At 44.3% G+C, this 72,089-nt stretch overlaps 1 protein-coding gene across 2 annotated transcripts; it reads left to right on the plus strand.

Moving 5' to 3' along the window:
* The first annotated feature begins 16,429 nt into the window (after positions 1 to 16,429).
* On the plus strand, positions 16,430 to 45,306 carry TESPA1 (thymocyte expressed, positive selection associated 1). Of its 2 annotated transcripts, none has more exons than XM_058673500.1 (10): positions 16,430 to 16,556; positions 24,215 to 24,428; positions 25,277 to 25,319; positions 33,248 to 33,297; positions 33,865 to 33,906; positions 34,956 to 34,989; positions 35,409 to 35,507; positions 37,455 to 37,663; positions 38,144 to 38,937; positions 43,811 to 45,306. In XM_058673500.1, exons 2-10 carry the CDS (start codon positions 24,266 to 24,268, stop codon positions 43,928 to 43,930), a joined length of 1,554 nt encoding a protein of 517 aa, XP_058529483.1. In that variant the 5' UTR covers positions 16,430 to 16,556; positions 24,215 to 24,265; the 3' UTR covers positions 43,931 to 45,306. The 2 variants fall into 2 exon arrangements, with proteins under 2 accessions (XP_058529483.1, XP_058529484.1); XM_058673501.1 differs by lacking the exon at positions 43,811 to 45,306 and adding an exon at positions 41,049 to 41,338.
* The last annotated feature ends 26,783 nt before the right edge of the window (positions 45,307 to 72,089 follow it).

Consider the following 72,089-nt stretch of genomic DNA (forward strand, 5'->3'; position numbering starts at 1 on the left):
TTTTTTTTTATCAAAGGAAGAAAGATTTAATGTAATTAGCAGGCATTAATTGACCTGCAGCACGTGGGAATTCTTGAGTGTGTTCAATACACCGGAACTTATAGTCATCCTAGACAGGACGAGAATGATACAGAACCCTGAAGTTATGTGCTGTGTGGGTGGGTGGGATGTGAGGACTGTTGATCCTGCCACAGTGAATCTTCATGTCAGCTGCCTAGCACCATCACTTCCCTTGGAAGACAGAGTTACACAGAGAGAAAAGGAGAGACAGAAAGATCTTCCATTTGATGGCTCATTCTCCAAATGACCACAATGGCCAGGGTTAGGCCAAGGCTGAAGCCAGGAGCTTCTTCTAGGTCTCCCACATGGGTACAGGAGTCCAACCACTTGGACTATCTTCTGTGGCTTTCCCAATCACATTAACAGGGAGCTGGATGAGAAGTGGAGCAGCCAGGACTTCAACCAGTGCCCATATGGAATGTCAGTGCTATAGGTGGCAGCTTAACTCACAGTGCCACAGAGCCAGCCTCAGCATCACCTCCCTTTATTCTAGCCTATGTTACTGTTGAAGGAGTAGGAGTCTGGATAAGGGTATTGATTTAATCCATTTTCATTCAGATCTATCCCCTCACTGTTCAGGAGTGAAAAGGAAAAGATAATGATGAAACCAAATGAAAGAGAGTAGAACACTCATGTCCTGCCTGCACAGTTGTGGGCAAGTCATCCATCTTTGCATCTTTTCTGTTTTTCTCGCTTATACTTCCCCTGTGTCTACTGTCTATCAAAAACCCTCAACTATCTATCATTCTCGTCAGCTGTTAAAACAAAAGTTATAACAATAGCATGCATCCCATTGTTGCAACAATTAAGAGGGCCCGGCATGGTGGCATAGTGGCTAAAGACCTCGCTTTGCATGCACCAGGATCCTACATGGGCACCGGTTCTAATCCCAACAGCCCTGCTTCCCATCCAACTCCCTGCTTGTGGCCTGGGAAAGCAGTGGAGGATGGCCCAAAGCCTTGGGGCCTGCACCCATGTGGAAGACCCAGAAGAGGCTCCTGGTTTCAGATCACTGCAGCTCCGGCCATTGCGGTTCACTTGGGGAGTGAATCATCGGACTGAATATCTTCCTCTCTGTCTCTCCTCCTTTCCATATATATCTGACTTTGCAATAGAAATAAATGAAATCTTTTTTTAAAAAAAGAGAGGCAATAGAAGGAAAGCTCTGAATTCAACATAAACACTCAGAGAGAAGATGTTGTCGCACAGTGGGTGAGGCTTCCACTTAAAACACCCACTTCCTGCACTGAAGAGCCTGGGATCCAGTCCTGCCTATACTTTGGTCCTCCTTCCTGCTAATCCGTCCTGCAGATCGTGGCTCAAGTAGTTGGGTCCTTGCCACTCACATAGGAGACCCAGATGGAGCTCTGGGTTCCTGGCTAGGATTTGGTCCAATCCTAGCTATTGTGGAACAGCTAGGAGTGAATAACCAGATGAAATGTCTCTCATTTTCTGTTGCTCTGTCTTATAAATAAGTAAACTAATGAACTAAATAAAATGTCAAAACTTCAGAAAATGTTGGCTATCAGTGTTTTTAAAGGGCATGATCTATGCAGACCCCTGATGCAATGATTATAGGATACACAATTTCACACATGCCCATTTCTGAATCCTTGCCCTCTGTTGAAGTCTGGCATCTTCACCTTGGAACCTGAAGGGCCCATTGCAGGCTCATGCTGTCCGAGTGGCCTGCCTTGCCTCTTGTCCTGCTCCTGTTGGCAGTAAGGTGATAGAAACCAATGGAGTTCCAGCTGAGCAAATAGGAGAGCAGGAAGAAACACAAAGCATCTGAGAGCTTCAACTAGATCTTTGTGGATAAAAAAAAAATCACTTATACAGAAGAAACATGTTGAAGGCTGAGAACCGGCATATACAAATATTCCTCAGTCCTATTTGCCATTTTTGTTACCTTAGAAGTAGTAAGATAATGAGGAAATCACACTTGATTTCTTGAAATATGAGCCTCAAGACTGATCAAAAGCATGTAAGCTGGCTTCTACAGATCAGTCCACGTTTGTTTCAACACCCAGCCCAACAACAAAGATTTTGTATTCTCGTTTCATAAAGAGGTTATCTCTGCACTCTAAATTCATAGACTATTGTCTTAGGGCAGAAGATTTGGGGATAGGGTAAAACTTAGAGAAGACCAGATGAGTAGGAGAGGACCTTCCTCCTCAACCATCCTCTGCTGCCCTCCCTATTATCAGGGAACTGGATGGGAAGTGGAGCAGCTGGGACTCGAACCTTCATCCATATGGGTTGCCAGTGTGGCAGGAGAGGGTAATAAATGAATGTGCTCGACTAGATTGTCTCCAGTGGTTCTTGCTAAGGAACCACTTCTTTGCCTCATCCCCTCCGGGGCTGTGGGGCCCTGCTGGTTAGGACCTCCAAGATCTCTCTGCCTCTCATACACATAGAGACATGAACTGTTTTTGCTCAAATCAGTCCACAAGTTCTTACCTTACTTGCTCCAAGCGTACCACCTACCATTCTTATCTTTCTTTTCTCACAACTTGTGTTCCAGGTACTGCCCTTCTGGCCTTGTTACAAGCCAGGCAAGACACTGCTTAGGAAGCCAGCATTCCAGATCAGAGCATCTACCTTCAAGTTCTTCCTCTGCTTCTGATTCCAGCTTCCTGCTCCTGCACACCTGGGCAGGCAGCAGGTGATGGTTCAGATCTTATATTCCTGCTACCCACAGGGAGACCTGAGCTGAATTCTTCACTCCTAACTTCAGTCTCCCAGCTGTTGCAGACATTGGGAGAGTGACCCAGCATACAAAGAGACTCTCTCTGTCATGAGTAAATAAGTGAAAAGACAATAGGAAGACAGGCGTACAAGAAGAGGTAAAGTGAGTCCTTCCTTTTCCACCTACCCCAGAGCTCCCCCTTCCTGCACCTGCCTTTCCTGGACATCTTTCTTTCCTACAGATCTCTCCACTTCTCTCTATGCCTTGCTCTTGGAAAGCTCATCTTTGGCTGGGATGAACACATGTCAGGGGTAGGGAAAGTACTGCAGAGCCATTGCTGCTGGAGCAGGTCTAGGAAACAACTCGGATATTAAGTGCTTTCAGGGTTAGGAAAGAAGTAAACAGGTGCCCCTCTCCCACATTCTGAAGGCGGCACCGCTTTCATGAATGAACAGTAACTTGAATTGCTTTGTCATTGTTTTTCTATGTTGTTGCCAGTGGCTGTAATGAGCGCCACATTTTCTTTTTTTTTTTAAAGATTTATTTATTTTTATTACAAAGTCAGATATACACAGAGGAGGAGATATAGAAAGGAAGATCCTCTGTCCGATGACTCACTCCCCAAGTGACCACAACAGCCGGTGCTGAGCTGATCCGATGCCGGGAACCAGGAACCTCTTCCGGGTCTCCCACACGGGTGCAGGGTCCCAAAGCTTTGGACTGTCCTCAACTGCCTTCCCAGGCTACAAGCAGGGAGTTGGATGGGAAGTGGAGCTGCCGGGATTAGAACCGGCACCCATATGGGTCCTGGGGTGTTCAAGGCGAGGACTTTAGCCGCTAGGCCACGCCGCCGGGCCCAAACGCTGTATTTTCTTGCAGAATTATATTCTTTTGCTTTTGCGTTCATCGGTAACCCAACAGTATGTGTGTCTCCTCCTAGGGAAATGGTTACAAAGGACTATGACAAACGTCCTCTGCTCTTGAAGGAAGAGAAAGAAATGTCACACTGTTTCCTAGTTTACCACTGGCTATAAGTTGTGGAGAACCAGTATCATGTTGCTGACACATAAGGATGCCGAGAAGCTCAGAGGAGTATGAACGATCCAAGTGCCTAACTATTAAATACCATGTCACAACTCTAAGCCTTGTTCACCTGACTTGATGCAGAGTGGCCAGGCAAGTGGTCAAGTGGGAGCAGGGATGCTTAGCAATCAGCAGGTAAGAAAGAAAGAAACCTATGCAGGGCACGTGCTAAGAAGGTAGTGAGTCCTCAAGGACCTTGGTACTCCAACTCTAGCTCACTTGGTTCCTATGCAGTCAGGGGTTTATTCTGTAGAAGGAGGGATCTCAGGAACAAGAGGCTATTCTCTTTTCCATTCCACTCTCCCTCCCCAAGAGTGGCGGTTCATTCTCTCAAAAGTTGTAACTGAGGCCTTCTGTAAAAACTGAAACTTAACTTTGGAGCAGATGGAGCCATGGGGTCAGGCAGACCGTGTGTTAGTCATTTGCAGAGCACACATCCTTTTGAAGGGCCCCCATGATCTCGGTCGGAACTTGATGTTAAATGTTGGCAAGCAGACCTTATCGGATCCCATCCTGGTAAAAGCACATGAAAGGTGAGGCAGGACAGTGGGAGACATTTCCTTAGTTAAACACAAATCTTAAAAAGAAGCAATCCACTGTGGCTCAGCCGAGCAGCCATGAATTTAGGGCCCAGGTGTTAAATTGGGCAGAGGAGATGTGACTCCGTCGCCCTGCAGAAGTCAAGTGGACACTTCCAACCAGGAATGTTTGGAATGGCAAATCACCCTAATTTTGTCTTTGTGCAGAAGAGCTGCACCCGCCATGATAAGTACTGCACTACATGTAACAGGCATGCGCAAACCAAGAAGCTGCTGCCTTCTCCCATCCCCCACACCTAAGATGTGTAAAGGCCCAGTATTGTATACCCTGGGTGGCCATTTCCTTTACGCCATCACCCCACCACGTGGAAGCAGTCCTGGACCATCTCCTGCCAGGGAGCACTCCATCAGACCATCTCCCCTGACTAATGAAACTCTATCTGAACTGAAAGTTTCTCTCTCACTCAAAATCATCTCTTAACACCAGGGAAACTCCAGAAAGAAACTTGCTTCTGCTTCTCCAGACTCAACTCTGGCTTCCTTCACTTTGTCCGCCTCAAGAGTTCACTCAATAATTTCTCTCCCCAAACCTCTTGTGCCTCCCTGATACCCCACAGAGATCTCCCCATTTCTACAGTAGGACACACCCCGAGACCCAGCATGGAGCCTGAGTCCCCTGGGAAGGAGCTCCTCTACGTTCTTGATCTTTAACACCCATCTCACTGAGTGGCTCACGGGGTGCATGCAACATCTGCGTAAGAGAAAGTGAGGAAAACCTTGTCTCTGGGTAAGTTGAAACTTGCCTTCTACTCTAGCCTCCAATAAGGGAAAGTGAAAATTCCACAAGGGCAGTAGCATCTTCTAGAGCCAGAGGTCAGAGAATTCAGCAGCAGTTGTTGCAGGGTATATGGGGTGGCAGTGAAGATGAGAAGGGAAGTCTTTGGGGCTGGGAAGCAAGGAAGGACCTAGCAATGTGGCAGTGGAATCTCATTTCTGAGAAAGCCCCCAAGCCTCTCCTCCGTGGTGGGAGGATGGTGGCCAGACCCCGCTGAGCTGACCAGCAGGAGAATTCATGTCCTTTGAGGAAATCTCTCTTCTCTTGTTCTAATCTAATCTAATTCAAGGGAGCCTCCCTTGAATTGGTCGAGGAGGACAAAACCACCCAGGCACGGAGAGTCACATATTCTGGGCAAATATTGGCCGTCCTCATTTGCTTTTTATTGGCCCACTACCCTAAAGGTGGGAGAAGACAATTCCAACCCAGGGAAATATAATTAGTCAGCCTGCTGGTTGGAGCTCTAATTTAATCTGGGCAGCTGTGCCAGGAGCTTGTATTAGCATGACACTGGGAGGCGGAGAGTATAATTATGGAGCAATAGAGAAGGGAGGGGAATTAGGATGGTGACCGGTGTGCGCCTACACTGGGAGACGGGCTGGGGAGGATGGGGGGTGTCAGTGAAGGGTGAGGAGTCCCTTCTCCCAAAGGAAGGCGGCTTCTGGCAATGGATGGAGAGTGACTTTAATTTGGCTTTTGTGAAATTATGTGGTGGTGGTGGTGTGTGTGTGTGTGTGTGTGTGTGTGTGTGTGTGTGCTGGGAGCAGGGGGGGAAGGGGCTTCATAGCCAGGGGCTAGTCCACTCTGCATGACAAAGGTGAGGTTGAGAGTTGATGGATGGGCCTTATGCGGGTACCCCAGAGAGGAGGGAGGAGGGATGTTGTGGCAGATCATGGCTAAATTTGGGAAAAATATTGTTAAGATGCTTTTTTTCCCCCAAAGGGTCAAACAGAGAAAAATAACAATTAGAAATTTACACCCATTATCACCCTCTTTGCTTCAGGCCATGGACATGTGGCTGCAGGAAGACTCCTTAGGTGGCTGTAGCCCTGGTTGAAAAGTTCCCAGCACCTCCAGACACTTACCCTATGATGGGCTGTGGCTTGAGCACCTTACACTTTTTTAAGTAGACCTAAGGCAGCTCAACAAAATATTTCACTCTAAAATATCCATTTAACAGCTGAAGAGGCAGAGATATTAAATGAAGGGCTCACAGTCACAGAGATGCTAATATGATGGAAATATGGGCCTCTACGTACTATGCCCTAATCCTCAAAGCACAACAGTGCATTATTGCTGGGTTGAGCAGAGCAGGATGCTGGCACGAGGCAGAGTGAGAATGAGTCTTTGATGGATCACCCAGGCCTTAGCTCCTCAGGAATATCTGGAATGCACTTACAGGAAGCACCCAGATCCTGGCTCAGCCCAGCACCCTGCACTAAAGGTCACTCCTTCCTGTGCAAACCAATGAGTTGCCTTCTCCCATCCCCTGCATCTAAGATGTATAAAATCCCAGGGCTGCATACCCTGGGTGGCCATTTCCCTCATGCAGTCACCCCGCCGTGTAGAACTGGTCCCAGGCTATTGCCTGCCAGACTTTTTCCCTTAATGCAACCCTCTGCCTGAACGAAAAGTCTTTCTCTCTCAAGCACCTCTGACCCTGACAGTGACATCTAAGTTTATGGGTAGACAAACTGAGACTCCGAGTGGCAGTCATTTGCCTTGGTTCCAAGTGTGAGGTCTTATCAGAGCTGGAACTAGAACCTAGATCTCACACCATGTTACCCTCTATACTATGAGTTACGTGGGCTAAAGGATCTTGGTCTTTATGCCAAGTCCTTGCCTTTCACGTGAAACAGAGGAGTGAAGACAGGACACCGCTTGAGAGCAGGGCTGACTTGGGAGAGAGGGCAGATACGCATTCCCATGTGGTGAAGGGCCCCTCCCACAGAGGGATGCCCGTCATGAAGGGGCCAGAGCACTGGGTGTGATGAAACAGAGTGTGGAAGGAGGCCAGAGAAAGAGTGGTCAGCATGATTCACGAGTCCAGGGGAAAAATAGGGTTGCTCACAGGTAATGAGATAAGCATGGAACCCTAACTGAGTACACCAAGGGGCTGGGATTTGGGTTGCTAGGAGTCTCACATGGAGCTTAACTTCCAAGTGGTCATCAACATGTCTCCTCTTTCCTGGTTTCTGGATGAGGTACAGGTGCGTTATGGAAAAATGGGCATACCAAATTGACGGGCAAGATAGTGGAGTTCTAGCTCAAAGAGACTATGAAAAACAAAAAAAGTGCTTTCATCTTTATTTATTTATACCTAACTCCACACCATAATGCAGGAGTTTTGGTTTATCAGAAAGAAACCAATAGAAACCAGATTTCCTTAGAGTCAATCCAATGCTCTTTGTGCCCCGAGTGAGTGTGAATGCACCTATGTTCTTCACACACTTGCTGTGACCACAGTAAGCTCTTCCTACCCCCTGCTGCCACATGCATTCACTTTGAGAGGGATCCTAATCCCACCTTACACCAGGAGAGGAAGGCTCCCAAGGCTGTGTGGTGCGCACACATTCAGCAGCTGGCTGATGCCAGGAGAAGAATTCATGGCCAGCCTGTGGGCTCCTGTGAAACGCACAGTTCCTCCAGGCATCCTCACCTCCCTCCAACTGCACCTGCGAGCTCTCCAAGCCCACAAGGTGACAGAAAACCTCGAGGCTCTGCGAGAAACCGTCTTCACGCCCAGGTGGACCGGCCCCATCAAACATGTGCCTAGTCTTTGGGGAGAAGGAAGCCAAGGGGAGATATTTTGAGGCTCTCCCCTTGCCCTTGGGAGGCAATTACCCCAGGGCTATAGTCCTTTCCTCTCACTGTACTGTGCCCTCCTGCCCACTTTCCCCCTGACCACTGGAAGCAGCAAAGGGGAAGCCCGCTTTCTCCCTATCCTTCCTCCCGGGATATCTGCCTATCCCTTCTGCTCTCTCCATTCCACGCAAAGCACTCCCTCCAGGGCTTTCCTCCTACGAAGAGGGGGGAAGCTGCGCTCCCAGGGTTTCTGCACACCCGAGCTGCAAGAGGCCTCCCCCCTTGCGCCTGCTCAGCTGCTGGGCTTCTGCCCTGCACCCAGGAGGGGGCCTCCTCTAGGGTCCCTACCCACCTCCTGAGCTCTGGCAAGAGCAACCAGAAAGGCCGCAGCTGTTCTCTGTGCCCTAAAGCCTGTGGGCCCTGTGGGGCAGCTGGGCGGCGCAGGTCCAAGGAGGTCAGAGAGACACCCGGGTTCCACAGGCTCCCCAGCTGACTGGCCCTTCCATAGCAGTGTTCATTCCTCCTTCACCCTCCACTCCAAGTCCTCAGCCCCCTCCTCGCAACAGAACCTGCCGTAATTACAGCGCACTCTTGCCTGCAAGTCCGAGGCTTTGCTTCCCTGCGAGGCACATGAGCAAACAGCAACGTTTGCTTCCGGTGCTGTGACAAGGTGGGGAACTGGCGATGAACAAGCCATGGGTCACTTAGAAGGCCGCGACGAGCTTGCTCTTGGGTTGTATTGCAAGCAAGAATGACACAACACCTCAAAATAAACATGGGTAGGGGCCGGGCAACGGTAGTGGCTAAAGTCCTTGCCTTGCATGTGCGGGGATCCCAAGTGGGTACAGGTTCGTGTCCCGGTTGCTCCACTTCCCTTCCGGCTCCCTGTTTGTGGCCTACGAGGGCAGTGGAAGATGGCCCAAAGCCTTGGGACCCTACACCCACATGAGAGACCCAGAAGAAGCTCCTGGCTCCTGGCTTCAGATCAGCTCAGCCTCAGCCATTGCTGCCATGGGAGAGTGAACCAGTGGATGGAAGATCTTTCCTCTAATCTCTCCTTCTCTCTGTAAATCTCCAACCAAAACAAAACAAGAAAAAAGGCACAGGTTTCTTAACCAGAGAGATGTGAGAGACTCAGATGTTCCCCCAGACCCAACGCACGCTGCAGGTCTCTCTGCTCAGAGTCAGGCTGGCTGAGAAATGCACAAGGCACCCATCCCAAGGTGCAAAGACAGTCACAATCTGCACTTTCTGACCAGGCAGCCCGGACCAGGGCGCAGAGGTGTGCACCTCCTCCTCTGCTCTACCAAGACCCTCAGGGCCACACTCGAGGATGGGAACTTTCTGGAGCAAGCTGGAACTCCAGGCCCACAGTTCCAGGCAGAAGGCCTAGGAATAAGAGAGAGGAAAATCACCCCCAAAACTCACACCCTCACCTTCCAGGTATTTCCTTATTGTTCTACATCCCCCAAATGTCTGCCACCAACAGCCAGGAGCTGGGAACCCAATCCAGGTCTCCCATGGGGGAGACAGGGACCCAACACCTGTTCCATCAAGGTGTGTCTTATCAGGATGCTGGAGCAGGAGCAGAGATAGGTTTTGGACGCAGGCACTTCCACTACTGCAAGGTCAGATGCCTGACCTTGGGGTGAACTTGGTTCAGGTGCATCCTGCCCCAAACCCTGGGTCACAGTTGAAAAATGTGACAAGCCATAGGATGCTGACATAGCTTTAAATATTGAGAACTATTTAATACTTTTGAATGGGAATATTTTAACTTCGTGGTGCAAAAGGTGGTGAGCTATGAGATGCTCTGAAAAGTACCGTCGTCTTCAAGTGTCACATGAAAGATAAAGGAACGCAGAAGAATAACTGCCGCCAAAGGAGACAAAATATGAGCAGTGTGTGACTATTGGGAGATAATGATTCTGCATTGCTGAGGAAATAACAAAATGCGAAGAAGGTTTGTAAATTAGATAATACCCATCCATGTCGAACCTCTTGATTTCGACCCTTGTGCTGCAGTTTTGAAAAATGACTGTCCTCAGTTTTAGATAGGGTTAAGAGGGTGGGATGTCTACATTCTGAAGGGGCTGGCATTTGACCTGCTGGTTAAGACCCCCCATCCCGGGTTCCCACAGCTGGCTGTCAGCTACTGGCTCCAGCCTTCCTGCACATGCACCCCCTGGGCCACAGCAGGTGACCACAACGCAAGTGATTGGGTTCCTGACACCCACGTGTCAACCTGCCTTCACTTCCTGTCTCACAGCTTCAACCTGGCTCAGCCCTGATCATGGTGGACATTTGAGGAGTGAACTCTCTCTGTCTTGCTCTTTAGCTCTTTCATTTTCTCCCTCGCTGCTTCTCAGGAAAATAGCAAAATTAATGAATGAAAAAGGCTTCAATTTCCCATATAGCCGCTAGAGCTATCTGACCTCATGTGTTCCTGACCGAACAAGGATTGAGTTGTGCTATCGGTTTGGGGTTGGGCGGGCTGGTCAAATTTCCACCTGTGTGCTCAGGTTGCCACCTGGTGGTCATTTGGGGTATATCATGTGGGGAGATAACAATACTTTGTAGTTTGCTTTCTAAATTAAAGTTAATATATATGTTAACTGTCTTTCACATAATATTCACTCATAAATTATCTATAGCATTATTGTGAACTTGGAAAATCTTAAAAATAATTTGTTTTCATTTCATCAGCTTACAGTAAAGGAATGGGAAATTCGGAAGAGGCATGTTCCATGCAAGGGTACAATGACAGGCATTTATACTCCTCATCCCTTTAGTCGTACTTAGCTCAGGAGAAACGAGGTTAAGTGTGAATGAAAGAAAAACACATAGCATGTGCTGAGAACCCTCCGATCCACTCCCACACAGTCCTTCAGGTACCCCGACCATTGGTGGGGGGGGCAGAGCAAGGCAGGGAGGAGGGGAACACTGTGGCAGGGACAGGTGCCCGGGGAAGGTGAGGCGTTTCCTCCGCGGGGTGGAACAGAGAAGTCTGCTTTCCGCAGTCTCCGCGGTGGTCACATTTCAGTGCTCCTGTCTCCCGTCCGTGAACCACTTCCTCTCCCATTCTCTCTCTCTCGCTGCACTTCTCTCTGAATAGATCTCTCCTTTTCTTCCCCTTCTCTCTCTCCAGACCTGCCAGGGAGATCCAGTCGTGGAGCCTGACACCCTGCACATGGGCCAACCCATGGCGACACTCCTCTGACGAGGTGCCAGCAGCTGGTCCCTGCATCTAATTCACAGATTCAACACTGAGGGCGTGGCTGGTCTATCTCCACGCAGCCCTGGCTCCTGCCCCTGTCATGCCCACACTACCCACCAAGTCTCTGGTCTGCTGTGACAGGGCACTGCAGTCTAATTTTGACGAGTGCCTTCCGAAGACTGCTTCCCTTTCGTGGAGAGGGAAAACCCTAATGTAGAACTAAGCCGCCCCCTTCCTTCAGGCTGTGGCCTTCTGTCCCCTTCTCAGTGTAGCCCTGCAGCCACAGTTTCTCCAAGATCGCTATGGGTCAAATGTTTGTGTTCTCCCACCGAACCCCAAGCTCCTAGGTTGAAACCAGAATCCCCAGTTGCTTGGTGTTAGGGACTCTGGGAGATTGTTAGGGTTCTGCTGCCCTGTGAGGGTTAACGCTGATGTCCTTACAGGCGAGACATGAGAGAGCTTAATCTGCCATCTCTCCAAGTGAGGACAATGTGGGGAGACAGATATGTGCTAACCAGGAAGCTAGCTCTCAACAGTTCCTGGATCTTCTGGCGTCTTGACCTTGGACTTCCTGGCATCAAAACTGTGATTAATTCACCCATTCTGTTATATTTTAGTTGTGGCAGCCCAGATGGATTAAGACAAAATTCAATATGCCTCAGGTGCTCTCTGGAATTGCCATGTTTTAAATGCTCGTCTTCCTCCCCCTTTCTCCATCACTGACCACTGCGTCCACTGTTTACTTGTCACTGTTTACTTGCCAGCAGAACTCTTGTCTTCCTCAATGTGGGACAGATCTCTTTCCAGCATGAAAAAGTCCCCTAACTCCCAATATATGGAACCATATCTATATCCATAGCTGCATCCTTCTCAACTGAGAGCTCCAGGCACTGTCCTCCCTCCGGGGCCTGTAGAACCCTGAGCGTTCCCCAGCACAACCACATCAGAGACCCCAGAGAAGCCCCCATGCTTCCGATCATGCTTAATCAGCATGAGGTGGAAGCACAGGCTCCCAGGGCACAAAGTCCACGTGTATAGCAATCTAAGGATGAGAACAGGAGTGAATAATCAGTGATGTAAGGAAGACAGGCCTGAAGCAGTCATTATGGAGGACAAACTCCTCAAGTCGTTTCCGGGACAGACAGCCTGACAGTTAAGACAGCCATGCATTGGAGACCTTAGGCTCAGCTCCCAGTGCCAGCTTCTGGCTAATGCATACCCTAGGAGGCAATGATGATGGCTCCAAGAGCTTGGGCTCTTGCCACCCACGCGAGAGACCCCGAGTGCATTCCTATCAACTGACGTCTGGCCCAATTCAGAGCCAGCTACTGTGTAGTCCCTGGGGGAGGATATCGGTAGATGGGATCTCTCTCTCCCTCTCTCTCTAAATAAATTAAACCATGTGAACCAATATCTAATCATTGCCTTGAGAGGTTGCTAAAATCAGATTTCAGCCAAGCATTTGGGAAACTTATTCCCTCCCTCTAGGAGAGTCACAAGTCTTAAGAAATTGGGACTAAACAGGTCTGCTTTGCTAACCTACTGCAAATTTCTTTTCATCACATTAGAGAAAAAGCCCTCAAAATAACAGTGCTTTATACTTTGTCTTTACAAGCACCCCCAGATCTAGCTCCTTCCTGGCACCCAAAAGGCACCCCATAAAAGGCAATTTGAAGAGAATGGTCATCCCACTTTTCCCCAAGGGGCCCAAAAGGCTTGGGACAGACTGCCTTTCAGATCCAGCAACACCTTAAAGGAAAAAAGACACAGCAGACAGGAAGAAGTCTTCCTGCACAGAATGGAGTGAGGGCAGAGATGGAGTGAGGAAGACAGTTGGAGGATCAGATTTTATCCTTAACACCCAGAAGCGAGGAGCAGGGAGAAGGTCCCCACCACCGGGGAGGACCGTGCTGCCTGGGGGAAGTCCAGAAACCCCTGAGGAGTTGGAGCCTCTGATATCCCATTGTTGGGCTTTCAGTGCAGGAAGGAGAGGACTGCACTCAAACTTCTACATCAGCAACTTCATAACAGATTCATCCAGGGTTGGGGAAGAGGAAGATGGAGAGCTGACCTGGAAGCAGGTGACTCGCATCTGGGCCTGGGCAGCTGGCCCAGCTGCGCAGCACAGAGGCCTCTGCGCCAGGGGACGGCCTCTCCAGGCAGCTGGCCTGGCTCGGCCCCAGCTCCGGGCAGCTTGCCAGCAGAGCAGCTCCCCAACTTTTGCCTGACCCTGTGGCCCATCTGTCAAAATCCAGAAGCCACCCAATCCCTGCATGCTAGCAGATGCCATGGCAGGAGGAAAACAGCATTCAGAAGCCATTTGCACTTGGCTTTGCAAGAGGCAAGAGTTTAGAAAATTGATGGATGAAAGATATACAGATAGGTGCTAGATAGTCTGTTACACTTATAATGAATCCTTACGAGAAATTGTCACTTCATAGTTTCATTTTACATAATAAACCAGAGTTCATGAGACAATAGAAAAAAGGCAGTTGGTGTAGATGTCACAGACGTAAAAAACCAAGAGAATCTTAGCAAACACTTCCCTAACAGACGAGAACACAGACACCCAGTGAAGTGCAGTTATTGTCTAGTTAGCACTACGGGCAGATGGCTCTTTCACCAGCCGTTCCATCAAACGTGAGGAGAAGCATGCTGTGGAATGACAGATTGGCCCAGTGACGTGGCATCCTCAGACCACTGAACTACAGAGCTCATGGTCGTCCTGGCCAGCCCAAGAGCCGTTCCCGGTAACAAAGGAGGAAACTTGAAAAAGATTTCATAAAAGCCTTCTGGGCGGCTGAATGCAGCTGCATAACAGGGACAGGTGCACATCTGAATGTGTCAAGAGTCTCTCTGTGACCCTACCTTTCAAATAAATAGGTAAATCTTAGAAACAAATAAAGTCAGGGCTGGTACTATGGTGTAATAGGTTAAGCTTCCTCCTGTAATGCCAGCATCCCATACGAGGCCAGTTTGTGTCTCAGCTACTCCACTTCTGGTCAAATTTCTTGCTGATGGCCTGAGAAAGCATCAGAGGATGATCTAAAACCTTGGACCCCTGCAGCATGTGAGAGTCCTGGAAGAAGCTCCTGGGTCCTGGCTTCCAATTGGCTCAGTTCCAGTCATTGCAGTTATTTGGGGAGCAAACCAAGAAATGGAAGATCTCTCTCTCTTTCTCTCTCTCACCTTCTTTTTTTTAAAAAATGATAATAAACAAAATCAGCACATAAGAGGAGTGCTTTGTGTCATGTGTATTATAATAAATAACTAAATTGCACAGGGACAGAAACAGAAAAGAGTTAGGAAATAGGAAATGGAACGATCTGGGATAGAGCAACACCAGAGCACAAGGAAAGCACATTAGGAGAAACGAGGAGTGGGGCAGGGGTGGTTAGTAATGCCCTTTGACACTTGGGAAGAAGGTTGGGCAGTGGCTGAAACCCGGGGGACAATTAAGGCAAAAGAGCAAAGCCAATTTCAGGGTATAGATTTTGTTTATTTCAAAGGCAGAGAAAGAGAGAGAGATTTTCAAACCATTGGTTCAATCCCTAAATGACCGCAATGTCCAGGGCTGGGCCAGATGCAACTCAGGAGCCTGGAGTTTCTTCCAGGTCCCCGACATGGGTGTAGGGCCCTAAACACTTTAGCTAGCCACCATTGCTCTCCCAGGTGCATTAATGGAGACCTGAATTGGAAGTAGAGCAGCCGGAACTCCATGTGGGATGCCGGTGGCTCTATCCATTATGTCACAGTGCCAGCCTCATAATGAAGTTTTAAATTCTGGTTTTGAAAACCATTTATTTATTTTGAAAGAAGGAGAAAAAAAGGAAGGAGAGGAAGAAAATCAGAGAAAGGGTGAGAGAAAGAAGGAGGAAGGAAAGAAGGAAGGAAGGAAGCGAGGAAGAAAGAGAGAGGAAGGTAAGGGAGGAAGACATATTGAAGTGGTTTAAACACAAAAACAAAATGTTAAGAAATTAACCCAGGGGCAGGTGGTTACCACCCAGGTTTGGCCTGGTGGTCAAGGTGCCTGATGAGACACCTGTGTCCCACAGCACAGTGCTCCCAGCTTCCTGCTAACTCAGGCTCTGGGAGGCAGCAATGATGGCTCAAGCACCTGGGGCCCTACCTCCCAGAAGACCTGGACTAAGCTCCTGCTTCCTGATTTCAGCCTGACACAGTTTCAGCTATGGCAGGCATTTGAAGAGAAAGCCAACTGAACAGAAGATCTCTTTCTATCTGCACGTCTTGCTTTCTCTTTGCCGCCCAAATAATCTTTATTTAAAGGAGGAGGTCAGGTATTTGGTCTAGTGGTTAAACTTACCTGCTGTGACACCTGTGACCATGTCAGAGCACCTGGGCTCAAGTACCTGCTCCACTGTCAACTCAAGCTTCCTGGTAGTGTACATCCTAAGAGGCAGCAGGTGCTGGCTTCAGTGACTGAGTCCCTGCCGTCCATGTGGGAGACCTGGATCAAATTTCTGGCTTCCAGCTTTAGTCTAGTCAAGCCTGGGACCAATGCAGGCATTTGGAGAGAGAACCAGCAGGTGGAAGATTTGTCTCTCAAAGATAGGAGAAAAGAGAGAGGAGGAGAGAAAAGAAAAGAGAGACAGGAGAGGAGAGCGGAGGGAAGGGGAAGGGAAATGAACAATACAGGGGAAAAAAGTTGCTTCCAATGTAGGCAGTATTTGAAAACAAGCATCTGAGGAATTCACAAGTGTGTGCAAAAGCCCTGGAACAGATCCACGTTGGCATGAGCCCTCCCAAGCACAAGACAGGGCTGTAAGCATCTTCCTGAGACAAATGGGAGATAATGTCTGAGAAAACACTTCCCCTCATCCCACAGCTCCCCTCCTGCAGCATGGGGGGGGGGGGCCTTTGCCACAAGGGAGGAAGACTACACTCTGGTTATTACAGGGACTACACTTTCCCTGAACAGGAAGACAACCTCACTCCCACCCCGCCACCACTGGGGTGACCCAGGTAACTGCCTAGCAGGAAGCGCTCCCTGGTGTGACTACAGATATTTTGTTCTTCAACCTCCTGGGTCTGAGCAGAGCAAAGGATGTGGCTGGGGCCAGGAGGCGGGGACTGCTCCTCGTGTGTGTGTGTGTGTGTGTGTGTGTGTGTGTGTGTGTGTGTGTGCTATTTCTATTTCCGCTTCCTCTTTTGAGCAGGCAGCGGCAGATGAATGAGAAGAACGGGGCAGGCTTGGTCTACATCATGCTACTTTCTCATTGCCCACACCGCCATCTCCACACCCACAGAGTGCTTGGCCCAGCTTTGAGAACCACTTTGCCCAAAGCTCAGCTCTCTACCTGCGAACAGGTAAGGATGGCTTAGACCTCAGTTTTAAAGGCTGCCGTGATCTAGGATGATGCTGGGAGATGGAAGGGTTCAGAGGGGAGGGTGAGGAGACACAAAGGAAAGGAAAAAGAGGAGAAAAATTTCCCACCACCCCACCTCCAACCTTCAAATCACACATGTGGTGCCTGTTTCCTCTATCTTACCATAGAAATCATCTTTCCAGGTCACCAGATGCAGTTTCCTCTGATGGCCTGAGTTAACATACAGGAAGCCTTAGCATGTGTGTCTTATCAAGTTCACCTTGGCCCTAACTTCCATCTGGTTCCCACTTTGCAAAGTTCCCAGGGAGTGAAGTTTCCCGTTTCACAGCAGGTCCTGCCGTAGGGCCCATTGCTGGGATCTGGGGGGAGACGCAGACTTCTGTGGGTTTGCGCTCTTTCTGCAGCAGCTGTAGACGGTTGTTGAGAAGGTGAACTGCACTCAGGGATGATAGGGTTAACTGGGATAGGTGGGGATGGAGGGGTCCCACAGCTGGACACTAACTGGGCAGTTCAATGTAGCTAAACACCTGTTGCGAGATCACTTGCCAGACTTCACATCTCAAAGATGAAGATGGACATGTCAACCTTTCAATAACCTACTTAACACTGGTGTCTCCAGCACCCGTTGTCTGAGTAACAGTCAGGCTAAGAATGTCACCACCTGCAATGGGTTTTGGGGAGAGTGGAAGAATAGAAAGATTCTCCATACTGGGGCTTTCCCACACCCCTGCTGTGGGTGGAGGAGAAGATCCGGGTCCCCAGAGCAGAGCGAGGACAAAGTGATTGGAAAGTCTCACATCCGTGGTTTGGTAGGACAAAGAAGGACAAGGGCTTGGACAACATATCTTGGAAAGGACTAGTGGCTCTGTCTACCACAAGTGCCCCTGGGACTTTCCAGCCGGTGCTGGGGTGGAAGGTTGGAGGCGTTCGACGTGAGTGTCCACACTCCAGACTCAGCAGTTGTTTGGTTTGAGCGGTTGGAGCTGAAGACATAACAAGATTTCCCTGTACCGTGGGACATTGCTGGGATGAGTGGAAACTAGGTTTCCTTTCTGGCCCCTACCGAGGGTGTTATAAGAGAGAGCACGCTGAAGGTATGGCAGGAGGGGGCAGAAAGAAGTCTGATACATGACATCTTCACAGGCACCCAGGCAGCTTAGAGGCTGGCTGCAACCATACTGCCGATGTGTCCCCATGATTCTCTGGGTCCTCTGTATGTCATCTGGAATCCTGTGATTAAGACCCGGCACGGTGATTTTCCGCTCATGATTTATCCTTCAGAGTTTAATACAGAAGGGAGAGGAAGCTGGTTCTCAGGGCATGTCATTACTCACAAGGCCCACTCTGAGCTACAGTAAGGGGGAAAGCAGACATTTATTTCCACTTGCATTGACAGCTGTTCTGCTTCCCACTTAAGGGATGAAAGTCAAGTGGGGATCCCAGAACTCATAGTGGCCTGTGCCCTGCCCACATGCAGGCCTAAAGCACACACGAGGGCTTCAACAAAGGTTTGGGGCTGGAAACACAATTCAGTTGAAGGAGCTGAGGCCCAAGGAGGAGGCTCTGTGTGTCACCTGTGAGAAAGGAAAAGAGGAGACAGTGGGTTTTTGTCTAGTGGTTAACATGCCCGTGGCCCACATCAGAGTACCCAGGTGCAGGTGCTAGCTGAGGTCCCTGACTCCAGCTTCCTGCTAATGCAGACCGTGGGAAGTAGCAGCAGTAATGGCTCCAGTAATTGGGTCCCTACCTGCCATGGAGGACAGCTCGGTTGTGGTCCTGGCTCAGTTATTACAGGCATCTGGGGAGTGAGCCATAGATGGGAGAGGGTCTGTCCACACAGGTGATCTCTTGCTCTTTCTCTTGTGTTCTCTTGCTCTTTAACCCCTCCCTCCCTAAAGAAGAAGAGTAAAAGAGAGAAAGGGGGAGAAAATAAAAAGGAATACACTTTATGACTAAGGAACTTGGGACTGAAGAATTGAATATATTAATTCACCAAGTTAACTTGATGATCAAACACTCTGCTCATTGTCCCTACGATCTGCAATACAAACTGCAAGTCAGCCCACATGAGCTGCTATTTCTGTGTATTTATAGTTTATCTTAATGAAAAAGTTCGAAGGCTCCCAACATAGAGAGCAGAGGATTACTTTGCTCTAAATGCACACTTTTCCTATTTCCTATGGGAGCTTACAACCCTCCCATAAAACTCACCCAAGTGAGGGGAGTGGAGGTGAGGAAGAGAGGGGAGGAGAATCAGAGGCCTTAGATGGTTGGTCCTCTTGGGGCATTTCTTCAGCTACATTCATCAGTGGGAGAGAATTACGATGGTTGGCATTTGTCTTGCTTGTTTGTTTCAAGTACCATCCTTCTTCCTACACTAGACTCAACTGGTGCCCTAAGCCACAGTGTGGAATTCCTCAATGCCATGCTGTCAGGGTCAGTTTTACCCTGATGCACTTCCAAACTCAGAGACAGGGAAGAGGGTTAGGAACATGACAAGCTGCTGCAGCAGGCAGTGACTGTGCAGAGTGGGGACAGGCAGGCTGGCTGCAGGTGGTGTTTCTCCCGTCCGTGGATGGAAAGGGTGGCAATTCGGGATTCCCCAGAGCTGTTGACAGTGACGGCCATTGTGTGTCTCGATGGTGGATGCAGATCTAACGGTCACATCACGGAAACTCCATTTCCTTTCTCTCCTACTCTCGCTCTCAGTCCCCGTTCACAGCCACCATTTAGGGCAAAGGCACAAACAAGCGGAGGAGAAAAAGGTCTGCCTGACTGTCCCAGAAGCAGGCCCAGCTGAGCTGAGGACTGGGCCGTGGAAGCAAAAAGGAGCAGCAGGAAGGTGGGCTTTAAGGGAGAAGCAAGCATCTGGGACTCAGGGTTCCTGAGTTTGAGCTCCGTTGAAAACCACTAATATATTCATTATGACCCCAGCTAACCTCTTCTCTCCTTCCCCCACTTTTCTCACTTTCTGTTCCCCCCTCCAATTCTTCTTACTCTCTCCAAAGGACAAAAGCAGATAGATAGATAGATAGATAGATAGATAGATAGATAGGTAGATAGATAGATAATAGAGATCAATAGATTTTTTTTAAAAATAATAATTGCTTGGGTAGAGATGAAGATGGGTAAAGTTGTGTCAGTTAGAGCAAAGAAGCAGAGAAGTTCAATCTGTACTGGAAGCCATCGGGCAGCACCTGACTGAATCCCATTCATCCGGGCTGTCTCAACTTCCCTGGTTCACAATCACCCCACACCTAAGTCAGTGAAAGCTAAAGTCCAGGAACAACATAACCCATAGCAACATGAAATGAAGGGAATTTTTTTAAAAATTGATTTTATATAGAAGGCAGAGTGAACAGAGGGCAAGAGAGATTGTCCATCTTCTGGTTCACTCCCCCAGATGATGGAACCAGCGAGGTATGGGTTAGGAGCCTAGAACTTTGTGCTGGTCTCCCTGGTGAATGGCAGGGACCCAAATACTTGGGCCATTTTCTGTTGCCTTCCTAGTTGCATTAGCAGCAAGCAGGATTGAAAGTGGAGAAACTGGGACTCCAGAACAGCACTCTGAAACGGGATGCTGTCATTTCAGGCAGCAGCTTAACCCATTGTGCAACAATGCCCATCCTTGAAAGCACATTTTTTTAAAAAAAAAAATTTGTTTCATTTATTTGAAAAGCAGAATGTGCAAGGCATCAAGCACTTGGACCTCTGCTTTTCCAGGCCGTTAGCAGGTTGCTGGATTAGAACTGGAGCAGTTAGGCCTCTAACAGATGCCCAAATGGGATTGTGGCATCACCGGCAATGATTTAATGTGCAATGACACAAGGCTGGCATCGGAAAAAATTTTTAGATGAGAAGTAATTCTGAATGCACCATTTCCTAATTTTTATGGTAAAATTACATATAAATGCATTTCCTTTTATAGGTTCTATTTCTATAAATATCTCAAACTCAGCTAGAATTATTAAATTTAAATTCATAAACTTGCACAACCCCGAGTCCCATCAATTCATTTTCAAGATGGTGCGACTGATGCACAAAGAGAAAACAATGTGACGTAGCAGAGCTGGAAGACCGTTCGATCACACATTCACTGCTAACGTGCTTGTCTGATCATCTTTGGCCACTGCCTCCAGATTTCCAGAGAGTTCAAGTTTCCTTATCTCCCAGTGTTACAGTTTCCTCTTATTGGCACTAATGAGACACCCCATTTCTCCTTGCCTCCTAATGCTGCTCTCTGTAAAGTTTCCCAAACAGTATCCCCTTGAATGGTATCTATAGTCCATGTGTGGCAGAGTTTCGGAAAACTCATTTGTTTTATTTCCCCAGCCCCATGCCTGGGGTACCACACTGTAAAGATTAGCTTAGGATGATCTTGCTCTTGTCATTCAGACTTGAGAATACTATTGTTTCATCAAGTGAAGAAATTCTTGCATTCTTGCCCAAATGCATGGACCATGGCTATCCTTCTCAGAGGGCAGTAGAACCTTCCACCTGTCTAGTGTTATTGCCATACCTGTAATAACCTTTTTGTTGTTGTTGAAACTGTTAAGCACTAACGATACTGTCTTTATAATAATTTTTTTCTTATAAAATTGAAAAAGGAAAACACACACACATATATATATGAACTTCAAAATTTTTACCATAAAGGAAAACACACACACATATATATATATATATATGAACTTCAAAATTTTTATGGAAATTTCACCTTGTTTTTAAATTCTAGTTTCCCACAAACTTTCAGAAGTGTATTCATCAGAGGTACAGACAACCAACATGAACAGCCAGTGAGATGTGACTGCCATTCTTTGTTACAGAAACTCGAATACACAAACAAGTTGGAGAAAAACCTTCCCTCTTTTCTCCAACTACCATCCCAAAACATCTTTAAATGCTTAGTAAGTACATAGTCAGCACAAAATTTATTTTTTATAGCCTTGAAGCTGTTCTTACTATGTTTCTATGACAGCTCTACCAAACATTGGGGATGTGTAAGGAATGACCACCTAATCACATCCATTCATTTAGGGAATAAACATTTGTTAAGCAACTAGAGTGTAGTGGACTCTGTTGTAAGCATGAGAAACACAACTGTGTGGGGCTGGATTGTGGCACAGCAGGTCAGGCTACTGGTTAAGATGGTTCCATGCAAGGGACTCATTCAGAGCAGGACTGTAGGAGAGGAGGAGTGGAGAAGAGCCCGAGAAAATCTGGGGTGGAAATGGAAGTAAGCATTTCTAGGGGGTGGAGGTGATTTGGCCTGTATGACTGGGATGTTTGGAAAGCTGTAGGATAGAAGGGCTATAAAACAGATCATATCACCAGGCATGTGGAGACATTTGGCCTGCCTCTGCTTGGGGAGATTCTGGCACTATGCTGGCCTTTAATGGGATTCAAGATTCAACTCTAAAATGACTTGTAAAGAAGTTTATGCTATTAGAAGCATCCATATTTTTTATTGGAAAGGCAAATTTACAGAGAAAAGGAGAAATAGAAATATCTTCATCCACTGATCCACTCCCCAAATGGCTGCAATGGCTGGGGCTTAGCTGATCTGATACTAGGACCCAGGAGCTTCCTCCAGGTCTTCCATGCAGGCACAGGGTCCCAAGGCTTTGGGCCATCCTCCATTGCTTTCCCAGGCCACAAGCAGAGAGCTGAGTGGGAAGTAGAGCAGCTGGGACACAAATAAGCGTCCATATGGGATCCTGGTGCTTGAGAGGGGAGGATTAGCCAATTGAGCCATCATGCTGGGCCCAGAAGCATCTAATTTTAAGGCTGTGATACCATCAACAGAAAAAGACCAGGGGAAGGGGATTGGCTTTCCCGAATGTGTGCCATCAGTTAGCGGCAGAGTAAAATGGGGACTCAGATGTTTCTCCCTGCTCCATCCCACCCTCTGCTCATCTCCCCGTTTTCTGGACCTTCTGCCTTCCTGTCTGCCTTTTGACCACCCCTTCCTCCTCACCACCAGAAATAATCTAAAGAGTCCCTGTGATTCAGCTAAAGTCCATCTCCTTTGGGAATTAAAGACAATCGCAGGATAGCTGATGACATTCCCTGTCCTGATCTGATGGGGACCAATCTGCTAAGTATTTTGGAGACCAAGACTAGAAAGGAAAAAGATGAAGGCTTTTTAGATCCCTAGGTTTTGTCCTCTCTTTATCGCCACATGTGAAGGAAGGACAATAAGACGCCTCTGCTCTCCCACCTGTGGTTTTCCCATGACACAAAATACCTTCAATGATGTGATTACTGTAAGAAGGCACAATGGACAAGGGGTCAGGGGCTCAGAGCTGACAAGCAACGTCTCACTGTGCAAGCTACTCTCTTCCCAAAGAGAAATGTATATCTTGGACTGGAACTGAAGAAGAAGAATTTCAAACAGGGAAAATGTAGAATTTCTCTCGATACGTTTTTCTGTAGCAAGCGAAGGCATCTAAAAACAATTTAATTGCTGTGATGTTAAGGATGTTCCTTTCAGAAATACTTTTTTAGAGCATAAATTATTACATGGCTCACTGGTGATTTTAAGTGTGGAAAGGACAGAAAGTGCTGGAAATTGGCCTTTTTATTTTCTCTTACTCCAACAGTTAAAAGAGACGTTCTGATGTAGTTTCTGGAAGCTTAAGGGAACAGAGAGTTAAGACAGAGTCTTGGTCCCATTTCTGCTTGTTCACCTACGGGGATGTGAGCCTGGCAGCCAGGAAAGGGAACACAGGGCAGAGAACTAGCCACTGCGTGCACAGTAGCCCTCCAGGGTGTGATCTGGACGACGGCCTGATCCGTGCCCTGGTTCTTCCTCACTGATGTGTGCCTAGTGCTGCCACTAAGAACCTTTGAGAAGAAATCAGAAGTGCTATGTGGGTAGTGTTAAATGAAATGCAAACACATAGGATCAGTAATTGCAGTCACCACTTGGGGACTGGACTCAGTTATAAGCCAAGCCCAAGATGACAAATTGTCCCGCTAATGGCTTGAGACAGTGTCTCCTTAGTTTTTAACGTAGGATTTGCTCTCCTGGGAGAGATACTGTGTGGACCCTCAACTTGTAAAACAGAAAATGAAACAAGTTTTAAGACACAGAAACAAAACCCAGAATCACTGTAGCTGGACAAACGTCTGAATGCAAGGCTTTCCTTACAGAGCCTGTTTGAGCTTTCACATGTGAAACTTTTTCATGTATCTTCACAGGAGAAAAGTCAAAGTGAATTTTGTATTGTAACTGTAAAATTATTTTCAGCCAAATGGAAGATTCTGGGAGACATTACCCTCAAAGATTTGAACAAAAGCAAAAACTATTTTCTGATACAGGATTTCTTCTCTCATGAGTAGGGATTCTTCAGATCAGAACAAGTTCTACAGTGTTCCTTGTACCCTACAGTGGCAGATGCTTTCAAACTTAGGGTTTTGTTTTGTTTTTTTTCAAGAACCACTTTGATTGTTAAGAGTTTTCTGGAGCATTTCAGTTTTAGGAAGTAAAGGGAGACAGACCAAGCAATGACTTCCACTTCCTAAATGGGCAGAGGTCAAGTTCCTTGGTGCAGAGATGGGAATATGGGGGTGGCGGGGGGGCATAACCTCGAGGGGAGGACTTCGGAGCAGAAGCTGAGGGGACTGTGTTTCCAGCCCCAGGTTGGCCCTAGAGTGGCAGAAGGCCCCATTGTGTGAGCCAGTACCATGGAGGCCTCGGTGCTGAGCCCCACGTCCTGGGAGAAACGGCGAGCCTGGCTGCGGCAGAGCCGCAATTGGCAGACCCAGGTCCTGGAGGAGGAGGCTGCCGCCGCCCTGCAGGATGTCCCCGAGCTTGAGCCTGCCAGCTTGGATGACGTTTTCCAGGAAGGTAAGAGGTCCTTGAGCTTCGCCTGGATTTCCATGGTGTCTTGTACTAGGGGGAAGTGTGACAGCAGGTGCAGGCTCGCTTGTCAAAGTTGGACCCTAAGGGAGGCTCATTTTGACCTGTTTAAATGAGTTTGGGGAAAAGTGTACCATCATATAGAAACTAAACGACCTAAGAAGTAAAGCAGCAGAAAATTAGGAAAAAGAAAGGGATGTATTTTCACATCACCCTGAGGAGCTTCCATAGAACCCGTAGCTAGGGATCTCTAAGAATGCCTTAAGATGTCTCCACCTTGACTACGTAGCAAGACTTCACCCAAGTGGGATGCCTGGGCTGGCCTGCCACAGTTCTGCCACTAACAAGCTATGTGACGTTAGAGGAGCCGTTCTGAAGTAGTAGCACCTTTCCCACTTGACTCTCTGAGTTTCCTTGTAAAATAAGATCACAGATGTAAGACTAGAACAGCGACTCAGATAGAAATGAACCTATCTTCACTTGTTTGCAAGGAGACATGGCGTGGTGTTTTGTTTTGTTTTGTTTTGTTGAGAATCTATAGCTGCTCCTAAAAGCTCTGGGAGGAGGAGGGCAGTGAGAAACATCTTGGGCATTTTTCAAGATTCCTGGAAGGAAAAGGGAGAGAGATAGAGAGAGAGAGAGAGAGAGAGAGAGACATGTCCACAATTTTAACATATAGGTGTAATCCTCTTGTATCTTAGAAAACAATGTCTATGGAGAAATTAGAAGACTCATGTCACACCCTTCGCAAGGGTAAACTTGTAGGAGGGGATGATTTACAGGCAGGAGTCTGGTTTCCCTCAGTTTCACAGCAATGGGATGTCTGACTTTTCCAGGGGATCCAATCAATAAGATTGAAGGCTGGCTGCAGGATTGTGGGTAAGTGCTGGGCAGGTGCAGGGGCTGGGTGTGGCTGATGGATGACGATGCCAACAGGCACAGTGTTGGAAACACAGAGACAGGGACATGGGTTGGAAGTGGCCTGTGAAAGTGAGGCTGAGAAGGCAGCTGGAAGGGCATGTGGTTGGGATTTGGAGCCACTTGGCAATCTGGGCTGTGTGTGAAATGATTGCAATTATCAGCTGGGATGAAGTTAGGCTGGAAATCTGGGACTCCAGGCTAGATCTGGCCTTAAGCTAGAAAGCATTGAAATCTGCATCTGTGGAGAATGCTGGGCTCAGTTCCAAAGCCCTGACCCACTGCTCTCCACTTCAGACTGGAGTATCACATCGTGTTACAGAAGAGGAGTCGGAAACCTGGCCATTTTTACTCAACAGCAACCCACTGCAGTGTTTGTTTCTACGCAGAGCACAGGAGCAAGGGCCCAATCATTCAAAGCAGTGAGAACTTGGGGCAGGCAGGCATTTTATGACGATTTCTCTGCTCAGAAACACTGTACAAAATGTGACCCCGCATGTCATCAACCCATACCACCTTAGCTCAGCCTTCCACACACAGATGGAAAGCCTCTGACCTCTTTCAGCCTGAAATTTGGGTGATCATGAATTTTCAGGATGTATAACTCCTGCCTGCTCCTCATGTTCCCTCCAGAAACAGCACACGCTTTATATAGCCGTTAATCTAAACTCATCCATTAGCCGACATAAATAAACCCATCCCTGTTTATTTGGTGGGAATAAATAGCAATGAACAATCCAAGATTGCTTACTTCAATTCGACCCCCACAAGCCATGCCAGGAATAATATATGTTGTGTTTGTGTCTGTTGTATATATGTTGCCCCATCTTACTCACCGCTCAGTGACTTCAAAGTCAGTTAAGGAGTCTTCAAAATACTAGAGGTAACAGGACAATAAGAGGAATGCTTTCAGGTTCAGATGAGAAACAGAGTGAGAACTGTCATGGAACTTAAAACACTCTGCCAGATATGAAGAGGTGAGTTGTCCAATTAAAGCCTTTATCCATTAGCAACTCTGCTCTTATCTATTTATGTCAAAGATGATGAATTGTGCATTTGCTAACTGTCTGGTTGTCTGAATGGTCAGAGCATTGCCAAGTGGTTTAAAATAGCTCCTCAGCTTCAAACATCATACATTGTAGTGCAAACAAATGAATTCACAGGAACACAAGATCGTAACTTTTAGAAATACCACACTTGCTCTTTAAAGATAAATCCTGAACCAATGCATAATGGAGAAGGTTATGAATTGTTTCTGGGTGAGAAAGCTTCAAAGTTTGAGCTTAATTCTTATGCTGCTGCTGTGTGCCACAGCAGTTTAAGTTGCCACCTGTGACGCTAGCATCGCATCCATTTCTCATCCAGATCTCTGCTACTGCACCTTGGAAAGTAGTAGAGGATGGCCTAAGTGTTTGTGCCCCTGCTGCCCGTATGGGCAGCCTGGATAGAACTCCTGGCTCGTGGCTTCAGCCTGGCTCAGTTCCAGCCACTGGGGCCACTTTGGAAATGAGTGAGTGGATGAAAGATGTTTTCCCTATTTTCCTGTAACTCTGAAATCAAATTAAAAAACAAACAAAATCTCTAAAAAAAAAATCAGAATTCTTCCCATCACAGCTCCATGATCCGCAAAGTGGGAGACCAGAATAAAAAAGTTTCAGAGTTTCTTGTGAGGTTGAAATGAGATGATAAACGTGTAAGTGCTTTATGCTCTGCAATACTGTGAGGTTACAAAGAAGGAGCTCTATACCAATTTACATTTTCAGGAGATATGTTTAGTGCCTAGTTCTTTTTGTATCAGAAAAATTATACTAACAGATGAACAGCAGAACTCAAGGATAATGATTACAGGAGGAGTGAAAGCGATGGAAAAAGCTGAGAGCTTCCTGGAACTTTATCATATTGTTAATAGTTTATTTTCGAAGCAACTATGGCAGAATATTGATGTGTATGAAAAAAATCACCGACAGGTGCAATGGTATCTGTTTGCTTTGCCTTTGCTTTATTTTAGGAAAAACTTTGATAGTCAAACCTTGACAAGGTTCTAAGGAAATCTAACGTGTTTACATTTGCCTGTGGAAAAAGAATTGTTAGATGCAGAAAACTTTTCCAGGTTTTGTTTCTATTTCTAAAACTCCCTGACAACTAGAGAGTATGTTTATGTATATGAAGAAACCAAAAATGCTCAAAGATGATAACGATTGACATCAGTGTGGAAACACTTGACTGTAGATCATGGAGCATGAAGAGGACAAAGGAAAAATGCATAATGTATCCTGAGTCCCCTCAGTCTCAGACTCACAGGCTGCCAAGTCCAGAGAGGATGGACAAGGAATCCACAGGCACTGGCTGGCCGTCCACTCTGCTGCCAGGTGCTCTGGAAAATTCCTTGCAAGTTTTGATGTCACTGCCAAGAGGAAGAGAGGTTTCTTTTCTGAGAAGCAATTCAAGAAAATCTACCTACTTGTTGGATAAATTAATGTCAGTATCCCCAGTGCGATAGAATCTCACGGCACACCCACGGGGCTCATGTACATCTTCACAGTGATGCTGCTCCTGTTTGCTTGCTCCTCCTAGTTGCTCCTCCTAGGCTCTCAGGGGGTTTTGTGGGACATTAATGTGTGACTCATGAGTCATCAGAGACAGCCTTGGAAATCCAAAAGTCATCTGTGTGAGCACCAATTTGATTCTCCACAGGCAAGCATTCATAGAAACTGCTGGAAGAAGCTAAAAATAGTCATGCCCTTCTTCTCCCAATGCAACCTCTTTCCTGCTGTTTATTTATGAATTGTGTGTGCAGGAAGAGCAGTATTTTGACTCTTCTATTTCAGACTTGAATGATGGTAAGGGACTTTGAACACAAAGGTGGAGACAGCCACCGGTGGATCTACTTCCTAGCCATTGATTTTTGTTTAATCCATTTATGTTAAGCTTATTTTTTGTTTATTTTCACTTTATTTGAGACACAGAGAGCTAGAGAGATAAAGAAAGAGGGCTTCCGTCCACCATTTCACTCAACAAATGCCCACAACATCCAGGGCCTGGCCAGACTAAAACCAAGAGCCAGACATTCCAACTGGGCTCCCCACATGCAAGGCAGGGATGCAAGTACTTGACCATCACCTACTGACTCTCAAGGTGCACGTTAGCAAGAAACTGAAATTAAGAGGAGCTGAGACTTGGACCCCGACACTCCAACATGGAATGTGGGTATCTCATGTGGTGTTTTCACTGTGATATCATTGTTTTTTTATGCATAGACATTGATTTTTATGGCCCAAATAACCCATGCAAGGCCTGGGACTGGGTGATGATTATGAAGTTTAAAATAATCATTCTCAGTGGGTTGGCATCAAAAGACCCAGGCTCATGTCCTTCACGTATACATTGAAGTATTTACTGCTCCTAGACTAAGCTGGGACTGGTCCCCATGAGAATACTTAGTGCTTACCAAGGCAAACTGAGAGAAAGGCAAGATGAGCCATGAGCAACAACAGTTCATAGCAATGAGTTTTGCTGTGGACAAGCCAGGAATTTTAGCAGAAGTATTTTAATGTAAATTCTCCCAAAGTAAGCATGCTTATCGGTAGCATTTTTCTTTTTAATATAAATTATATTGAAAAATATGCTTCCACAAAATTAAGAGATCATTAGTATTGTAGCTTGATTGCTTTTCTCAAACAGGACACACCCTTGAAACCTGAAACAGCGTCTTTCATGCTTTAAAAGCCCAACCCGTTCCCTTTCATTTACCACCTCTTTTCGTTCATTACTCTTTTAATGTCATAGGCAGATTTTGGAATTTTAAAATTGTATAAAATAGAACCATATTTTATATATGCAAACATTTTAAAAATAAAAAAATCTGGAATATAAACAAGCATTTTGGATACTGGACATTCAACATATACCGTGTAGCTAAAATGCAAGCATGCAATCCAATAGTAAACCATGATATTGTGAGTAGCTGACTATATTAGGTTATACTTTTAGTAGTAATTATACATATTCATATCTATTAATATTTTAGTTTGATGTGCAAGCATGTCTGTAGTATATTGCAACATAATATATTTGGATGAAAATCACACATTTGTATATCTAGTAGTATTATTAGGTCCCTTTTTATAATTAGCTTGAGTAGCATTACACATTTTACATCTCATCAATTTTTTTTATTTTTATTTTTTTAAAGATTTATTTTATTTTTTATTACAAAGTCAGATATACTGAGAGGAGGAGAGATAGAGAGGAAGTGGAGCTACCGGGATTAGAACCATATGGGATCAAGGCGAGGACCTTAGCCACTAGGCCACGCTGCCGAGCCCCATCTCATCAATTTTTAAAAAATGTATTTATTTGAAAGATAGAATGACAGGAGAGGAAAACAGAGACAGAGATTTTCATCTTCTGGTTCACTTCCCAAATGTCTGCAACAGCCCAAGGTCCAAAGACAGAAGCTCTGAAATTCATCCAGGTTTTCCATGTGGGTGCAAAGGCGTAAGCATTTGGCCGTTCTCCACTCCTTTTCCAAGCTCACAGAGGGCTGGATCCAAGTGAAAGCAGCTGAAACTCAAATAGATATTCCAGTATGGGAAGTTGGCATCACAATGAGTGGCTTAACATGCTGCACCACACACCAGCCCCTTCATAGTGTATCTTTTATTTTTAAGCTATTTATTTATTTTTTTATTAAATTTATTCATTAATTACATTGTGTTGTAATTACATAGAATCTGGGATTCTCCCCCTTCCCTCCCCCCATGGTGGGTTCCTCCACCTTGTTGCATAACCATAGTTCAAGTTCAGTTGAGATTCCCTCTTTGCAAGTATATGCCAAGCATAGAGTCCAACATCTTATAGTCCAGTCAAGTCCAACTACTTATTGGGTAGACCCTCTCTGGTCTGAGGGCAGAGACAGCAGAGTATCATCCCGGTCAAATAAAAGCACTAACATACCATCTGCAACAATTAACATCGTTATGGAATTAATTGACATGGTATTGAGCAGTCAACATGTTAAAAATAAATGCGATTTCTTAACCACTTTCTTTCAATTTTAGTTTATATACGACATATGACATAACATCCATAATATAACATGTTATGCTTAACATCATATCATCTTAAATTAAGGCAAACATGTGGTATCTAACCTTTTGGGATTGGTTTATTTCCCTTAGCATTATGGTTTCCAGTTTGGCCCATTTGGCCACAAAGAACTGCATTTTGTTTTTTTTAATAGCTGAGTAGTATTCCATGGAGTAGATGAACCATAGCGTTCTTATCCAATCCTCTGTTGATGGGCATTTTGGTTGTTTCCATGTTTTTGCAATTACTGATTGTGCTGCTATGAACATAGGAGTGCATGTTGGTTTCTCATAAAACAAGTGTTCTGGATATATTCGTAGGAGTGCTATAGCTGGGTCATACGGTATGTCGATTTTGAGTTGTTTGAATATTCTCCATACTGATTTCCATAGAGGCTGTACCAATCTGCAGCCCCACCAGCAGTGGAGTAGGGTTCCCTTTTCCCCGCAACCTCGCCAGCAAGTGTTGTTGGTGTTTTTCATGTGGGCCACTCTTACTGGCCTTAGGTGGTACCTCATTGATGTTTTAATTTGGATTTCCCTTATTGCCAGGGAGCTTGAGCATTTTTTCATATGTTTGTTTGCCATTTGGGATTGTTCCTTTGTGAAATGTCTGCCCATTTCCCGTGCCCATTTCTTGAGTGGCTTGTTTATTTTGGTGTTTTGGCTGTTTTGTAATTCTTTGTATATTCTGGAGATCAGCCCTCTATCACCTATGTAGTGTGCGAAGATCTTCTCCCATTCTGTGGGCTGCTTTTTTACTTTGTTGATTGTTTCCTTTGCTGTGCAGAAGCTTCTTAGTTTGATGAGGTCCCATTTGTTTATTCTGGTCTTGATTTCTATTGCTTTTGGTGTCCTTCTTAAGAAGTAGGGACCTACCCCTAGATCTTGCAGAGTATTTCCAACATTTTCTTCCAAAAGTTTGAAGGTTTCTGGATGCAGGTTTAGATCTTTTATCCATTTAGATTTGATCTTAGTATATGGTGAGAGATGTGGGTCTATCTTTTTGTTTCTACAGGCTATCAACCAGTTGTCCCAACAGCATTTATTGAACAGACCTTCCCATTTGCCTGGGTTGTCGTTTGTCTTTTTGTCAAAGATTATTTGGCTGTATCTGTGTGGGTTTCCTTCTGGCGTTTCTATTCTGCTCCATTGATCTTCCTCTCTATCTTTGTGCCAGTACCACGCTGTTTTGATAACCACTGCCCTATAGTATGTCCAGAGGTCTGGAACTGTGATTCCCCCTGCTAACTTCCTGTTCTTCAGGATGGTTCTAGCTATTCGTGGTTTTTTTGTGTTTCCAGATGAACTTTTGGATCATTGTTTCCAGTTCCGTGAAGAATGTTTTTGGCAATTTGATTGGAATGGCGTTGAATGTATATATTGTTAAGCTATTTATTTTTATTGGAAGGGCAGATTTACACAGACACGGAGATACAGAGAAAACGATCTTCCATCCATTGTTTCACTTCCCAAGTGGTCGCACCAGCTGGAGCTGAGCTGATCCGAAGCCAGGAGGCAGGAGCTTCTTCTGGGTCCCCTATGTGGGTACAGGGTCCCAAGGCTTTGGACTTCCTCTACTTTCCCAGGCCATAAACAGGGAGCTAGATGGGAAATGGACCAGCTAGGACACAAACCAGTACCCATATGGGATTTAGCTATTGAGCCATTGTGCCAAGCTCTTTTATAAAATATGTTATGTACATTTTTATGAGGTCATATAAAAATTCAGATTTTGAAAAACATGATTTTTTTTCAATCCTGAAAGGACAGTTCTAGCAAAAGATGTCTATATGAGGAATGATTTAATTTTTGAAATGCAAGCATACCTTGATTGACAGCTGTTGAACTGCTAAACCTATTCCTATTGCTAAGCATTTCATGAAGTGGTGCCTCAACTGCCTGAGGCCATCTGGACCACTGTGAGAGGCTAAGGTGCATGGCTGTACCGGGATCAGCTCAGGCAGATGCACCCCACTGGCCTTGTCCCCTTTTTCTGCTCCAGCCTCCAAACGGAATTACTCTCCCATCATGTGCCCTTTCTATCTCAAAAACTGTTAGGAACACAAACTCGGCAAAAGTCACACCATATCAGTGCCTGAGGCACACTTGGATGATGATGATGTCTGGAGATCAAAAACCTGTTAGAGTTGGAGAACACAGCAGCGACAGCTTGGTACTGGCATGCAGTTTCATGCTGTTTCATGGACTGCTTCGCACACCTGCTTTGGTTAGAGACCACCTCCTGCCTGACTAAATTGTGTTATTTCTCCCTAGCGTCTGTGCTGCTTTCTGCTGCTTCTTCTACTAGAGATGATACAATTTTGATAGGACTATATATCAAGATCTAAAATTATCTCTAACCAGGATGTATTTTCTGTCATTTCCTGAAAAATATGATATGGCAAGAACATGATTCAGAGATGGGGGAAGGGTAGGGGTAGATAAGGATTCTCCTCAATGTGACAAAGAAAACCTGGAGGCTTATATTTGTCATTTGGAAATTGTGGCACCTGCTTCTGTAATTTTCCCCCTGGTTTTACTGCTACATTCTTTTTTATTTTCACTTTTAAAGACTGAAGCATCATTGCTAAGCTGCCATGAGCCAAATTCAGCAGCACTCCAGTTCTATCTCCTACTGGGACTTTGCCAGTCACAAAACCACTCCTAGTTTTCTCTAAGAGCAGCAGATCAGATATGACTGAATCCCATTAGGAAATAATACACCATGAGAGAGATTTGAGAACAAGCTCATTTGAAAATGTAGTGACTTTATCCTATAAGGTTATTTTTGGGTTTTAGCTCCTCTGAAGAAGGACTGTTGGAAGAAGCCGGACAGTTCATCAACAATGGTGAGTGCAGACTTTGCTCTCCTGTTGTTCTTCTACCTGAATAATGCTACGGCCATGTTTATGGGCGTGGTTATGCACATGCATATGCATGCTGAAGAATGCTCCAGCGTGTTTAAACTGTCTGCAAAACTTCCCTCTCCCTAAGACAAACAAAAAGGCTGACTCAGGGCTTACAAGCTTATTAACATGCAAAAGTTTTTAACTGCTTTGATTGTTCGGTGAACAACCACTGCTCTGATGAGAAAATATGCCTGTAAAATGTTTATAAGTATATGATGCACATCCCCCGTATGTTTATTATTTGGCAAAAGCTTTTGTACCAGGGTATATATTGCAGGAGAAGCAGGTTCTTGGAAGTGAGAGGAGGTGTGATTCTGAGTCAGATCATGAATGTGGTTTCTGGGGTAGTTTTGAATAGCTAAAGGCACTGCTGTAAACATGTGGACACATTCAGTATGACTGTGGAACTGTGCAGGTGTAAGAACATAGGTAGATGTTCGTGTGTGTGTGGGTATGTGTATGTGTCCCACTCTGATTTCCCATGACCTGGATCTGATTATTTAACAGGATGCTCCAGCTTTGAAGATGACTTGACTCTCGGGGCAGAGGGTGAGTGATTTAGCTCTCTGACACTGGGATCAAGGAAGAGGCTGTGCAGTGCATGCATTCAGGGGAGGAGAGAAAGGGAATGTTTCAGGTGGAAGCATCCCTGGAGTTTTATCTGTAGGGAAAGAACCACCTCATTATGATCTAATGTAAAACACAGGAGGTGGGCCCGACGCGATAGTGTAGCAGTTAAAGTCCTCCCCTTGAACGCGCCAGGATCCTATATGGGCGCCAGTTCTTATCCCAGCGGCCCGATTCCCTTCCAGCCCCTGCTTGTGGCCTGGGAAAGCAGTCGAGGACGACCCAAAGCTTTGGGACCCTGTACCCATGTGGGAGACCTGGAAGAAGCTCCTGGCTCCTAGCTTCGGATTGGCTCAGCTCCAGCCATTGCGGCTCACTTGGGGAGTGAATCATCGGATGGATCTTCCTCTCTGTCTCTCCTCCTCTCTGTATATTCACCTTTCCAATAAAAATAAATAAATCTTTTAAAAAAACATACAGCAGGTGTCACATGTCCAGGAACCTTCCTCCCCAGTTTATCATGATTCCTCTGGCCTCTGAGCAAGTAGCATTACTAATCACCACTGCATGTGCATCCCAGACAAGTCTGAGACTGTTTTTCTGTATAGGGAGCCCAAAGAAGCCTGAGGACTGGGTCAAAGAGAGATCCTGCCCTGCAGGAGAATAAAGGCTGGGACAAAGGATGGAAACACTGGGCTGCCAGTGTGTCCTGAGTCCCTTGGGATACGGAGGGGTAGAACCCGAGCTCAGGCAGCTGCCTGGCTCTCCTCCAGGCAGAAGGGCTCTTGCCCAGATGTCAGTCATGGATCACAGCGCAGAGGCCCCAAGCCAGCTGTCCATTGCGCTTCTCTGTTCCCTGTCCACTGTTGTGTCTAATAAACCTGGGACCTCATTAAGAGAAGCACCTATGGGGTTAGGCTGTAGTAGCAGCCGAGGAAAGCAGGGGAGGTTGAGTTCTAAAACCAGAGGAGTCAATTCAGTGACTGTCATTTGCCCTACTAATTTGTACTTACTTTCTGTTCCTTGTGCAGCCACCCTGCTGGTCTCCAATGGCAAGTTCTCCAGGTAAGTGTCAGTCAGATCCGGCAGGCTAAATGGTCTCCTTCAGGTGACAGTGACCTGGGATAGACATCAGATCAAAGACATTGTATTACAATCATGTTCATGTCCTGTGATTACTTCCCAGTTCAGTTTATATGGGTGAAACAGTCATTTTTCCATTCCACTGTTGTTTATAGGCATTCTCTAGAGTCCCATTAAAATAGGGTCATTTTGCTTTTTAATTGCTAAACTTCTCATCTGGGGGGAAAAAATGAACAAGGTACTAAAGATTCATAATAGAGAATGAATTTTTTCCACCTGCAATGAGGGCATAGGCTGTTTCCTCTGTGGGTGGTACAGAGGTCCCTAGTAAGGAACCCCTTGAAACCGGGTTTACAATGCCAACAAGGATACTTGTGTGACATCAGTTGTGATCTTTCCAGCAGATTCCTCCAGCCAGCTAGGCCATGCCAGCTACATGATCTTGGCTGTAGTTTGGCTTCCAGCAGCATGACTGGTGGGACTAACAAGACTAGTTCAAGGTAGGTATATGTTTGGCAGCTATGGGAGGTTAGAAATGAATGCAAGGCAGAAGGGAAATGGAACCAACACCTATTGCCCATTTGTCCTGGGACATATTACCAAAATCTTTATGGACTCTTAAGTAGTATGATCAAATTTGCTTCAAGAATTCTGTGTGGGTAAGGAGTGGGTATTTGGCACAGCAGTTCTGAGTTCAGGCCCTTTTGCCTTCCATCTAGCTTCCTATTAATGTGTACACTGGGAAGAAGCAGATGGCTCAAATACTAGGGTCCTTGCCACCCACCTGGGAGACCTGAATTGAGGCCCATGCTCCTGGCTTCAGACACATAAGGACTGAACCAGTGGATGAAAATTCTGTTTGTCTGTATCTCCATGTGTGTCTCATTTTACATAAGATCAATTGGAAACATTTAGCATTTGTTCATTGTGGTACAGTGGGTTAAGCTCCTATATCAAAGTGCCTGGGATCAAGTCCCATCTCCACTTCCAATCCAGCTTCCTGCCAATATGCCCTTTGGGAGGCAGCAAATGGTGGCTCAAGTCCCTGCTACCCACTTGGGAGATCCAGGTTAAGATTCAGGGTTTTGGATTCAGCCTGACCCAGCCCCAGTCATTGTCAGCATTTGGGATGCCAGTCAGCAAGTGGAGTCGTTCTTCTCTTTCTGTCTCTCTCTTGAGAAGGAATGCATTAGATTATTTAAAGTATAAGAAGGGCTGGGGAGCACAGAGCTAAGTGTAATATGAGACCTCAGAGCTGGATATGAGGTGAGGCTCTTGTACCTCAGGAGGGAGAACTACTGATTCCTGAAATCATGTAGGTGCTCAATAAACAACACACAAACTAACTGACTAATTTATTGACCGAGAGAAGCAATACAGTATTAACTTATTTGGACAATCTCCTTTCTCTTATGCAGGCCAGGCAGTGATTGTAGGGAATTTTAAAAGATGAAGCAAAGAGCCTGTCTTCCCTTTCCCCAGGGAGCGCAACAGTCCCACAGAGTGAACAAAATGGCCCACAGCAAGATGGAAAGTGTGTAATGAAAAGCATCAGGATTTTGGAGACAAAACTTGCATTTGCGACCTGGTTCTGAGACTTGTTTCACGAATATTTGCACTGATTGGTCCTCACTAACCCTCAGCTCAAGCCAAACCCCATTTCAATGGAAATGGGAATGTCTGCAGCTGGGATCAAGGTAGTCCTGGTCTGCAGCCGTACATGAGAACCACCGACCCAGCCTTCTGTGCACACGTGGGTCATCTTGGGAGAGAATATGAGTATTTGGTTCACAAACCTAAGAGTAGCTCCAGAGATGCCAACTGTCAATATCGATTAGCAAAAATGGTCCCTACTGGGGCAAAAATGCCCAGCATCCTCTCTGATGAGAGTGACAATGATTATTCAAAGTCTGAAGTGATTGACAGTTCCGTTTAGCCCCACTGATAGAAATGCAGTTATTAAGCACCGGTGACACTCAGCTTGGTGGCACTCAGATTTGGAAGTGGATGCAGGTTTGCACCAGAGTGACATGGGAGAGAGGGAACAGAAAGGAACAGGAAGCCCTAGCTGTAACATAGGGCTCTGTCAAAAAAAAAAAAAAAAAAAACAGTACACAAATGGGGTATATTTCCCCAAGTCGGGTTTTGGGCACATCTATTGATTAATTTTATACAGAGGGTGAGAACAAAATGAGTTTTGTGTTCCTTACATACTTGTTGCTGAGCTGTCCCACATGCAACCGCCAGGGCAAGCAGCATTGCCAAGTGGCCAAAGGTAGATGTGCCACAGCATGTGCAAGGGAGAACTGGCTAATTAGTAACACAGCCACCAAATGTCTTTGCATCTACACTTTTTATTTTCCATCACATGACATGTTTTTAAGATACTCTAGATGGCTCTGAGTCTCACCACTTTTCACCTCTTTACCTGAACTCCGCCTTTGCAGCATCTCAGAGATCCTGGACAAGGTACAAGAAGATGCAGAAGACGTCCTCTTCAGCCTGGGCTTCGGCCAAGAGGACCACAAAGACACTTCTCGGATCCCTGCACGATTTTTCACTACTCCTTCGCAGGCCAGGGGTATTGATTTTCAGCTGTTCCTGAAGGCGCAGGTGCGGAGGATTGAGATGGAGGATCCCTGCCTCATGCTGGCCAGTGAGTGTCACTACAGACCTGCACTCCACTTCCCCTGCCTCCTGTCTTTCCTAACAGGGCTCATGGGCCCCAGCTTTTCTTGACTCTTTTTCTCTGGTATCTGTGTCCCTTATGCCATCTTCAGTGAAAATGGAGGACCATGATATCTGTTTCTTTCTCTTCAAGGGACCTCAGACCACAGTTGTTTCCATTCAGACTTCACTCCTTTGGCTGAATCAAATCAGCACTCCTGTCTTTGAATATTCTTCACACTTTCTGTTTCTCAAAGGGAGTGTCTACTTGATATGGGGAGTTAAGAAGTCAAAAAACAAAACAACAACAAAAGGAATGTTAGGCATCACAAATCTTAAATGGAGAAAACACTGGGAGGAAATCGGCAGCTGTCTGACTTTTACACTGGGGAACACTTTTGAAGAGAGATATCTAAGATATGCTGTGTTTGTGACCCCCAGACTCACCATCTTCCACCCTTATATTCAGGCAGGTTTAAGCAGGTGCAAACTCTGGCTGCCACTGCCGATGCCTTCTTCTGCCTCTACTCCTATGTGTCTAAGACACCTGTTCAAAAGTTCACACCATCCCACATGTTCTGGAATTGCAACCCATCTGATGTGCCCTCAATCAGGGCCCCAGAGCCTGAACCTCACTCACCCAGAGACCGCCTCCGGAAAGCCATCTCCAAAATGTGCCTGTATACAGGTTCCCGGGACCGGCTGTCATTCCCTTACACCCCTTCCAAAAGGAACAGTTTGGACCAAGTCGTGTGGGAAGTGATGGACAGAGTAAGAGGAGAGAAGCTGGTCCTCCAAGAGGGTTCTGGGTTTGAGCAAGACTCACCAGAAGGTCCTGTATACCCTACAGGGAGCACAGAGCTTTCTCTGCCTTCCTCTCCATGTCCTCCCTGCCCTAAAGAGGACACACAGCAGGCAGCACTCACCGTGATTTCACCACCACAAATTCTGGATCCTAACTGCAAGGCACCCTGTTGTACACACTGTCTGCCCAGAGATAATCCACCGTGGAATACAAATCCAGCACAGGTGCAGAGAGAACTGTGGGAACTGCAGGCCACCACCAAGGAAGCCCATGCAGCTAAGGATGAGACTTGTTGGGGAAAAAAGAACAGAGCAAGAAAGAGCCTATTTCAGAAGCAACCCCTGGACAAGAAGGCCAAGTCATTGGACCTGCCCATCAACCAGCAGAAGTGGGAGCCAAGCCCAGACAGATCAGAACTGCGCCAATGTCAAATCCACCAGCTGCAGGACTTGGAGAAGGTGAGTGAGTTGGAGGTATGGGGGAGGCTGGTGGAGAAAGGCTCTGGAACATTGCCTAGCAAATGAAGAAATAGGGAATCTTTAAAAAAGCAGATCCAGCCTTGATGTGTGTGTGTGTGTGTGTGTGTGTGTGTGTGAGAGAGAGAGAGAGAGAGAGAGAGAGAGAGAAATTAATTTGTTTTTTTTGTCAAGGTGATCAGGTTTGCAGGAATGTTTTTATTTCTTATTGATTATGGATTTGTTTTATTTATTTGAAACAGATAACAGAAAAAAACAGAGAATCTTGCATGCACTAATTCACTCCCTAAAAACTTACAACATCTGGCTTGGCACAATGGCTCAATTAGCTAAGTCCTCCCCTTGAAAGAGCTGGGATCCCATAACACTGGTTTGTGTCCCAGCTGCTCCACTTCCCATCCATATCCCTACTTGTGCCTTGGGAAAGCAGTAGAGCATTGTTCAAAGCCTTGAAACTCTGCTCCCATGTGGAATATCTGGAGGAGGTTCCGGGCTCCTGGTTTTGGATCGACTCAGCTCCAGGCATTGAGGCCACTTGGGGGAAATGAACCAGCAAATTAAAGATCTTTCTCTCTGTTCTCCTTCTTCTGTAAATTTGTCTTTCCAATAAAAAATAAATAACTCTTAAAAAAATGGAGGGGGAGGCATAGTAGCCTAGTGGCTAAAGTCCTTGCCTTGTACATACTGGGATCACATATTGGTGCCAGTTCACGACCGGCAGCCCTGCTTCCCATCCAGCTCCCTGCCTGTGGCCTAGGAAAGCAGTTGAGGATGGTCCAAGACCTTACCCTGCACCCATGTGAGAGACCTGGAAAAGGCTCCGGGCTCCTGGCTTCAGATTGGCTCAGCTCTGGCCATTGTGACCACTTGGGGAATGAATGAGCGGATGGAAGATCTTCCTCTCTGTCTCTCCTCCTCTCTGTATATCTGACTTTCAAATAAAATAAATAAATCTTTTTAAATAAATCATTACATTAAAAGACAACTTACAACATCTAGAGCTGAGTCAAGCCAGTTAGTAGCTCAGTGCTTCATCCAGCTCTTGCATGTGGATGGGAAGGACCCAGCACTTGAACCATCATCTGCTGCCTCCGAGCAGGAGGCTAGGTTGCTAGTGGTATAGCCTGGACTTGAATGCAATAGAGGACTCCCAAGTGCTGACTTAGCACGTTACACCACAGCACCTGCGCAGCTTCTGTGATTCTTATCTGATCTGATCTCGCCAAACATACTTGTCATTTTGCAGACACCTGCAAAAGTCTGCATAAGAGTCTGCATAGAGGTTAGACCACAAAACCAAAATGCTATTGCATAAAACATGTTCTCTTCTACTTTGACAAATATGTTATGATAAATACTGAGAAGGACAAGTTCCCATCCAGAATTCTCTGACTCTTAGGACTTCTATGCCAGAACATGGCAGTGTGAACACAGCCAGTTCCCAGCCCTGGCTGGCAACTTGTGTTTTCATGCCTAGATATCTCCTTTACTGGACCTTCTACACACATATGTGGGCACCCCAGGCCACACATCCAAAAGCCATAACCCCACATCCATAAATAGCCATTGAGTGGTCATTAGTCAGGGGAATAGTTACGAACAGTCATACCATGAAAGACCAAACAGACACAATGCAAAACTAGTATGGGTCCCTACCACCATGTCAGTGCTTGTGGACCAGCAGATCTGGGGGTTCTGGGTGATCAGGGCATGTTCCTCAAGGACTGGCAGCAGGTTTCAGATGGGTATATCCTGTGAGATCGCCAATTCTCCACCTTGTGGACTTGCTAAACCTCAATATTCCTCAGGTGTTAAGTTCACAAATGGTGCTGCCACCAAGTGTGGGAACCCTTGGGAAAGTTCTTAAATAGTCACAAGGGGAAGCTGTGACTATTTGAATCTCACTTGCATGTCTTTCATCTCTAATGAACTTACAGCTGCACCTTCACCTTCTGCTTCCTCACTCCTGGGTCCACGGCACACCTAGAAGCCCACGTCTCAGCCTCCTTCCCCTAAACTTACCTGCCACCCCACACCTTTCCTGCTAATCTCCCTCCTTGATTCTGATGCATCTGCTGCAATTTGGGTTACAGATGCAAAGCAACAGTGAGGAAGAGGAGAGCCCTTGGTCCGGCAGATGCAAGCAGCCTGACTTCTACCATATTTGTGCTAGTCAAGTAAGTGCTTTGCTTCTTGAGCACTGATTGTCGCAACTGGCTGTATATTGTAGTCACCAGGGAAACTTTCTAAAAATACTGATGATGAAGACTCTCACATCCTGCAATTCTGATTTCACTGTATGGCATACAAACCAGGAGATGACTTCTTACAGGTTTTCGGGCAATTCATTTATGGCTAGAAAATTGAAGAATGCTTTTAAAAATTTATGGAAAATAGAATGAAAAGATTTTTTGCATAAAAATAACTGAAATCCAAGTTTGCTTTTTTTAAAAAGATTTATTTTATTTTTATTGGAAAGGCAGATATACAGAGAGGAGGAGAGACAGAGAGGAAGATCTTCTGTCTGATGATTTATTCCCCAAGTGACCACATCAGCCGGTGCTGTGCCGATCCGAAGTCAGGAGGCAGAAGTTTCTGCTGGGTTTCCACACGGGTACAAGATCCCAAGGCTTTGGGCCATCCTCCACTGCTTTCCCAGGCCACATTCAGGGAGCTGGATGGGAAGTGAGGCTGCCAGGATTAGAACTGGCGCCCATATGGGATCTCAGCACATGCAAGGCAAGGACTTTAGCCACTAGGCTATCGCAACAGGCCCCATGTATGCTTTAAAAATAATATACAGTTTCAATAAACTTTGTTTTAAAGATTTATTTATTTTTAATGGAAAGTCCGATATACAGAGAGCAGGCGAGACAGAGAGGAGGATCTGCCATCCAATGGTTCATTACCTAAGTGACTGCAACAGCTGGAGCTGACCAAATCTGAAGCCAGGAGCCCGGAACCTTCTCTAGGTCTCCCACACAGATGTAGGGTCCAAAGGCTTTGGGCCACAGGCAGGGAGCTGGATGGGAAGCAGGGCTGCCGGGGTTATAACTGGCGCCCATATGGAATCCCGGTACGTTCTAGGCAAGGACTTTAACAGCTTCACTATCATGCTGAGCCCAAATAAACTTGAGAAGCCCTCATATGCACACATTTCAAGCATTTTTGCACTCAAACATACCTATTAACTCCATTGTCCACAAACATTTGGAAGTATACTTGTATTCTAGTTAGTGACTCAGGTTTCATCATGCGTCGAAAACACCTTGAGAGCTTGTTAACCTGCAAGTCTCAGGGCTAGTGCTATAATGCAGTGTGTTAAGTTACAACCTGCAACACTGGCCTCCCTGGGAAAAAGGGTAGACGTTGGCCAAGTATTTGCCCACATGGGGGACTCTATGAAGCTCCTACCACCTGGCTTTGGCCTAGCACTGAACACCGCACTAAACTAAGGAGTGAATCAGTGATGGAGGCCATTCCTCTCTGTGTCTCTCTCCCTCTGTCTCTAACTCTGCCTTCCAAACAGATAAACCTTTTTTTGTAATGCAAATACTAAGACTCCAATTCCTGAGGAATTATAATTGAGTGTCCGTGAACAAGACTCAGGAATCTGCATTTCTGATAAGTTCCCAGGTGATACTGGTCTGGTGACCACTCTGAGAACTGTAGTTCTGGAGGGAATTCCATGGAACCTTAACATCCAAAGTGTACTCTACGGAACTGCAGCAGCATTAGCCCCACATGGGATCTTGTTGGAAGTTCAGAGTCTCAGCCCCCTGCCCCAGAGCTAATGAATCATAACTTTATCAAGATCCTTAGTTTAGGAACTGGCATTCTGGCGCAGTGAGTTAACATAGCACTGGTTCCAGAACAGAACACTGGTTCCAGTCCTGAAAGTAGTTTAACTTCCCAACCATCTTCTTGCTAATGTGCCTGACAAAGTAGTGAAAGATGGCCCGAATACTTGGACTCACACCACCTATTCAAGAAGACCTGCATGGATCCCTGCCTCCTGGTTTCACCTTGCCCCGGCTCTGTGTTGTGGGGAATAAATCAGTGGATAAAATCAATCTCTCTCTCTCTCTCTTTGCTCTGACTTTCAAAATCAATTAGTATTAAGAGTGGGGGTAGAGAGAAAGAGATCATTAAGTTGGGTAGTTTATCAACATCTAACAACAGATAGTGTCCACTCACAGCAACCAATAACCCAGCATCTACTTCCAGTTATGTTCTAATCAATCCACACCAGAGAACTGAGGGCAGACTCCTTGCAGTATGTCATGGCTCTGCTCATTGAGACTTGGAGGTGTTTTGTTTTGTTTTGTTTTTTCTGCAACTGGAGTCAATGAACATAGATCTCCCACCCCTGTGGATAAGCAACCCTCTTGTGACTAGTTATTGTGGCTAAAACCTTCTTCCAGCTACAAGTTTTTCATTACTACCTCTTCTAGAGAGCCTTTATACTTTTCAAAAATTTGCCCAGAAATTTATTATTTAAACTAAGTGGAAGATAATCTCCTATCATATTTTACCACCTATCCATTATGATCACAACAATAATAGAATTGGGGACAGTATGAAGTTTATTTCCCAAAAAAATAGTAATAATTGAAATCTTTCTTGAATTTAATCCACACATATTACTTAGATGTCCTTCCATTTTGTTTACCTTCACAGTACTTATCCCACTTTCTAATCTAAGACTTTTTAAAAATAATACTCCAAAATTTCTAATTATTTACCCAGATTCACAAAAATTGTTACGGCTTAAACTACTTTAATTCCAGTTCTCTGTGGTTTTCAGGTTTTTCATCACTCTTTTGACCATCCTACCCATTACTTTCATTTCCAGGTATATGGCTGTGTGGACACTAGTCACTCCTTATCTGTGGGGGATCTATTCCAAGACCCCAAATGGATGCCTAAAGCCATGGATAGTCCCAAACCTGATAATACCAAACCCTGCGGGTGACCTGAACACAAGCACTGTTGATATCAATAGCAGTTGATCCTATAACTGAAACAGCTCCAGGGTGACTAACAGGTGTCAGTATACACAGAGAGGATACTTTGAATAAAACGATGATTCATGTCCTGGGTATGGGAGTTCATCAAACTGCATACACCAGAAAACGATTTGAAATGCATGAACTGTTTATTTCTGAAATTTTTCATTCGTTATTTTTGGACTGTGGCTGACCACAGGAACTGAAACGATGGAAAGTGAAACTGCAGATAAGAGGGGACAACGAGACACTGTCAGGGAAGGGGACTCTCAGAGACCAGCATCATCCTCTGCGACAGCGAGAATGTTCAAGACAGCTGGCTCTCCAGATGTTGTCACCACCCGGTCATTCACATGTGAAAAGTCAAACAAACTGAAAAGCCAGCAGCTCTTCTGTGGCCCTTGGAAGAGAGTGGGGGTCACAGAAAAAAAATCACTGTGTCAAACTTCAGAGACTGACAGACAAACTCCAAGATGTGTGTCTTCCCAGAGAAGAAACTCCCAGGCAGGAACCAGGACTCGGGTATAACAACCCAGGCTACAGCTAAGGTGCAGCAGGGCATCAAGGTGGATTCATGTGAGAGAAATTCTGGGACAGCCCAGGCATCAAGGCCCCTGCCACTTCTGGCTTAAATTTTACCTCCAGAAGCTTGACCAAGTTCTCACAGCAACTACTGACCAACCTAATGCTCTGGATGGGAAAAGAGAGAAGGAACTCTTCTGAAAGGCACCGGAGTTCAGCAAGACCCTTGGCCTCACAATGCCCAGTTCCCAGAGCCTCACTTGCTGGGCTTTTACCAGAGACCAACTAACCTGGGGGAATGGAAGCACTCAACTCCAGGCACTCCAGCCATCCTGTCCCACGTCAGGGAGGAGGCGGCTGAGATGCCCCTGTGGGGTCCACAGTCCCGGGAGACAGAACCACTGATGACTGAGGGCCGTGGAACACTGTCCCCTACAGCTTATCCACCACATCCCTGAAAGTCTCTTTGCCGAAGTTCCTTTTAGCAGGAACATCACTTTAGGGTCTCAAGCAACAAAAATGACAGGCTGCTTTCTAAAAGAGAAAAGACACAGGTTGGAGAGGGAGAGTGCGCACCCGAGGGAGGTTTCGCTACGACAGTGACGTTGGCATTGTCAGAGTGATAGTCAGGACAACAGTGATGAACACGCCAGCATGCAATAGTCGGAAAGTTGGCGTCTCTCCAAATTCACGGGATGGCACCAAACCCTCAAGGTCATGGTTTTAAGAGGCGGGCCTTAAAGGGAGCTGCACTTTCAAGAATGGGATTGGGATCTTTGTCAAAGAAGCTTGAGGGAGCCCCCTGCCCTACGTGAGGAGAAAGAAGGGCACAGAGAGCCCTCCCCTGGCACCCTATCTGCCAGCACCTTGACCTTAGCCAGCCTCCATGACCAGAAGTGAATTTCTATTGTTTACAAATTGCCCGCCATAAGGCACTTTGTTATAACTGTTGGGAAGACTGAGACCGAAGGGCTCTGGTGGATAAAGAAGACTGTGGACCAGAACAAACAAGCAACGTAGGTAGAAAAAAGGAAATCCTAATAGTAAAATAAAAACCAGAAGTCAAAAAGAGAAATGAAAAATGCCTTTGATGGGCCATTAAGGCCTGAACATGGCTGAGGAAAGAATCTCTAATCATGGGCATCTATAAATAGAAACTACAGACATTGCAAAGCAAAAAAAAAAAAAAAAAAAAAAAGACTGAAAGCAAACTGAATATCCAAGAAATGCCAGACAACTATAACAACATAGAAGCCCTGGAAATACCAGAAGTTGAAGTAAAATAGGAACAAAGGAAGTATATGCATCAATAATAGTCCCAGAGAATTTCCACCAATTAAAGTCAGACACCAGAACCCAGATCTGGGGAGCTCAGAGAACACTAAGCATGGAAAATGGAAAAACAAAAGAAAAATGAACCCACCACACCTGTACATGTCAAACTACACAAAATCAAAAGACTGAAGAAAAATCTTTAAAAAGTACCTTCTCTGAAGTGGGCTAGAAATAAGCACCACTGCATATTTCTTCCTATAAAGCATGCAAGAGAACGGAGCAAACCTTCAAAGCATGAGGAGTGAAAAGCTTCCCAACTACAATTCTGAGCCCTGGGAAATTATTCCTTCAAGTTAAGGAAGAAAGGAGATTTTCTCAGGCAAACAGAAATTTTAGAAAGTTGTTGCCAGTAAGCCTCCCTTTCAACGCACATTAAAAGGAATTCTTTAGCAAAAAAGAAAATGATAAAGTCAGAAACTTGGATCTGCATAAAGGAAAAGCATCAGATAAAGAGTAAGTAAAAATAAACGATAAACTGGTATTTTCTTATTCCTTGATTGGATCTGACAGAAGGCAATTCATTTAAAGCAGTAACAGTGTCTTTAGCCTTTGTATGTCTTTGTGTGTGTGTATATATATATATATATATATATATATGCTGTATATAAATGTATATATATGTACACTATAAAATGTATATACACACACCTATATATGCCAGTCTATGCACACACATATTTACTTACCTGAAAGCGAAATGAATGACAGCAATTTTCTGAGATAGGAAGAATTCCAATACTTCTATCATTATGAGGTAGTCACGTTGTCTGTGAACTGCAATAATGTCACTTCATACAGAAATCGGTTGTAGATATGTTATGATTCTCAAAACAATTCATGGAAAGTAAGATCAAAAGAAAAATTTAAGGGAAAGCATTGGAGACAGCAGTGAAGGGGCTACTCAGAGTGCCTGGATACCATTTTATCAGTGCTTGAGTTTAAGCATTAGTGTCAAGTCCAACTTCCTGCTAAGCTGGGAGGCAGTAGGTGATGTTTGCTCTACCTGGGCACCTGCCACGCAGGTGGGAAACCTGGAATGAGTTCCCAGATTAGTCCCAGCTTGGCTCGGTGCCAGCCACTGCAGGCATTTGGGAAGTGAATCAATAGATGGAGGAGCTCTGTCTTGAATATATAAAAACAAAAATTGACTTCATAGCTTCTCAAAGATAAGGTTATTTTGGCACGATTTTTAAAAATCCTTATATAATGCTTTCGCAACATGCACTTTCCATGCTAAAGACAAAAATGTGTGTTCCATGAATTTGTTAAAAAGTTCTTAAAGATGGCAAACTAGGTCAGCCAGTATAAAGTGGCGGAGGGAGGGGAATATAACCGGTACATTAATAACAGAGAGAAATTCAATTACATAAAATTCTCAATTAGAAGCACAAAAAAGCAGAAAATAGAAGAAAACAAAACATAGAAAATGAGGGTAGCAAATGGGGAAGAATAATGTACATGCTAGATAAAAATACAACTAAATCAGTCATAATTCTGAACATCAGTGGGTCCAAATACAGCAACTGAAGATCAGAGATTGAGTGGATCAGGAATGACCTAACTGAATGCTGTTTAGAAGAAGCCTACTTTAAATACAGACACATAAAAATACATGTATAAAGACCCATGTATGTTAAGAGTAAATGCATGGACAAGGATATGCAGTACCAATACTAATAAAAAGAAAGCAAGAATAGTTATGTTAATTTCAGACACAGCAAACTTGAAGACAGAGAAGTTCTAATAGGCGAAAACCAACACAACCCCGAAGTAGAACAAAGTTGGAGAACTGACACTACCTGACTGGGAGTCTTACTATATAAAACCACAGTAATCAAGACAGTGTGGTATAGAATAATAAGCAAGTAGGTCAATGGGACACAATAGAGAGCCCAGAAATAAACACATGTAAACTTACTCAACCAATCTTTAGTGAAACACCATGAAGAACATTTAATCACATACTTTACATCTTTATAAAAATTAACTCAAAATCAGTACTATACTTAAATATAAAACACAAAGTTACAAACCCCTGGGAGGGAATCAAGATGATTTGAGGCTTGGCAATGACTTTCAAAATGCAACACCAAATGCACAAATCCGTGAGAGAAAGAAGTGACAAACTGGGCTTCATTCAAAGTAAAAACTCATCCTCTGCAAAAAAAAAAAAAAAATGCTCTAAAGTGAATGAAAAACAAGCTACAATAGGTAGAAAATATTTGCAAAGTTAAAGTGATAAAATATTTCTATCCAAATACACAAGAAACACTTAATACTCCAGAACAAGGGGCAGGTGGGGGGCACCGTAGGTTAACCCACTGCTGGGGACGCCCACATCGCCTGTCAGTCAGCATGCTTGGGACCCAGTCCTGCCACCACTCCTGATGAGAGTTCCTGGGATCGAACACTGCCTCCACTTCCCATCCAGTGCCTCCTAATGTGCCCTCTGAGAGGTGATAGGTGGTGCCTCAGTGCTTGGGTCCTTGATATCCATAAAATCTGAATTGAGGTCTGGGCTCTGGGCTCTTTTGCTTGATCCAACACATTGAAAATCTTTCTCTGTTTCTCTGTCACTCCGCCTTTCAAATAAATAAAAATTATTTTTTAAAAGTTCAACAACAAGAATGCATTTTTAAAAACGTCCAAAATCGTAACAAAGACTTTACCATAGATGACATACAGTTGGCAAATCAGCATATGGCAAGAACCCCCCACCAATATTGTACTTCACTGGGGAAACACAAATCTAAATAATAATCAAATACTATTATATGCCTATTACAATGGCACTTTCACCACCAAATGTGGGTGGAAATGTGAAGCAACAAGAACACCCATTTGCTGCTGGTGTGAACGCAAAGTAACACAGCCACTTTGGAAGGCAATTTAATGGTTTCTTACAAACTGCACATTCTCATATCACAAAGAGGAAACTTAAATTTGCATAACTAAATTAATTAAGCCAGTTAGAAAAAACTACATATTTATGATTACAATTATACCACATCCTTTTGAAAAAAGGATTTATTTTATTTATTTGACTGGCAAAGCAGCAGAGACAGAGAAGGGCAAAGTAACAGAAGCAGAGAAGGGGAGACAGAGAAAAATAGTCTTCCATGCAATAACTCACTCCCAAATTGGCCACAATGGCTACAGTGGGGTCAAGCTGAAACCAGGAATTCCATCCAGGTCTCCTATTTGGGCAGCGGACCATCTTCTGCTGCTTCCCAGTCACATTGACAAGGAGCTGGATTGGAAGCAGAGCTAACATTCCTGCACTTACCATCTGGGATGCCAGTGTGGCACGTGAGGACGTAACCCACAGTGCCTCAGTGGCAGCTCCAACTCTCTGACATTCTAATAAGGGAAAAATTTGTGTAGACAATAAAAAGATCAGTGATTGTCACTGTTTAAGACAGAGGGAGTAATGGAAAAAACTCTCTACCGCTAATGTCAACAGTGGACTCTGCATGGTAGCAATGTGCCAGTGTGGGCCCACGAATTGTAACAAATACACCCCTCTAATGGGGATGTTACTAATGAATGGGTGGAATAGAATGGGTACCAGAAATGTCTATGTATGGGACAGCTTGGCTGAAAGTGAAGGATAAGGTGCCAAATGACTGGCCTACCCCTAATTTAATTATTTGGAGGAAATCATTTCTCTTTAGTTTGGTTCCATCCTTCCCATGTCTCACAGGGAGAATGTGAAGGTAACATGACATTGGAATAGTAGTGTTGAAAATGCTATTGAATTTTAGGAATGGGTAATACAGTCACAAAAAAATGTTCAACTCAGTAATTCTCAATTCTGCCAGCTTTTAAAAAAATAACCTATTTCCTGTGGTTCACAGATGAAATTCAGTACAAAATTCTTAGCTTGCTTAGCTTGGAGCCTGCCTACCCATTGCAGTTTGTTCTTTTGAAGTTTTCCTAGTGCATTAGTTGCCTGCTGCTATATGGCAACCACCCAAAAGGAAATGGCTTAGAGGAATACGGATTCCTCATTTCTCACCATTCTCTGGGTTCAGTCAGAGGCTCCTTTGCTCATCCCACCTGGACCGGCTTAGGCAGCTGCAGTTGGCTAATGGCTGGACTGCAAAACCAAAAGTGAAATTCAATCTTTTCATTGAATTATTATTTATAGCTCTTGCATACTTTCATACTGTGCTATTTTTACTTTTTATTTGTTGGAATTGTTTGTTTAGTAGCAACATGAAGCCTTTGGCTGCAATGTACATTTAAAATATGCTATCTCAAAAAAATAAACTACTAATTTTTTTTTTAAAAATTAGCTCATTTGCACACCTGCGATCTTGGTGCTGTCAGGTCAAGCACTTTTCCCAGGGTATGTCATCCTTCAGAAGTCCAGTTCCTTATGTTGAAAATTCAGCAAAGACTGAATCTACAAAGCCTTTTCTCAGGATGCATTGGAAGTTGCACACAGTCCCCCCTGTCATATCGCATTGGCCAAAGCAAGTCACAAGGTCAACCTAAATTTCAAAGAAGGAAAAACAGATTCTGGGTTGGGTGGTTTTGTTTTTTTTTTTTTTGAAGATTTATTCATTTTTATTTGAAAAGCAGAGAGATATCTTCCATCCGCTGGTTCACTTCCCAAATAGCCCCAACAGCTGGAGCTGAGCTGATCCAAAGCTGAGAGAGAGGAACTTCCTTCCAGGACTGCCACATGGGTGCAGGAGCCTAACTCCTTGGGCCATCCTCTGTTGCTTTCCCAGATCAAAAGCAGGGAACCAGATGGGAAGTAGAACATCCGGGACACAAACCAGCACACATATGGGAGTTGGCACTGCAGGAGGAGGATCTGCCTAATGTGCCACTGCACCAGTCCCTATAGACACTGTTTTTGAAAAGAATGGAAAATTCACTCTGTGAAAAGCCTTGTGAAATGGGAGGAGTGCTGTGGCCTCATTATAAACAGCCTGTCACAGGCAATGACTCAGTCATACCATGAAGGATAAGAACAACCTATATGATGAAAAGATTTTATTCTTCACATATTCAAGATCCACTGAGGGGCTGGCACTGGGGCATATTTGGGTGGGCAAAGTTTCTGTCTGTGATTCTGTGTACAGCTTGTGTCCCAGCTGCTTGTTTTTGATCTCAAGCTCCCTGATAATGGGCCTGGAAGATGGTCCAAGTGTTTGACCACCTACATGGGAGACCTAGATGAAGCTCCTGGCTCCCTGCTCTGGTGTGGTCCAATGCTGGCCAGGGTGGCCATCTGGAGAGTGAACTAGTGAATAGAGTGTGTGTCTGTCTCTTTTGTTTCATTGTAACACTGTATTTATTTTTGAAATAAATACATTTTGTAAACAGCAAAAAATCCATTGAGAGTGAGTACTCTCCCTGTAGCCCTTCAAACTCAGCCATGCCATTCAGAACTGGAAAAGTAAATCAATTACTGGATTTATCAAATTCAAACAGAAAAATGTGTAGTAAGACTCCATAGCTAGATTTCTTGCCAAGAATTGATTCACCCTAAAACGCACAGTTGTGCTTTGTTGCAACTTGTCCAGCAGATGTCAGCATCACACCAACAACAATAAAAACATCAGGCAGCCCAACAAAACAGGCTGTGTGCTGATCTGTGGAGCTAAACACTTCCAGAAAATTCATGCAAAGCCCACAGTGCTAGTGTCTCCAAACAAAACTGTTCCATCTTTGGCCAAATGTCAGTATCCAAAAATACTGGAACTGATTTGCTAGGGAGCAAGTATTAATAAGGTGGGATAGGTATTGGTGAAGCAGTTAAGCAAGCTGCAGCTTGGGAGGCCTGCATCCCGCATTGGAGTGTCTAGCTGAAGTTGAGGCTCTGTCCTGCTAAAGTGCACCCTGAGTGACAGCACACGATAACTCAAGAACGTGGGTTCCTGCTATCCATGTGGGAGACCCAGATGGAGTTTGACTTCTGGCTTCCCCACAACTGTTGAGGAAATTTGGGGATTTAACCAACAGAAAATAAGCAGACATAGATAAAGATAGTATCTCTAAGGGTTATACATTTTTTGGTAAAGTAACTAGCTTATGTTTTCTGCCATGGTAATGGGATTCTGTTACAGCAGCAGGCGTTATGGTTAGAAATCCATTTATCTTATCCAATCAAGCTATGGTTCATCTACTCCATGGAATACTACTCAGCTATTAAAAAAAACAAAATGCAGTTCTTTGTGGCCAAATGGGCCAAACTGGAAACCATAATGCTAAGGGAAATGAGCCAATCCCAAAAGGTTAAATACCACATGTTTGCCTTAATTTAAGATGATATGATGTTATGTATAACATGTTATGTTTTGAATGTTATATGTTGTGTATAAACTAAAATTGAAGTATAGGTGAGGTGGTCACAGAAGGTGGCTGGGAACCCGCATTTACTTTTAACATATTGGTTACTCATTACTATGTCAATTAATTCCATAATGATGTAAATTTTTGCTGATGGTATGTTGGAGCTTTCAATTGACTGGGATGATACTCTGCTGGCTCTGTCATCAGACCAGAGAGGGTATACCTAAGAAACCGTTGAACTTGACGGGACAATAAGATGCTGGACTCTATGTTTGGTATACGCTTGCAATGGGGAAATCTCAACTGAACTTGAGCTGTGGTTATGCAATAAGGTGGAGGAATCCACCATGGTGGGAGGGTTTGGGGAGGGGTGGGGAGAACCCAAGTATCTATGTAACTGTGTCACATAATACAATGTAATTACTGAAGTTAAATAATAAATAATTAAAAAAAAAAAAAAAAAAAAGAAATCCATTTATCTTAAGGCACACATTTCTCCATGTTCTAACATTTATGCAGTTAGCACGTGTCTTGTAATTGGTAATGCTAACTCATTTTTTTAAAAATTCTAAATGGAATATAAAATAACCATGTGTCTTATAAAAGATGGCTTAGCAAATCCAGTGACCTACATAACTTTAGAAATTAAATGTACTGAATCTTGGGGATTTTCCTTTTATAATTGCCCAGAAGCATGAGAGATGGTTTTTCTTTGATAACGTAGTATTTGGTTAAGGCAGGGGGGTCTCAGTAGTTCCCAAATCCTATTAATGTCTTACACATTTGGTTAATTATCTTTTACAAAGCTATGAACTCTCTCAATCTACTCCTCTATCATTCTTTAAGAAATCACAGCAGGGAGGCAGGGACAGCCTTGAAAACCACTTAGTATTTCCAAGATTAATGCCTGTGCAACAGATATGGAGGGAAGAAACTCACTACCAGCAAAGGCAGAGCTAGGTGGGGTGGTTTCCCAAACATAATAAGAAAGAGTCCATTGTTGCCTGTTTTAGAATCTGTAATGATCTCCTAGAGATTAATGATGTCCCGTCACAGTGCTGCATTAGTCCCAGGTGCTAATCTACTACTACTTGTTAGCCACTGCAGCAGAGATGTGCGCATGGAAATGGTCATACCCCCCAGCTGGCCACGTCATACAGCTGAACATTCTGGGCAATGGCCCAAAACACCCAACCGAGTAGACAAATCCAGGCTAGAATCCAGGCCTGCTGAGACTACGTTGCAGAAACAAAGGGAGCTTCATCTCGTTCATTCCTTGTGGTCTGGTCCATCTAGGAAGGGTGGTACCTTCCTGTAATGAGGACAAGGGCACCTCCTAACCTTAAATAGGGCCTGGCTCCCAAGTATCCATTTTCTTCTTCCCCTTCTTTCTCATTTAGTCTCTGCCAGGGCAGAGGTCTCAACCTGTCTCCATGAGAGCCTGGCAGAAATGAAGAGGAAGTCATGATTAGAGACAGCCTTTCCACCCTGCTCCAGAATTTCAGATTTCCAGTGCTTTCTCTTGTTTCCCTGTTGCCGGAATGCATACCATGTGCACAATTGATAGGGTATGTGTGTGTGTATGTGTGTGGTCTGCTTCTTTTACTAGATCTGAGGCAACACAAGCCAACAGGTGTTCTATCTGGGACATGACCATTTTGGAGGTTGGGAGGGCTGTATTTGCAGTCAGTTCTGAAGCTGGCCCATCCCTGGGTCCTACTAGCACTCTCCCCATTGAGGCTGGGAAGAGGAGGACACTCTGGAGTATTTCCCTTGAGAACTGCATTTGAAAGAAAAAGCCCTCATTCTTTGATCGAGTTATTTGCTTTTTTCTTGTTGCTGCATTAAAATTTTTTTCTTTCCTCTTTTAAAATAATTTTGTTTATGTTCATGTTATTCGAAAGGCAGACAGACATCTTCTATCCCTATAACTAGGGCTGGGCCAGACTGAAGTCAAGAGCCCAGAACTAATCCAGGTCTCTAATGTGGATGGCAAGTGCCCACGTATTCAAACTCTTCAGCTAAGTTGGAAGAGAAGCCAGGCCTGAGCCCAGGCACACTGACAGGGAATGTAGAAATCACAAACAGAATCTTAATCACAGCACCGAAGACACACTCTTTGTCACTGAGTTCTTTCATACTCATTTCTCTGAAGAAGACACTCAGATGGCCAAGAGTTGCCTCGAAAGATGTTCAGCATCACTAATCAGGAAAATGCAAGTCAATATCAGAATGAGGTATCAGTTCACACCTGTTTGATGACACCTGTTAACTTCCATAAAACATAGAAAATGGTTCAGCTGCATGGATAAAACACAGGACTACCACAGGATTCAGCAGTCCTGCTCTCGTGCATTTATCCAAAAGAATTGAAATCAAGATCTCAAAGAAATTTGTATTGACATAGCAATGAGCATTGCAGCGTTATTCACAGTGACTAAGATGCGGAAGTAACCTAAACATCCACTGACAGATGACTGGATCGAGAAAGTCTGACACATACACATGCATGATGGATGTTATTCAGAACTTAAGATTTACTTATTTTTATTGGAAAGGCAGATCTACAGAGAAGAGAGACAGAAAGATCTTCCATTTGATGGTTCACTCCCCAAATGGACGCAATGGCCAAAACTGAGCCAATCTGAAGCCAAGAGGTTCTTTCTGGTTTCCCACACATTTGCAGTGTCCCAAAACTTTGACTCATCCTCCATTGCTTTCCCAGGCCATAAACCAGGAACTGGATGGGAAGTGGAGCAACCAGGACAAGAACCAGTGCCCAAGTGAGATGACAGTGTTTGGAGTGGAGGATTGATCAACTGATCCATAGCACCCCCATTGGGATTTTAAAAAAATACTGCACTGTATGAAAAATACTGACATGTATGAAACCTGAGGGTGTTAACCTGAGTGAAACAGCCAGTCGCAGAAAGAAAAGCACTGCTTGATATTCTTACGTGATATGTCAAACATAAACCTGTTGGAGCATCAGGCCAGTGTTCTGTGCAACAGGTTAGGCCACCGCTCGCCACACCAGCATTCCATGTTGGAGCACTGGTTCAAGTCCTGTCTGATCCACTTTCAATCCAGCTTCCTGCTAACGTGCTTGAGAAGGCAGTAGAAGATGGCCCAAACATTGGAGCTCCTATTCGTCAGATAGGAGACCAAGAGGGGGTTCCCAGCTCCTCACTTTGGCCAGGAAGTTGTGGCCATTTGGGGAAATGAACCCATGGATGTGAGATTCCTGTCTCTGTGTGTGTGTCGCTCACCTTTCAAATAAATAAATATCTTTTTTCTTTTAATTTACTCATTAATTACATTGTATTATGTGACACAGTTTCATAGGTACTGGGATTCTCCCCACCCCTCCCCAAACCCTCCCCCCATGGTGGATTCCTCCACCTTGTTGCATAACCACAGTTCAAGTTCAGTTGAGATTCCCTCACTGCAAGCATATACCAGACATAGAGTCCAGCATCTTCTTGTCCAGTCAAAAATAAATAAATATTTAATACATTTTTAACAAATGTATTGAAGCAGAGAGTAGAAATGTGGCTGCCAGGGACTAGGGGAGAGGGGATGGAGAGTTAGTATTTGAAGAATCTATACATTAGTTATGCAAAAGAATTAGGATCCTAAGAGCTAGTGTACACCATTGTGCCCATAGATAACAATGTTGTATGATGCTCATAAAACTTTAAACAGGATATATTTTATAAGAGTTGTCATCTCAGAACAGGGATTGGGGGCACTTGAGAAAGACCTTCCTTGGTTATCAAGATGGCAAGAGGCTGTGTGGACTTCAAAAAGATTCACCTACATTTTAAAGACAAAGAGAACCTAGATAGTTTCTAAAGAAAGTGCTCTCAAATAGGGTAGGAGTAGCCTCACCCCCCCATCTTTTATTTCAATCAGGGGGAGAAATATTTATTTATTTGTTTGTTTATGTATTTATTTTGAGAGACAAAGATAAAGAGAGGGCACTTGTAGCCCCTGGAACACTTCCCCAACATCCCCTGGTGGCCAGAGAGAAACCAAGAACCAGCAACATAATATAGGCCTCCTCCATGGGCCTAGGGACTCAGTCACTTGGTCCATCTGCTGCTGCTTCCAATAACATGCATTTTTAGCAGTTTGAAAATCAGACCTCAGCTTCCATCCAGGATGTGATCAATCTAACTGCCATCTTAATGCTGGTCCAAATCCCAGTTTCCTGTCTCCTTCATTTATTACTTCTTTATTTACCTACTTACTTTGAAAGAGACAGAGAGACAAGGAGGGAGCACCCATCTGTGGATTCATTCCCCAAATATAACAGACAAGGCTGAGCCAGGTGGAACTTGAGCCAGGGATCTAATCTGTGTCTCTCACATGGGTGGCAGGAACCCAAGAACGTTAGCCATCATCTGCTGCCTCCCGGGATATCCACAATTGGGTAACTGGGATGGAGAGCAGAACCAGGGCTTGCACCCTGGCGTCTCAAGTACCACCAGACACCTGCTGCTAGCCTCTTACTTTTAATTTGCATTCATCCTTGCATCTCTATGTATCTTCTTTCCCCTTTCTCAATTTCCCTGTATTTATAAAATCTCCCTCTTCTTTAGGTTGTTGAGGCAAAGGTGACATCTACCGGTGCAGCACAATGCCCATTTCCTGAGTTGTGATTAAATGATCACCAAAGCTATGGCCTGAGGTCATCAAGTCACAGGATTTCAGTGTCAACATTCATTGCTGCACTGCTCCTGGAGATGGGCAGGGCCAGCTTCATGGCTCCATCCACATTGCCTTATACAGCCCAGCTGTTGGAAAGAGCTTGTAATAGGAGATGGACTGAACAGGGAGCCATGCAGTAAGGAGACTGACTGAGAAACTCGAGGAGAAATGTGATGATCATGAAATCAGGCAGGAACGTTGGGAATGGAGGGAAGAGGGACGAGGTTTTGAGACATTTAGGACGTAAATGGGTCTCAGTCCTTTTGTGCTGTAAGTTTTAGATATTTATCCTTCATAATCAGGAGGGTGAGAGTGTACAATCAAGGTGCAGGCAGGTTGCGTGTCTGGGGAAGGTCTGTTCCTCATGCTTGGTGCCTGTCATGGCAGAAGAGAAAGAAAAGTATAAAGGGGCGTTAACAAGGCATGAATCCATTCATTAGGGTAGAGCCACGAGAAGAGCCCATGGCAATGGCATTACAGCATGCATGTTAGAGGTGCACATTCAAACCAGAGTAATTACTAAGCCTAAGACCAATTAGATTTATATTTACATAGGAGGGGAAAAATGAGAAAAAAGCAACATTGTGGGTTAAGATGGAGGAAGGCGGGGCAGGGGGTTGGGACATATGGCGGGATGCCTCAGTGGCTAAATCCTCACCTTGTATGTCCTGGCTGTTCCACTTCTAATCCGGCTCCCTGCTTTGTGGCCTGGGAAAGCAGTCAAGGATGGCCCAAAGCCTTGGAACCCTTCATGCATGTGGGAGACCAGAAGGAAGCTCCTGGCTTCAGGTCAGCTATGCTCTGGCCATTGTGGCCTCTTAGGGTGTGAAAGATCTTTCTCTCTCTGTATCTCCTTCTCTTTGTAAATCTGCTTTTCTTTTTTTTTTTTTAAGATTTATTTATTTTTATTGGAAAGGCAGTTTCAGAGAGACAGAGAGACAGAGAGAAAAATCTTCCATCCAGTGGTTCACTCCTGGAGCTGAGCTGACCAAAGCCAGGATCCAGAAGCTTCTTCCAGGTCTCTGACCCAGGTGCAGGGTCCCAAGGCTTCGGGCCATCCTTGACTGCTTTCCCAGGCCACAAGCAGGGAGCTGGATGGGAAGCAGGGCCACCAGGATTAGAACCAGTGCCCACATGGGATCCCGACACATGCAAGATGAAGACTTTAATCACTAAGCTATCACATGAGGCGCAAATCTGCTTTTCTAATAAAAATAAAATAAATGTTGAAAGAAAGAAAGAAAGAAAGAAAGAAAGAAAGAAAGAAAGAAAGAAAGAAAGAAAGAAAGAAAGAAAGAAAGATTGGGCAACCTCAAAATACCTTCATGAATGATTCAGGAGATATTGATGTCTTTTCATTAAGAATGAAATACAGTAGAAGTAATAACTTGGAAGGCAAAAAATATCTTTTCCACTTGATTTTTAAATATATTTTATAATTTTTTATAATTTCCACTTATTTTTTGAAATAGCATTTTAATGTTATTCTCAAGAAGACAAAGTAGTAAATCTCATACAAATGTAAGATACAAGTGCTTAAAGATTTTAGCAACTCATTCATTAAAAAGGATGGGCATTATGTTGAACTGGTCCAAAGAGTATTTGAGAAACTGGTATATACACATAGACAGCATAATAAGTTGTCAGGTTAGAAACAAAACAAGTTAATCTTCAATAGCATCTTACATTATAATAGCCAGAATTATTCATTCTACTGGACAGAAACTATTTGCATCTCTACCCAACACAAATCTCACTGTAAGGTAATATCTGTCCTATAAAATATATTGTAAAATATCCCAGGCAAGTAAAAAAAATTCAAGACTAACACTGAATTGAAAGAATACTTGGCAATCTTGTATGCACATTTTCAAGTTTGGGACAACTTGATGGGTTCAAATTTGGACACTGTGAGCTTGACATACTCCTGAAATAGAGACATGTATTGGGTAACTGGATAAATACACTTAGGTAGAGGCTTTGGTAGGTCAAGGTTTTCTCACGATAGGTGAAGGAATGAAAGATGGCTCAGCCATAGAGGGGTATGCACAATTAAAAGCATCAAGTAAAAAAAATAAATAATAAATAAAATACTTAGAAACATTAATATTTAAGTATTGCTCAAGGAAAAGCTAAAGAAGGCACTAGGCATATTGATCGGAAAAATTAAGTTACAAATAAAAGACACATGACATTTGCTTCATAAAGAGGGAGTTAATCTTCAGGCACATAAACCATAAAATCTCCATTAGGGAAGGGGAATGCAAAGATACAATTGGATTTGTTACTAGACAATGATTTGTGATTTTGATAGTTATTTTTATATTGTGGGACTGGGCTTTGAAATAATAAGATGGGGTGGACATTTTGGCACACTGAGTTACAGTCCCACTTGAGACTCACATATTTCCCATTGTAGTTTGAGTCTCAACTACTTTGATTTCTGTCCAGCTCCCTGCTAATGTGCCTGGGAGGCGGCAGATGGCAGCACAAATTCTTGAGTTCTTGCCATAGTCAAGGGAGGTGCAGGATGAAGTTCCAGGGTTCTGGTTTAAGATTGGCTCTGCCCCAGCTATTGTAGCCATTTAGGAAATAAACCAGCAGCTGGAAAAATCTGTGTGTGTGTGTGTGTGTGTGTGTGTGTGTGTGTGTGTGTGTGTGTGTTACTGTGCCTTTCAAGTAAAACTTCTTAAAGCAGTATGCAGAAGGTCTCGGTCGGTCTCTCTCTCTCTCTCTCTCTCTCTCTCTCTCTCTCTCTCTCTCTCTCTCGGCAGGCAGTTTGTGACAGCATCAGGATGTAGAGCTTAAAGAATAAAACTTATGAGTGGCCCAGCGTGGTAGCCTACTGGCTAAAGTCCTTGCCTTGCATGAGCTGGGATCTCATATGGGCACTGATTCCGTGTTCCAGGTGTTGCTCCACTTCCCATCCAGCTCCCTGCTTGTGACCTGGGAAAGCAGTGGAGAATGACCCAAAGCCTTGGAACCCTGCACCCATGTGGGAGACCCAGAAGGGACCCCTGGCTTCTGATTGTTTCAGCTCCAGCTGCTGTGGCAGCTTGAAGAGTGAACGAGCAGATGGAAGATCTTTCTCTCCTTCTGGCTATCTCTCCTTCTCTCCGTAAGTCTGCTTTTCCAATAAAAATAAATAAATCCTTAAGAAGTTATGAGCAAATAAATACATTACCATAAAAATAAAATAGAAAATAATAAAAATAGAAAGCAGGATCAGGAGTCTCTAGGCTGTGCTTTTTTTTAATGAATGGAAGACATCTATATTTGCTGAATGAGAAAAGATCAGTATGTTGGGAGAGGCCTTGGTCCCACAGGGAAAGGATAATGATGGATGGGTTCACTGGAGAATCAGTATGACTCGAGATACAAGGCACTGTTGGAAGGGTTAGCCATCAGTAGTTCAGATTAGAAGAAAGGAAAAATAGTGAATATGAAGATAATTACATGGAGCACCTGGAGAGGAGGTGTATGAAATGTCTGCCCATTAGTTTCTCTCCTTTTTCTGTGAGAATATGAACAAAAAGTTTGAGGCAGAGGATTTAAAAAGGAAAGTGGAGGCTGATGCAATGGCTCAATTGGCTAATCCTCTACCTTGCAAGCACCAGGATCCCATAGGGGAACCAGTTTGTGTCCTGGGAAGGCAGTAAAGGATTGCCCAAAGACTTGGGCCTCAGTACCCACGTGGGAGACTTCAGAAGAAGCTCCTGGCTCTTGGTTTCAGATCTGCTCAGTTCCAGCCATTGTGGCCCTTGGGGGAATGAACCAGCAGATGGAAGATCTTTCTCTGTGTCTCTTTCTCTATATAAATCTGCTTTCCAGTAAAAATAAATAAATAAGAAGGAAAATGAAGATTTGAGATTGCTACAGAGTAGAAATGGCAAGAAAAACATTTGTATCAACATGTGTTGAGTGAATCAACAGTACAAGACTCAGTTCAAGGCACCAAACAAAAATGGGAGGTAGTTTGGTAATTTTCTGCAACATTGCTCAATGGTCCATACAAAATAATGGAAAATAATAAAAGCACAAGTAATACTTTACAAGTAAAAATAAACACGGACTTTTAAGTGTATACATTTGAATAGACTTCTGTAGAGGATAAGAAATGAACTTCTGTTGGAAGCTCACCTCAGGCTGAGAAGAGAGGAAACCCTAGGCCACATGACTCTGGTGCTGCAGAATAATCTGTCAAACTAGCTGGGGGTGTTTCTGTGGAACCCCCAAACCTGGGTCTGCTGGCCTGGTATGCAGAAAGCCAATAATGACATGAAGGTACAGAAGAAAGTAAGTACTTAGAGCAAGGAGCCGGCTGCTATAGCTTACTACCCAGTCTTCCCAAGGGGCTAGGAGGGAAGGTTCTTACTGGTTGAAATTGGGCTGAGGTGCATGTCCATGTCCAAGTTCCCGGTTGGTCAGTGGTGCTCCTGAGCTTTGATTGGCCAGTGATGCTGTCTCGTTAGATCATCTTTATGATGACCAGGTGGGCGTCAGTGGGTCTATAGGATTACATAGGAGTCACCTTCTGCCCCTGTCCTGGAATTTCCATGCCTGGTTCTGGAACTCCCCTAAACAAACCCTGCTGGACAATATTGACCAGCAGGGTTTCATTTACCGGAGAAGCAAATGACGCCTTGAGTCTGGTGATTAAAACCTTTAGGGCCCCCTGTACTGTTCCCTCACTTCAATGAATTGCTTCGGATAAACGACAGGCCAGGACACTTCTGACTTAGCAAGACTGATGAGAGATGGGGTCCTGCCTTTTACATTATAGGAGTTTGATTTCACTGCTGCTGCCCTTGACTTTATAAATGACTTGTAGTAAGAAGAAATATTTCAACAGGTGAGGCATGAAAGTTCCAACTAGCTTTGGCACTCCAAGTTGGCTCCAAAGTACATGCCATTTCTTTCTTCCTTTCTTTTCATTACTACTGCAGGCCTTCACCACCACAACTGCAGGTGCACTGACAGCAGTGACTGCACACCAAAGCCCCTTTGCCATCTCTTCTTGCAGAAAGCTGCACTGCCCTTGGCACCCAACCCCTGCTTCTTGGCCCTTCAAAACCCCAAACCCAGTTGGAAAAAGGCTTGGGCCTCAGTACCCACTTCCAGGTGTACCAGGAAGGAAACCATACTGAGACACTTGGAAGCTACATGCTGATCCTGCCACAAACTGCCTGCCCAGAGAGACCTCCACACCGCTTCATTCTGCACACTGGTTTCTCTTCTATGTGGGTATCAGAATGAACAAATGAACAAATGATCAACTGGAAAATGATGGTCTTCCAGGCTTTGCCACAGTTGAAAATAGAGAATTTGAGAAGTTCAAGTTTGGGGAATAAGAGTTGCTACTGGAAACAGCTCTAAGGGCTCAAGCTAAGAGAGGAAGGAGGAATCTCTCTTTTGGGCTCTAACATCATGGTGCAACCCGCTGTGCGGTTCCTTCTGAATATCTGTTCTTCTCTATGTCCTCCTAATTACATTTCAGAATACTTTCTATCATAGAGGCCTGTTGGCCTAATCTTGGAAGATCTATTTGAAGCCTTCCTTTTAAATCCAGTATTTCCCTCTGCCCCAAATTCCCTCTCTTCACAAAGAAAAGGAATAATGGGGATTCAAGGTCCTTCGTCTTCACCACTGCAAAAATTCATATTTTTCTGCTGGCAGAAAACAATACAAATAAAATATTTTTCAAAACATAACATGTTTTTAAAAATAATTAGCAGCTGTAGTTTGCTTCAGGACAGAACTGCTTTGTCAGCAATCAGAGCTTCAGCACAGTGCTTTGGTCTGCAGTATGTGGTACAGAGCATCTTGTAAAAATTATTTTATTTTTTAAATGTATTTTATTTATTTGAAAGGCAGAGAGCTGTCCCATCTATTGCTTCACTTCTCAATGGCCACAACAGGCCAGGGGATCCCTATCCAGGTCTCCCATATAGGTGGCAGGTGTCAAAGAACTTGAGCCATCTTCTGCTGCTTTCCCAGACACATTAGCAAGGAGCGAGATCAGAAGCAGAGAAGCTGAGGCCACACCTGGCACTCCAACAGGGGATGCCAAAGCTGCAAATGGCAGCTTAACACACCATACCACAATGTTGGTCCCTGTTCAGAACATATTAGATGCATTCCTCTCTCCCTGTCCCAAATATTAATAAGATGAAGGAGTTAAGGCATGCACATTTCCACTAAAGTATTACTCTGTGGCCTAATAAATTGCAGGATAATAAAGACCAGGGAGTAACTGAACTGTTGATCTCGGAACCCCAACCATGAAGAAACTATGTCAGCCAGTGGATTCTGCAGAGATTTTATCATGTTTGGAACAGCGAGATTGACAGCAATTCAGAACTGATGAACTATCAAAACTACATGAGCAGGACCCTCGGAGCATGCCCCACATCGGGGACCTAGGATGGGTGGGAGGTTGGGATGGGTTTCTCCCTTTGTTTCTCCTCTTATCCCAGATATAGAAAAAAGTATGTATGAATGTGGAAACAATGGTCTTACCCACTTTCCTGTAGCCCTTGATCCTTTGTGCCCTAATCAATTATGTAAAGATTATCAAAATAAAAGAATTGAACAAAAAAGACCAGGGAGTAGCTAAGACTCTTGGAGGTAGTGCCCATTCTCTCAAAACCTATAGGATATGTTTTCCTTTGCTCTGAAGTTAACTTCTCCTTGACCATACTCATACTAGTTTAGAAATCCAAGTCTGGCCCAGATTGACCTACAGCTCATTGTAATATGATTACATGATACATGATACAAACATCAGCTGCCAGGACAGGAAACATCTGACTACACCAGGAGTGACAAGGGTTTGTAGCTACTCCATTTACATTCAAGACAAATCATGCATATTCCTCCCCTTTATTAGACTGTACCTCTCCTTCCAGTCAACAACCTTCATAATGTTAAACACAGTTACATTGTGCCAGTGGAGTGTATATGTTTGCATTCTCAGTAAAACATTTGCCACTTGGCATTCCTGAATTTTTGCTGAAAGTGAGGTCAGGATCTAAATACTGGGCAGCCCTTGTTTTTAGGTTGCTAGTTGAATCTGAGGGTTTAGCAGGTAAACAGGTGCACAGCTCAGATCTGTGAGCATCACAGACATGGCAAGGTTAACTCCACCAAACCAGCCAAAGAGTCACTGTGTACAAAACTGACCTTCCATTTGCAATGTGGCCACCCTGACAGCCACTTGACACTGGGGTGAGCTTTAACTAGGGAAGAGCTAGGGCACCAGGAGCTCCAGAGAGCCCTTACCACATGAGCAAGGTTGTGGCAGGAAAGTTAGCACAAGAGGCTGGTCCTTCCCTCAGTAGTGAACAGGTGGCTGCTGTAGAGAGCTAAGGAGATGGGGAGTGGGGAGGCCCCTGTTCCTGGAGCTAATGATGGAATCTCCTGCAAAAGATGCTGATATCTTTCACCTCTCCAGCCTTCTAATGGTGGGGTTTGGGGAGAGAGGGCACAGGAGGTGGGATGCATTGTTTTCTCTTTCTCCTTCCCTGGGATGTAGAGTGCCCATTCATGGAGAGAAAAGGGGACCTGAGGGATAAGAAAGTGGTATGCTGGCCACCTGCACAGATAAAACTCTAATACAATCTTCACCTACAGAGAAATATACCCTGAATATATTTGCTTGGCAGGGAATTAGGGAAAAGTACGTGAGCTGGGAACTCTATCCCCAGACCAGTCAGTCAGGTGCACTCACTTTCCCATAATATGCCTGTGTTTCATCCTGGACCAGGAAAAAGAATATATCGTGATGACCATATGGATGTTGACCTCCCTGTGCAAATGCCATGAAAACCCCCAGAAAGCCCTACACACGATAAACTCAAGCCCGACTGTACATTCAGTTAGGATGCCATCCCTGACCTCATCATCAGACTTGTATTGGGAAAGTGCCCCCTTCTTCTTTGCTCTTGGCTACAGTCTCCTTCCCCTCTCTCCCTTCATAGACAACTCTAGCCCCACTGGAGAACCTCTCCATGTGGGATTGCCTACTCCTTTTGTCTCTCTTTTAAATAAATCCTGCTCTTGGTAGTGTATTTATGCCTCTGTGTTAAATTCTTATCCTTCTGGGGGCAAGAAGTAGGAATAAAGATTAAGATATATAAGCTCACAACATCCCTAGTCATACACTCCGTTTAGGATTAGTCTCTGGCGAAGCTGAATGTGAGGATGGCTTTATTCTACAGACACAATTCATTTCTTCAAAGAGATAGGATCAGGTGTACTGTTAGTCTCTTTAAATGAATAATTCCACCCTCCATATTTATCCTTGTGTCCCATATTCATGTATTAGATCAAATAAAGATTACAAATACTTTTTAAAAAAAGAATGGGTCTGCATTAAGCATCGTCAGCCACATTCTCTTGCTATTTTCCTTAATGCAATACACCAATTTTTTGCATATTATTATATTGTATTATATATTACACATAATATAGAGATGACTGCGAATACACAGATGTGCAGAAGTTTTATGCAAACACCACCCCATTTCACAAGAGACTGGAGCCGCCGGGACTTTGATATCTACTGAGGCCCTTAAACTAATCTCAGGTCTTTTTTTCCCTTTTGATGAAGAAGGCATTAACTTCTCAACTCGAATAAACAGAGATCTTTTTTACTCTAGGCCCTTGACCTAGCTTAGTGCATCATTTAATTTTAAAATATATTGCAAATCCTTTCTTTGTCCTTTTGAGATCTAAATCTCCAAGCTTCCTGCCAGTTTTACAACCAAGGAATGTTTGTCTCTAAGCCCTGGGACCCATCTCTGTGAAATGCACACCTGGGAGCAGACAGTGTCCCCACCTCTCAGTTCAGGCCTGGGTGAGGACTCCTACCCAGGATAAACCCATCTCCATGCTTGAAATTTGGACGGTGGGAGGAGGGAGAGATGAAGAGGGGGTGGTAATTTTTTCCTTTGGGTAAGGGCAATGAATAAACATAGATATTCTAAAATTCCCCCAGCCCAGACCTCTAAAACGCTCCAGCCCTTTATTTCTGCTCAGCTTGGGAATCCCCTGTTGATCACCACAGCATGGGGACAAGAACAGCTTAAATCTACTCAGCGTGTCTCCTGGAGATTTTTTGTTCACCATGCATGACTATTAATTCCCTCAAATTCCTTTAAATGCTGGAGCTGCAAGTAGCAGAAGAACCCATTGGTACCTCCATTCCCAGTGGGAAATCTGAAGCCAGAGAATTGAAATGTGACATCACAGTTTCAATGGGTGACTCCAACTGGGCTGACAGTAAAGAAAACAATGCCCAAGACTGGAAATGAATGTGACCAAACTCCCTTCCTGGCAGCCAGGCCTAGGGTTCAGGTCCCCTCAACTTATATAGGAACTTTCCCATTACATCCTTCTCTGTTCACGCCTTCTCCCACAATCTCTTTTTGGTGTTGAGCTGTCACCGCTATGTGACTACCCTCACCCTACTGTTGTCCTGACACATCTGGAAAGCCCCATTATATGGAGCAGAAGTCATCGTGGGAGATGGATCACCCACAGAAAACAGGCTGAAGTTCATAGCAGGCTGCGCATAACACGAGGTGACAAATGTGCAGGTGCATGCTAGAGTTCCTCACCGCAGTTTTCAGGGGAGACCAGGGAAAGCCAGGGAGCTGACCCAAAACAAAGCAACTCCAGCAGATGAGGAGAGGGAAGAAGGACATTTCACTCAGCTAGATTACCTTGCATGTCAAGCTTCACTCTCCCACAGAAACTGAGCAAGGAGGATGGTATCTCCTCTGATGACTACATTTCAAAGAGCTAGCCCCAGGTCCTTGAGAAATCCCCAGGCTCTGGGGCTGTAAAAGTGGCAAAGATAGAGATAGAGAAAAGATTTAAATTTACAAGTTTTCCAAAATAAAGGCTGTAAGAAATGAGAGCTCTGTGGCCTAGAATTAAGAAGCCATAATGTTTAGTCAGGTGAAGATGAAGGTTAAGGCCATCGTGCTTAACAACATTGTTAAGAAGGCTGTTGTTGGTATGGAATGTGCTGTTAAAGAATAGAGAAGAATCTCTTATATCTATGAAGCACTAAGGAGAAAGTTCTAGAAAAGGATTTGTTTGGAAGACAGTGTCAAAGTCAGAAAGAGCTATCTTGTATCTGCTAGTTCACTGGCCCAGATGTCTGTAACAGCCAGGACTAGACCAGATGGAAGTGAGGAGCCAGAAATTTCATCTGGGTTCCCACACACAGGTGGTAGGGGCCCAAGCAGCTGAGCCATCACTAACTATTTGGCAGACGCATGGAAAGGGAGCCAGATGGGAAGCAGAGTAGCTGGGACTTGAACCGGCACTTACACGTGGGATGAGAGCATTGCAAGCAGTGGCTTAGCCCACTGAACTACAGTCGCTTCTCCAAGGATTTGCAGTTATTAGTATCTTACATGATGCCTCAAATTTTTCCTCTTCTGAAGTTCACTGTTTACATGAAAGAATAAGATTGTATTTTGTCTACTGTAAGTCATATATGATGGTACTTTAAAAAATGAAATTAAAATAAAAGTTAACTTTCATTCAAACAGTTCAGAAATCTATGTAGGGTTTTTTCATGGCACACATCTTTCCATGAACTTTTCAAAGGACCCTTGTATACCATGAGGGATCAAATTTTCTCTTTTTACAAGTTGCCGTTTAAGGCGAAGTTAATTCTCTTTTCACAGCCTACCACTCCCCCAAAGCACCTGTAAAATCAATTCTTTACACATTAATCAAAAGCAAAGAGTGTAACCATATTTTAAGAAGATGGACATTATGTAGCATTTTTCCCTGTTGACTGCAGGGAGAGAGTCCAGAGTGGCTTCTGACCTTGGCACATGCAGGGGGAAAAGGAATGCACCAGGAGTGTGAGGAGCGGAGCCTTGGCTCTTAGCTCCTCCTCTCTCTGACCACGGCCCTGACCATGGGCAAGTCTCTTCCCACCTCCCGGATTTTGTCTCCTTACCCATGATCAGTTACAACTGTAGTACCTTCCATCTTCCACTTGCTTGCTCTATTTTCTCTCCCAAATAATTAACACTCTTTAACATCCCATGCTTTCACATTTGATTTGTTTACTGCCTCTTCTGTAGCTGAACATAAGTGCATGAAACCCCCTCTGATTAAATAAATGACTGAGAAAAGTCAAGATTCAGACTAGATGGTCTCAAACTGACCAGTTTCAGCTGTCGGAATCAAGATCTTGCCTCGGCCACGAGGTCGTGTATCGTGTGTCAGATTCCTCTTTGTATTATCCTTCCCCATAGGAATTGCAAATGCTTTCTTCATTCTCTGGGTTCAACAGCAGATTGGCTTGGGTTAATCTGCAGGCTTTCCCCATACACTCAGAAAAGACCTCTGCTAGCTTCTACGGAATAAATGTTTCTCAGTTCCTTCCACTGGAAGGCAGTGTGTTTCTCAGGATATACTAACATGATCAGAAGGCAGACAATGAGACCTTCTCTATCTTTGTTTACCCAAAGAAGCAATAAGAAAGTAGAGCCTTTATGGTCATTCAGAGGAACAGCTGCAGGAAACTGGGATGCGTTCCCTCTACTTGAAGATTCTAGTACTTCAAAAAGAAGAAATAGAGGTGAGTGTTTGACCTAATAGCGAAGACGCAGCTTGGGCTGACTGCATCCCACCTTGGAGTGCCTGCAGTTGGTGTTCAGCTCCATACCTGATGCCACTCCGTACCTGATGCCACTCTGGGTAGTGAAATATAAGTTTGTATCAGGTTCCTGACTTTGCCTTGGTCCCTGCCTCAGCCATTGGAAATGCTTAGGGAAATAAATCAGGACATGAGTTTCTCTCTCTCTCTCTCTCTCTCTCTCTCTTTCTTTCTCTCTCTCCCCCTCTCCTATCTCCCTCTCTCCCAAATAAATAAATACATTTTAAGAAGACCTGGAAGAAAGCGATTTTGCCCAGATACAAAAAGACAGATGAAATGAAATTTTCCCCTTAGTTTTTCTGTTGTCAAAACTGCCTTAAATATAGCTTGCACTGTTTTGATCTGTCCGGTAACTACCAGGATGACTCAGGTAAAGAAAGAGCGGCTGAGTGGAAACTGAGTCATTGCTGTCACACCCAAGGCACGTTGTCACCTGCAGATAATGGAGAACAGTTGTTCTTTCCTGCCAAGGAATGGGAGCAGAGAAATGAGCTGAATTCAGCAGAATCACATTAAGACTAGACTTGAGGAGGAAATGTCAGTGATAATCATAAAGCAAATGACAGTGATTACTGGGCAAAGTGCTGCAAATTTCTGCTTTAAGCCTCCTTGCAAACAAACATAGACAAATAAAAATTCTCCCTGCAACTCAAACATCAACTGAAAAAATGGGATTAAACATGTATGCGTATAGGAGAGAAGTACTGGCAGTGGGAATAAGTGTTTAATCCCAGATGATCAATTTTTAAGATTCTAGCCAAAGCTTTTCCTCTCTCCTTGACAGAGGAGTGGTTGCAACCCCTTCTCCCTCAATAAAGTTGGTCCCATTAGAGTTCTTAGATAGGAGCTGAAATATGAAACAGGGTTGCAACTTCCAAGCATTAACTAACTGTCCAAGAGACTAATCCAAGAGCCAGGGGTCTTTTACTTCAGTAAAAGCATGAGCTTTCTGTTAGAAGATGTTGATTAAGAGGGAAGAGGGAGGCAGGTTGGAAAGAAAAAACTCCCAGGAACTCAATCCGGGTCTCCCACGTGAGTAGAAGGCACCAGACTACTTGAGGCATCTCCTGCTGCCTTGTAAGGAAGCTGGAAGTGGGAGCAGAGTCCAGACTTGAGCCGAGCATTTGATGCAGGGACCCCACATGCGTCCAAACCATCATACCAAATGCCTGTTCCCAATGCACACCTTTTAAACATTCAGATTCTCAGTTCTATTTATACAATGAGGAGATTCTGTTTATCATTAGACCATGTATATTTCAAGTTATTTTTCTGCATCTCTGGAGATTATCATTTGATTTTTTTTACCCTGTTCATGTGAATGAAGTGAATTACAACAATCCACTCTTAAATGTTAAATCAATATTGAAAAGTTAAACTTTGCTTGATCTGTATAAATTGCCCTTTTTATAAATGGCTCGATTATATTTCCTCATATTATCTGGTATTTATTTATACTGAACTCATATTCAAGGGTGAAATTTGACATTTTTCTTTATTATATTGCCATGTTAGATTACTGTAACTTCTACTGATCTTAGCAGTTAACTGACAAATGATTCCCTTTTGTATTATTTTGTATATTTTTTAATTTTTGGAATAATTTAAAGGTAAAGTTGCCTACTTTTGACCTTCCTTTGTTGAAAGATTTGAAATAATAGTGTCAGGGCTAAATCTTCGCCTTGACTGTGTTGGGATCCCATACAGGCACCGGTTCTAATTCTAGCAGCCCCCCTTCCCATCCAGTTCCCGTCTTGTGGCCTGGGAAAGCAGCTGAGGACAGCCCAAAGCCTTGGGACCATGATCATGCATGGGAGACACGGAAGACATTCCTGGCTCCTGGCTTCAGCTCAGCACAGCTCCAGCTATTGCGGTTACTCGGGATATCATTTAACAGAAGATCTTCCTCTCTGTTTCTCTTGCTCTCTGTATATCTGATTTTCCAATAATAGCTAAATCTTTGAAAACAAAATAAAAAGAAATAATAGATTCAGTTGTATTAACATTTTCTCATAATACCACTTTTCTAATTTCCTCTCATACTCATTTTAGTACATTTCATTTCTTCTGAAGCCTTTCCATTTCTTCTAATTGTCAAACATGTGGTGCAAGATTTTTCCAGATAACCTGTTCTATTTTTAGAAATTGTAAAAACCACACTCGTAGATCCTCCTCCCTAATATTAATACTTTATCTTTTTGTTTCTATTTTTTTATTTCTTAAAAAAAACACAGTGACAAAAGATCATGCAAACACCTTTCAATTCCTGGATACAATAACTTGGTTTTACAATATTATTATTTAAAAAATAATTATTGGGCCCAGCACAGTAGCCTAGTGGCTAAAGTTCTATCCTTGCACATGCCATTTGGGCACCGATTTATGTCCTGGCAACCCCATTTCCCATACAACTTCCTGCTTGTGGCCTGGGAAAGTAGTCAAGGATGGCCCAAAGCATTGGAACCCTGCACCTGTGTGGGACACCTGGAAGAGGCTCCTGGCTCCTGGCTTCAGATTGGCTCAACTCCAACCATTGGGGCCACTTGGGGAGTGAATCAGTGAACAGATCTTCCTTTATGTGTCTCCACCTCTCTGTATATCTGACTTTCCAATAAAAATAAATAGGTCTTTTTAAAAAATAATAATTATTGCAGCAAAAATACACAATTGAAATTACACCAAACTAAAATCTCATGCACAGAAAAGGAACCAATCAACAGTGAAAAGATAACCAGTAATTTGGGAGAAAATATTTGCAAACAATGCATTTGAAAAGGAGTTATTAAAATTGCAATATTATGTAAAATTTTATATATATACACTAAGTCACAACATTGGTTCCAGATTGAGTTTGTTGTTTGATGTTTTGAGAAGGATGCTTAATTATAAAACTTTTTGTGACAACATTAATATTTAAGGCTCTAAAATTTTCTGTAAACACTATTTTAGCACTATCTTAAGGATTTTTGCATGTAGCATTTTCTTCTTTCTGTTATTTTAACTTATTTATGTAAAGTCCCTGTTCCCCAATCCCCTCCTCCTCCCTTATTTCTAGCTTTTAAAAAAAAATGTTTACAATGAATTATTTTCTATTCAGTTCCCAATCACAGACTTGACACTCCGTTAGGTGAAGAATTCAGAAAGTAGGAAGACCACACTGTTTGTCAAGAGCACAGACAAAGGCTGCAGCCAACCATCAAACCTCACAATGACGATCCCACTCCTATAAATGACATCTTTTGAACTCTTTGCGTTGATTAACACAGACCAGAAAAAATTTACAATATTTGTTGCGCTGATCTTATTACAAAAGACAAGATTTCCTTCTTGTTATGGCTGAGTAGTATTCCATAGTGTAGATTTACCACGTTTTCTTTGCCCAGTCATCCACTGGTGGACATCAGAGTTGATTCCATCTTATCTATTGTGAATGGAACGCAATAAATATGAGAGATCCAACCTCCCAAAAGGAGAGATAAACTCTAATACAATAATAGTAGAGGACTCCAACACTGCACCTTCATCAGTGTTTCAAATGATCCATAAGGGAAAACAAT

The sequence above is a fragment of the Ochotona princeps genome, chromosome 15 (genome assembly GCF_030435755.1).
Source record: "Ochotona princeps isolate mOchPri1 chromosome 15, mOchPri1.hap1, whole genome shotgun sequence".
Lineage (NCBI taxonomy): Eukaryota > Metazoa > Chordata > Mammalia > Lagomorpha > Ochotonidae > Ochotona > Ochotona princeps.

Excerpts from the sequence above, each read along its gene's own strand:
- TESPA1 (XM_058673500.1), top strand. The coding sequence starts at position 24,266 with ATGGAGGCCTCGGTGCTGAGCCCCACGTCCTGGGAGAAACGGCGAGCC. Across the intron at positions 35,508-37,454 it reads ACTAACAAGACTAGTTCAAG|CATCTCAGAGATCCTGGACA; the intron begins GTAGGTATATGT and ends CCGCCTTTGCAG. Across the intron at positions 38,938-43,810 it reads AGCTGCAGGACTTGGAGAAG|GTATATGGCTGTGTGGACAC; the intron begins GTGAGTGAGTTG and ends TTTCATTTCCAG.